Source organism: Oncorhynchus gorbuscha, unplaced genomic scaffold, assembly GCF_021184085.1.
Source record: "Oncorhynchus gorbuscha isolate QuinsamMale2020 ecotype Even-year unplaced genomic scaffold, OgorEven_v1.0 Un_scaffold_2080, whole genome shotgun sequence".
Lineage (NCBI taxonomy): Eukaryota > Metazoa > Chordata > Actinopteri > Salmoniformes > Salmonidae > Oncorhynchus > Oncorhynchus gorbuscha.
The window spans coordinates 1-57,500 of NW_025746676.1; the positions used below are offsets into that span (position 1 = coordinate 1).

General features: G+C 49.9%; 1 long non-coding RNA gene across 1 annotated transcript; it reads left to right on the plus strand.

Moving 5' to 3' along the window:
- Nucleotides 1-10,535: 10,535 nt before the first annotated feature.
- On the plus strand, nt 10,536-41,800 carry LOC124024926. Its single transcript, XR_006837105.1, has 3 exons — nt 10,536-10,698; nt 14,655-14,832; nt 41,670-41,800. It is a non-coding gene; the product is annotated as an uncharacterized LOC124024926 (long non-coding RNA).
- Nucleotides 41,801-57,500: the final 15,700 nt, after the last annotated feature.

Here is a 57,500-nt window from a genome sequence, read left to right on the forward strand (position 1 = left end):
CCCGTAACAAAGGGAGACAACGTGGAGATAAGGAGTAACAAAGATATATTTATTAACTAAAGCAACTAAGGAAAATATCCAATGGTGTGTGTAATCAGTAGTCCGTAGTGTAAGTGAGTGTTTTGCATGCATGAATGTGATAATGCAGGGTGTTGAAAGGTGCCAAAGCAAACAAACAAAAGGCCACCAAGAACCACACCACAATCTACAACAGGTGTCTGCATGGAGAGAGTCTCCTCCATGAATGTTGAAGAGGTCTATTTATCCTGGGAGACACCTGGCCCAGGTGTTTCCCATGTAGCTGACGACCCTCTCAACTCCGCCCACCGGCATCCTAATAAGAAAACAAGAACAAAGACAGAATACGGCAGACAGAGTGGGAGGGTCGTCACATTCCCCCCATAAAACCGGGGGACCAACAAGGACCCGGAACAACATACCAGCCTCCCGCGTCCCAAATTGACACAGGCCTCTGCGTCCCAAATTGACACAGGCCTCTGCGTCCCAAATTGACACAGGCCTCTGCGTCCCAAATTGACACAGGCCTCTGCGTCCCAAATTGACACAGGCCTCTGCGTCCCAAATTGACACAGGCCTCTGCGCCCAAATTGACACAGGCCTCTGCGCCCCAAATTGACACAGGCCTCTGCGCCCCAAATTGACACAGGCCTCTGCGCCCCAAATTGACACAGGCCTCTGCGCCCCAAATTGACACAGGCCTCTGTGCCCCAAATTGATGAGGGTTTACGTGTTCACACTTACAATTTGCCCCAGCCAACCTCCTCCCCAGACCTCAGCAACCTTCGCACAGGAAGCAACATTTAAGAGGAAAGAAAACAAGACCAGGAGGGAGCAGACAGGACAGAGAGAACATGACAATACGAAACAATGGTTAGTCACGTAAACATTAGGAACAGGGCGCACGAGAGAGCGCATCAGTAATCACGTTTTCAGTCCCCCGGATGTGCCTCACATCGAGATGGAATGATTGTAAAAATAAACACCATCGCATTATCCTCTGGTTTGGACACATCATGGACCTCAAAAAAGTGAGGGGGTTATGGTCGGTGTAGACCACAATAGGTACTACCCCGACCCGACATACACTTCGAAGTGTTGTAGCGCCCAAATGAGTGCTAGCGCTTCCTTTTCAATAACCGAATAGTTCAACTGATAATCGTTAAACTTTTTAGAAAAGAAACTAACAGGCTTCTCAATCCCAGACACATCTGCTTGCAGCAAAACTGCACCTGCCCCCACATGACTAGCATCCACCTGCAAGGTAAATGACAAATCCATGCGAGGAGCAGCCAGCACTGGAGTTGAGGTAAGCAACCTCTTTGAATCTTCAAAAGCGTGTTGACAACGAGTAGACCAAACGTAAACAGCCTTAGCTTTCAGCATATCTGTCAAGGAGCGACCACAGTAGAGAAGTTATTACAAAAACTACGGTAATAACCAATCATGCCCAAGAAACGCATCAGTTCCTTTTTAGTAGTTGGTGGTGGAAAAGCATCAATAGCCACCACTTTAGCCCGAACAGGACGCACTTCACCCTGCCCAACCACTTTTCCAAGGTATGTAACGGTCGCCTGAGCAAACTCACATTTTGCCAGATTGATTGTGAGGCGACCTGCAGCCAGACGTTCAAACAAGGCTTGAATACGGGACAGATGTTCTTCCCAAGTATCTGCATAGATCACTACATCGTCCAAATAAACAGCGCACCCGGTCAGACCGGCGACAACCCTGTTCATAAGTCGCTGAAAAGTGGCAGGTGCATTGCGCAGACCGAAACTCATAACTGAATACGAGTACAGACCAAAGGGTGTAATAAAGGCAGAGATTTCACGTGCCCTACTCGTCAGTGGCACCTGCCAATAGCCTTTTAACAGGTCAAATTTGCTCACAAACTTAGCTGCACCGACTTGATCAACACAGTCCTCCATCCGAGGAAGAGGAAATGAATCTGGCTTTGTGACACTGTTTACCTTACGGTAGTCCGTACAAAAACGGTTTGTTCCATCCGGTTTACTGACCAAGATACAGGGAGAAGCCCAACTGGAGAAAGAAGGCTCTGCTATCTTACTCTCCAGCATGTACTTGACCTCAGCATCCAGACAACGTAGTTTCTCTGAAGAAACTCTATAGAACCGCTGACGAATGGGGTCAGCACCTCCAATGTCAATATCATGTTCTATTAAGTTTGTACGTGTAGGTGTATCAGAAAATAAACCTGGAAATCTCTGAATCAGACCAACCATCTCTTTCCGCTCATCAACAGGTAGGTGAGTGAGAAGACTGTCTAAAATATCCAGTGTTTCTGAATTTTTCAATCTACCCTGCAATATACAATCGTCAGGACCAGGAACATCTTCCTCCTCATGCACAGATCTAGCACGACAAGAACCCAAGGAAACAACGGTATCAGCCAAAAGAACAGGTTTACCGTCCTCTGTAGAATCCCACTGTTCAGTCTCAGAGGAACGTGCATAATAGGGTTTTAACAGATTTACATGGCACAGCTGGTGTGCTTTCCTCCGTTCTGGAGTGGCAACTAGATAATTTTGCTCAGTGTACTGGCGCACCACTGTATATGGACCTTGAAACTTGGCTTGAAAAGGAGAACCAACAATTGGCAGCAGAGCAAGAACCTGGTCACCTGGACTAAAGTGACGAGGCTCAGTTCGGCGATCAAATATGCCCTTCATCCTATCCTGTGAAGATGATAACTTCTCTTTAGCCATTTCACCAGCGGCATACAGCCGTCGCCGGAAATCACACACATACGAACACAGGGACTGAGGAGGCTCGGGAGACTTCCAGTCATCCTGGAGAACAGATAAAAGTCCACGCACCCTATGTCCAAACACAAGGTCATTTGGACTGAAACCTGTGCTCTCCTGTGAAACTTCCCTAGCGGCTAACAGTAACCAAGGCAACCCCTCCTCCCAATCCTTATCCATCTCAGTACAATAAGCTCTCAACAAAGACTTAAGTGTTTGATGGAAACGTTCCAGTGCTCCTTGACTTTGCGCGTGATAGGCGCTAGACACATTGTGTTTAATATGAAGCTGTTGAAGAACCTGACCAAACAGATTAGAGGTAAAATTAGATCCTTGATCACTCTGAATGACCTTAGGGATTCCAAACAATGAGAGAAACTGAGTCAAAGCTTTTAACACCGATTTAGTCGTGATAGATCGGAGAGGATAGGCAGCAGGAAACCTAGTGGTCTGACACATCACAGTGAACAGGTAACTGCTACCCTTTTTAGAATGAGGCAGAGGACCCACACAGTCAATAATTAGATACTCAAAAGGTTGGCTGAGTACAGGAATAGGAAACAATGGTACTGGTTTAATAGCTTGATTAGGCTTACCAGTTAATTGACAGGTGTGACAAGTTTTGATAAAATCAGAAACATCCCTCTTTAATCTAGGCCAAAAGAAATGTCTTAATATGCGATTGTAGGTTTTCCTCACCCCATATGTCCAGCAACGTCACTGTGAGAAGTTTCCAACACCAACTCACGAAGCTTAACTGGTACAACAACCTGACTAATTGCCTCCCCCAGAAAAACACTATCATGAGACACCCACTTTCTCATCAGGACATCCTCTTGGAGAAAATAGCCATGGGCGACATCTCCCAACTGTTCTATAGGCACAATTTGATCACGCAACTCTTCCAACGTGGGGTCATCCCGTTGAGCATTGATTAGATCTGAGCGGGTTACAGATAACGGGATAACAGGGAAAACAGTGACATACTTTGTATTATTATCATTAGTCGGCGCAGTGACTAGTTCGCCACGGCTCATAGAACGTGTCACTGCACACGCAGAGAACACCTCTGGGAAACTCTGTACACTCTCATCAGGAATCCCAACAAATGACGGCTTAGTGGAAACCACTAGAGATGGAAACACAACTGGCCATACCCGCTCACCTGCTAAGTTATTCCCAAGGATAACGTCGATACCCTCAATAGGCAATGAAGGACGCACCCCCACAACAACTTCACCCTTCACCAGCCCACAATCCAACATCAGTTTATGCAATGGAACTGACAGAGTGTTCAAACCTATTCCCCTAATTAGAACACTATTCCCGAATCAGTCTCAGCAGAAAAGGGTAACACAGACTCCAACACAAATGATTCAGAGGCACCTGTGTCTCTCAGGATCTTCACTGGCACTAGGTCTTTACTTCCTAACATAGACACAAAACCTTCTGTAATGAAAGGTAAATAGTCTGGATCAATATGGACTTTCACATTCTCCTGGGCCTGAGGAAATGAGTCAAGAATGAACTGATGTGGAACAGGTGCAGCTAACGCAGCAGGCTTAGATTTAGCGTAAGCACCCTTTGACCTGAGAAGTGGACATTCGTTTTCCAATGACCTGAACCTTGACAGTAGTGACACTCCTGCCCAAAGTCAGCCTTACCATGGGAGTCAGGTTCAACCCTAGTTGAATAGAACTCTGCCCGAGAATCAAAGTATCTCGGTGAGCGAAGCCCAAATCTATCCGAACACCCCCACTCTTTCCGAATACGGGGTTTTGCAAAGACACTTTTGTGAGTCAACACATACTCGTCCGCCAAAACCGCAGCTTCAGCAACATTCTTTACTTTCTGTTCATTAATATAAGTGGCAATACGATCAGGAATTGTGTCCTTAAATTGCTCTAACATAATCAGATCACACAGCCCTTGGAAAGTCACAACTGCAGAGGCAGAACACCAGCGATTAAACTGTAAAGATAACTGTCGCGCAAACTCAACATGAGTCTGGTTATCGTCCCTTTTTAAAGTTCTAAATCGTTGGCGGTAAGCCTCAGGGACCAATTCATAAATCTGTAACACAGCTGTTTTAACTTTATCATAACTGGCACTGTCGTGTACACTAAGAGCTGAATATGCTTCCTGCGCTTTACCAGTCAGCACACACTGCAACATTAAAGTGCGGTCAGAATCAGGCCAACTCCTAGCGTCAGCAACCCGCTCAAACAACGAAAAGAATGTCTCGGGGTCCCTTTCATTAAACCGAGGCAATAACCGCAAGTTCCCAACAATATCAAATGTCTCTGGGGCACGACCAAAAGCGGAACTACCCTAGGTAAATCTGGGTCACCTTCCCAAAACAAACTCTCCCCTGAGATCTTTCCTTCCCTAACCAACTCTATACGTTCTTGTTGCAACTTGATTTTAGCACGCTCCATATCTTGTTTAAATGCCAATTCCTTTTCATATTTCACACGATCATGCTCTAGCTTCTCACGATCATGCTCTAGCTTCTCACGATCATGCTCTAGCTGTAACAAAAGCAGTTCTTTCTGCTGTTCAAAAAGAAGGCTACTAGGACTAACCGATGGAATGGCCATTGTAACGTTATGGGAGACAACAAATCCTCAGCAGAGGCTGGCCCGGTGGTAACTTCAAGAATACCACTCTCCATCAGATTGGCTTTCAATATCAACCTAATAGAATTCTTTAGACGTTTATCACTAATCTCAACCTTGTAGTGTTCCGCGACCTTCAACAGCTGTTCTTTAGTACCTAAATCTAACAATTCCTCTGATGGAGAGCGAATGAACTTATCTACATAAGACGCCATAATCACACAAAAAACAATTCTCGCTCTTCCCTTCTGCTGAGCACACCAGAACACAACCCGAGAATTGACAATCACCCTGAGCACCACAGAAGAGAGATGAGATATGGAGCTTCCCCAAAACCTACAATAACTCAACCCTAGTCTTCGTGCAGATTTGCGGTGGGAATTTACGCACTGTAGCCCGCTGGCAAGGAAATAGAACTCCCCAGCATGCTGGCAAATTCCACCAAGCCACGGATGTGCCCCGAGACAACTGCTCAGTCCACAGACACCACACAAAAATAACAAACATTAACCATGCCCAACATATTCCAAAAAATGAAACACGTCGCTAAACCTATCAGGGGAAAAAGGCTATAGCTCCGGGTAGCAAGTTCCACTACCCTACCCAAATCTCCCACCGAGGTACACAGCAGATTACTCACTTCAGACTGACGTCCCAACAGAAAGTAGAACAAGAGTTCAGGCTAGGCAGGGCCTGGAAACTAACCATTATACTCTCTCCAACGCAGCACACAAACCAAACAACAAAGGCAACCAATACTGGGCCGATCACACTCAAACACTATTCAAACCAAACACGTACCTCCACGGTCTCCCAAACCAATAGTTCAAAGATCCCGGATGAGCCCCCACTTGTCACGAACCGGCTCAAAGCCCGTAACAAAGGGAGACAACGTGGAGATAAGGAGTAACAAAAGATATATTTATTAACTAAAGCAACTAAGGAAAATATCCAATGGTGTGTGTAATCAGTAGTCCGTAGTGTAAGTGAGTGTTTTGCATGCATGAATGTGATAATGCAGGGTGTTGAAAGGTGCCAAAGCAAACAAACAAAAGGCCACCAAGAACCACACCACAATCTACAACAGGTGTCTGCATGGAGAGAGTCTCCTCCATGAATGTTGAAGAGGTCTATTTATCCTGGGAGACACCTGGCCCAGGTGTTTCCCATGTAGCTGACGACCCTCTCAACTCCGCCCACCGGCATCCTAATAAGAAAACAAGAACAAAGACAAAATACGGCAGACAGAGTGGGAGGGTCGTCACATTTGGTACCAAGTAGCTTTAAGAAAGCTGACCCCCAGTTGGAGTTTGGTACCAAGTAGCTTTAAGAAAGCTAAACCCCAGTTGGAGTTTGGTACCAAGTAGCTTTAAGCTAAACCCCAGTTGAAGTTTGGTACCAAGTAGCTTTAAGAAAGCTAAACCCCAGTAGGAGTTTGGTACCAAGTAGCTTTAAGAAAGCTAAACCCCAGTTGGAGTTTGGTACCAAGTAGCTTTAAGCTAAACCCCAGTTGAAGTTTGGTACCAAGTAGCTTTAAGAAAGCTAAACCCCAGTAGGAGTTTGGTACCAAGTAGCTTTAAGAAAGCTAAACCCCAGTAGGAGTTTGGTACCAAGTAGCTTTAAGAAAGCTGACCCCCAGTTGGAGTTTGGTACCAAGTAGCTTTAAGAAAGCTAAACCCCAGTTGGAGTTTGGTACCAAGTAGCTTTAAGCTAAACCCCAGTTGAAGTTTGGTACCAAGTAGCTTTAAGAAAGCTAAACCCCAGTAGGAGTTTGGTACCAAGTAGCTTTAAGAAAGCTTAACCCCAGTAGGAGTTTGGTACCAAGTAGCTTTAAGAAAGCTAAACCCCAGTAGGAGTTTGGTACCAAGTAGCTTTAAGAAAGCTTAACCCCAGTAGGAGTTTGGTACCAAGTAGCTTTAAGAAAGCTAAACCCCAGTAGGAGTTTGGTACCAAGTAGCTTTAAGAAAGCTTAACCCCAGTAGGAGTTTGGTACCAAGTAGCTTTAAGAAAGCTAAACCCCAGTTGGAGATTGGTACCAAGTAGCTTTAAGAAAGCTTAACCCCAGTAGGACTTTGGTACCAAGTAGCTTTAAGAAAGCTTAACCCCAGTAGGACTTTGGTACCAAGTAGCTTTAAGAAAGCTTAACCCCAGTAGGAGTTTGGTACCAAGTAGCTTTAAGAAAGCTTAACCCCAGTAGGACTTTGGTACCAAGTTGAACAACAAACAATTTGACATAATCAGTTGCATTCATGAGTTTTATTGACAAATTGCCAAAGAAAAGTAAGGTTATCCAAACAAAAGCCTGATAGAAAATGAATTCATAAGAATGCTGTAAATACAGAAATGTTTTGCTCAGTGAAACATGAATATCCAACTAGTCAGTGAGAGCTGTGTGGAGTTTAGAGTTTGTGACTGCAACTATGTGAGTTCATTACGGTATTATAGACACTATGACCTGGGATTTACTATGGTCTATGTAGAAGAACCCCTTACAGTATTATAGACACTATGACCTGGGATTTACTATGGTCTATGTAGAAGAACCCCTTACAGTATTATAGACACTATGTCCTGGGATTTACTATGGTCTACTATGTAGAAGAACCCCTTACAGTATTATAGACACTATGACCTGGGATTTACTATGGTCTATGTAGAAGAACCCCTTACAGTATTATAGACACTATGACCTGGTATTTACTATGGTCTACTATGTAGAAGAACCCCTTACAGTATTATAGACACTATGACCTGGGATTTACTATGGTCTACTATGTAGAAGAACCCCTTACAGTATTATAGACACTATGACCTGGGATTTACTATGGTCTACTATGTAGAAGAACCCCTTACAGTATTATAGACACTATGACCTGGGATTTACTATGGTCTATGTAGAAGAACCCCTTACAGTATTATAGACACTATGTCCTGGGATTTACTATGGTCTATGTAGAAGAACCCCTTACAGTATTATAGACACTATGACCTGGGATTTACTATGGTCTATGTAGAAGAACCCCTTACAGTATTATAGACACTATGACCTGGGATTTACTATGGTCTATGTAGAAGAACCCCTTACAGTATTATAGACACTATGACCTGGGATTTACTATGATCTATGTAGATTAACCCCTTACAGTATTATAGACACTATGACCTGGGATTTACTATGGTCTACTATGTAGAAGAACCCCTTACAGTATTATAGACACTATGACCTGGGATTTACTATGATCTATGTAGATTAACCCCTTACAGTATTATAGACACTATGACCTGGGATTTACTATGGTCTATGTAGAAGAACCCCTTACAGTATTATAGACACTATGACCTGGGATCTACTATGGTCTACTATGTAGAAGAACCCCTTACGGTATTATAGACACTATGACCTGGGATTTACTATGGTCTACTATGTAGAAGAACCCCTTACAGTTATATAGACACTATGACCTGGGATTTACTATGGTCTACTATGTAGAAGAACCCCTTACAGTATTATAGACACTATGACCTGGGATTTACTATGGTCTACTATGTAGAAGAACCCCTTACAGTATTATAGACACTATGACCTGGGATTTACTATGGTCTATGTAGAAGAACCCCTTACAGTATTATAGACACTAAGACCTGGGATTTACTATGGTCTACTATGTAGAAGAACCCCTTACAGTATTATAGACACTATGACCTGGGATTTACTATGGTCTACTATGTAGATTAACCCCTTACAGTATTATAGACACTATGACCTGGGATTTACTATGGTCTACTATGTAGAAGAACCCCTTACAGTATTATAGACACTATGACCTGGGATTTACTATGGTCTATGTAGAAGAACCCCTTACAGTATTATAGACACTATGACCTGGGATTTACTATGGTCTATGTAGAAGAACCCCTTACAGTATTATAGACACTATGACCTGGGATTTACTATGGTCTATGTAGAAGAACCCCTTACAGTATTATAGACACTATGACCTGGGATTTACTATGGTCTATGTAGAAGAACCCCTTACAGTATTATAGACACTATGACCTGGGATTTACTATGGTCTATGTAGAAGAACCCTTACAGTATTATAGACACTATGACCTGGGATTTACTATGGTCTATGTAGAAGAACCCCTTACAGTATTATAGACACTATGACCTGGGATTTACTATGGTCTATGTAGAAGAACCCCTTACAGTATTATAGACACTATGACCTGGGATTTACTATGGTCTATGTAGAAGAACCCCTTACGGTATTATAGACACTATGACCTGGGATTTACTATGATCTATGTAGATTAACCCTTACACGGTATTATAGACACTATGACCTGGGATTTACTATGATCTATGTAGATTAACCCCTTACAGTATTATAGACACTATGACCTGGGATCTACTATGGTCTACTATGTAGAAGAACCCCTTACAGTATTATAGACACTATGACCTGGGATTTACTATGATCTATGTAGATTAACCCCTTACAGTATTATAGACACTATGACCTGGGATTTACTATGATCTATGTAGATTAACCCCTTACAGTATTATAGACACTATGACCTGGGATCTACTATGGTCTACTATGTAGAAGAACCCCTTACAGTATTATAGACACTATGACCTGGGATTTACTATGATCTATGTAGATTAACCCCTTACAGTATTATAGACACTATGACCTGGGATTTACTATGGTCTACTATGTAGAAGAACGTCTTACAGTATTGTAGACACTATGACCTGGGATTTACTATGATCTTCTATGTAGAAGAACCTCTTACCTTCTAACAACTGTTGTGTGGCGTGTGAGTAAAACACATGCGTGTTCGTGAGAGTCTCAGCTTTCCATCGATGGGTCATACTAGTTGGTAGCTCAAACGGATGGGACTCTACAGACGTTTTGGTGAGAAGAACCAGATTCTGGGGATCAGCCCTTGTCTCACGTCTTTACCTCAGCCTTCCCATTAATCACACAGACTAATGGTCGGTGTCTGGCAACGTTAATCTGCTGTCCTTTCCCCCCCTCGAACCATTTAAATAAAACCCCATTAACATACCCTTTGTGTTCCCTGTTGACCAATAGCCTATGAGCTCCAGCGCTGCCCAGACCCGAGGCCGTTCCGTAACGGCGTGGTGATAGGCCGAGACTTCGGGGTGGGCCTGACCATCTCGTTTGAATGCCTGCCAGGTTACACCCTGATAGGAGAGGTCTCACTCACCTGCCTGCATGGGGTCAGCAGAAACTGGAACTACCCTGTACCATGCTGTGAGGGTGAGTGGATTATCTTCATGCATAATGTATTTAATATCTCTGAAAATGGACTTCTCTTTGGAATTATCTTATAGAGTGACATTAAATGTGTTGTGGTAGTGTATCTAGGCTGACCTTTACCCTGCTATTTATCCAGGCTGACCTGTACCCTGCTATTTATCCAGGCTGACCTGTACCCTGCTATTTATCCAGGCTGACCTGTACCCTGCTATTTATCCAGGCTGACCTGTACCCTGCTATTTATCCAGGCTGACCTGTACCCTGCTATTTATCCAGGATGACCTGTACCCTGCTATTTATCAAGGCTGACCTGTACCCTGCTATTTATCCAGGCTGACCTGTACCCTGCTATTTATCCAGGCTGACCTGTACCCTGCTGCTATTTATCTAGGCTCACCTATACCCTGCTATTTATCTAGGCTGACCTGTACCCTGCTATTTATCCAGGCTGACCTGTACCCTGCTGCTATTTATCCAGGCTGACCTGTACCCTGCTATTTATCCAGGCGGACCTGTACCCTGCTATTTATCCAGGCTGACCTGTACCCTGCTGCTATTTATCTAGGCTGACCTGTACCCTGCTATTTATCCAGGCTGACCTGTACCCTGCTATTTATCTAGGCTGACCTGTACCCTGCTATTTATCCAGGCTGACCTGTACCCTGCTATTTATCCAGGCTGACCTGTACCCTGCTATTTATCCAGGCTGACCTGTACCCTGCTATTTATCCAGGCTGACCTGTACCCTGCTATTTATCCAGGCTGACCTGTACCATGCTATTTATCCAGGCTGACCTGTACCCTGCTATTTATCCAGGCTGACCTGTACCCTGCTATTTATCCAGGCTGACCTGTACCCTGCTATTTATCCAGGCTGACCTGTACCCTGCTATTTATCCAGGCTGACCTGTACCATGCTATTTATCCAGGCTGACCTGTACCCTGCTATTTATCTAAGCTGACCTGTACCCTGCTATTTATCCAGACTGACCTGTACCCTGCTATTTATCCAGGCTGACCTGTACCCTGCTATTTATCCAGGCTGACCTGTACCCTGCTATTTATCCAGGCTGACCTTTACCCTGCTATGTATCCAGGCTGGCCTGTACCCTGCTGCTATTTATCCAGGCTGACCTGTACCCTGCTATTTATCCAGGCTGACCTGTACCCTGCTATTTATCCAGGCTGACCTGTACCCTGCTATTTATCCAGGCTGACCTGTACCCTGCAATGTATCCAGGCTGACCTGTACCCTGCTATTTATCCAGGCTGACCTGTACCCTGCTATTTATCCAGGCTGACCTGTACCCTGCTATTTATCCAGGCTGACCTGTACCCTGCTATTTATCCAGGCTGACCTGTACCCTGCTATTTATCCAGGATGACCTGTACCCTGCTATTTATCCAGGCTGACCTGTACCCTGCTATTTATCCAGGCTGACCTGTACCCTGCTATTTATCCAGGCTGACCTGTACCCTGCTGCTATTTATCTAGGCTCACCTATACCCTGCTATTTATCTAGGCTGACCTGTACCCTGCTATTTATCCAGGCTGACCTGTACCCTGCTGCTATTTATCCAGGCTGACCTGTACCCTGCTATTTATCCAGGCGGACCTGTACCCTGCTATTTATCCAGGCTGACCTGTACCCTGCTGCTATTTATCTAGGCTGACCTGTACCCTGCTATTTATCCAGGCTGACCTGTACCCTGCTATTTATCTAGGCTGACCTGTACCCTGCTATTTATCCAGGCTGACCTGTACCCTGCTATTTATCCAGGCTGACCTGTACCCTGCTATTTATCCAGGCTGACCTGTACCCTGCTATTTATCCAGGCTGACCTGTACCCTGCTATTTATCCAGGCTGACCTGTACCATGCTATTTATCCAGGCTGACCTGTACCCTGCTATTTATCCAGGCTGACCTGTACCCTGCTATTTATCCAGGCTGACCTGTACCCTGCTATTTATCCAGGCTGACCTGTACCCTGCTATTTATCCAGGCTGACCTGTACCATGCTATTTATCCAGGCTGACCTGTACCCTGCTATTTATCTAAGCTGACCTGTACCCTGCTATTTATCCAGACTGACCTGTACCCTGCTATTTATCCAGGCTGACCTGTACCCTGCTATTTATCCAGGCTGACCTGTACCCTGCTATTTATCCAGGCTGACCTTTACCCTGCTATGTATCCAGGCTGGCCTGTACCCTGCTGCTATTTATCCAGGCTGACCTGTACCCTGCTATTTATCCAGGCTGACCTGTACCCTGCTATTTATCCAGGCTGACCTGTACCCTGCTATTTATCCAGGCTGACCTGTACCCTGCAATGTATCCAGGCTGACCTGTACCCTGCTATTTATCCAGGCTGACCTGTACCCTGATATTTATCCAGGCTGACCTGTACCCTGCTGCTATTTAATATTTCATTTTTACATTTAAGTCTTTACATTTGATCATCTTTGAAATTATATTCTATAATAATACTAATTGTGTTCACACATAGTACAATGTGCATTGAATTGGAAATGTTTTAGTTTTTTTGCATATCCCAACTGTCCCCTCGGGGAGTGGGGTCACAGCCAGGGGTCATGGGGTCACGGTCAGATGTCAGAGTGTCTTTGAATGTGTGTGATGTGGTGTTGTCGCTCGATGGGCCTTTATTCAATTTGTCTGTTTTACTTTTATGTTTCACATCTCTGGAAATGTAAATATCATTAGATAATGTTGACTCTTTTACACTATTTGAGATTATATTGTGTGGCTGTTGTTTATTATGTACCATACTGGCTGTTGTTTCTCATGTACCATACTGGCTGTTGTTTCTCATGTACCATACTGGCTGTTGTTTATCATGTACCATACTGGCTGTTGTTTCTCATGTACCATACTGTCTGTTGTTTACCATGTACCATACTGGCTGTTGTTTCTCATGTACCATACTGGCTGTTGTTTCTCATGGCTGTTGTTTCTATCATGTACCATACTGGCTGTTGTTTCTCATGTACCATACTGGCTGTTGTATATCATGTACCATACTGGCTGTTGTTTCTCATGTACCATACTGGCTGTTGTTTCTCATGTACCATACTGTCTGTTGTATATCATGTACCATACTGGCTGTTGTTTCTCATGTACCATACTGGCTGTTGTTAATCATGTACCATACTGTCTGTTGTTTATCATGTACCATACTGTCTGTTGTTTCTCATGTACCATACTGGCTGTTGTTTATCATGTACCATACTGGCTGTTGTTTCTCATGTACCATACTGGCTGTTGTTTATCATGTACCATACTGGCTGTTGTTTCTCATGTACCATACTGGCTGTTGTATATCATGTACCATACTGGCTGTTGTTTCTCATGTACCATACTGGCAGTTGTTTCTCATGTACCATACTGTCTGTTGTTTCTCATGTACCATACTGACTGTTGTTTATCATGTAACAGACCAGGTAACTGACGTCAATAATAAAGACAGTGAATCACATATCCTGGGGTTTACCCCTGCAGAATACACACATCTATGAACAATAACAAAATCATGTTTGGTTAGGGTTGGTTTACTTACAGTTAGCCACTAGGGTAGTGTATCAGGGGACGGCTGACCATTCTTCATTCTCTCTCTCTCTCTCTCTCTCTCTCTCTCTCTCTCTCTCTCTCTCTCTCTCTCTCTCTCTCTCTCTCTCTCTCTCTCGATCTCAAACCCCCTCCCTCCCTCCCTACCTCTCTCTCAATCTCAAACCCCCTCCCTTCCTCCCTGCCTCCCTCCCACCCTCTCTCTTGATCTCAAAACCCTCCCTCCCTCCCTCCCTCCCTCCCTCCCTCCCTCCCTCCCTCCCTCCCTCCCTCTCTCTCTCTCTCCTCTCCCTCCCTCCTTCTCTCCTTCTCTCCCTCCCTTTCTCTCTCTCTCTCTCCCTCTCTCCCTCTCTCCCTCTCTCCCTCTAGCCCAGTGTGGTGGTAATATAACGTCTCTGAACGGGACCATCTATTCTCCCGACCACCCAGCAGAGTACCCTAACTTCCAGGACTGTCTGTGGAGTGTACGGGTTCCCCCAGGGAATGGCATCTGCATCAACTTCACCGTTCTCAACACTGAACCCATCTACGACTACATCACCGTCTGGTAAGTAGTGCACTTCGTTACAGTAGTATGGTATGCGTCACAAATGGCACCCTATTCCCTATATAGTGCACTACTTTAGACCAGGGCCCTATGGCACCCTATTCCCTATATAGTGCACTACTTTAGACCAGAGCCCTATTCTCTATGTAGTGCACTACTTTAGACCAGAGCCCTATTCCCTATATAGTGCACTACTTTAGACCAGGGCCCTATGGCACCCTATTCCCTATATAGTACACTACTATAGACCAGAGCCCTATTCCCTATATAGTGCACTACTTTAGACCAGGGCCCTATGGCACTCTATTCCCTATATAGTACACTACTATAGACCAGAGCCCTATTCCCTATATAGTGCACTACTTTAGACCAGGGCCCTATGGCACCCTATTCCCTATATAGTACACTACTTTAGACCAGGGCCCTATGGCACCCTATTCCCTATATAGTACACTACTTTAGACCAGAGCCCTATTCTCTATATAGTACACTACTTTAGACCAGGGCCCTATGGCACCCTATTCCCTATATAGTACACTACTTTAGACCAGGGCCCTATGGCACCCTATTCCCTATATAGTACACTACTTTAGACCAGGGCCCTATGGCACCCTATTCCCTATATAGTACACTACTTTAGACCAGGGCCCTATGGCACCCTATTCCCTATATAGTGCACTACTTTAGACCAGGGCCCTATGGCACCCTATTCCCTATATAGTGCACTACTTTAGACCAGAGCCCTATTCTCTATGTAGTGCACTACTTTAGACCAGAGCCCTATTCCCTATATAGTGCACTACTTTAGACCAGGGCCCTATGGCACCCTATTCCCTATATAGTACACTACTATAGACCAGAGCCCTATTCCCTATATAGTGCACTACTTTAGACCAGGGCCCTATGGCACTCTATTCCCTATATAGTACACTACTATAGACCAGAGCCCTATTCCCTATATAGTGCACTACTTTAGACCAGGGCCCTATGGCACCCTATTCCCTATATAGTACACTACTTTAGACCAGGGCCCTATGGCACCCTATTCCCTATATAGTACACTACTTTAGACCAGAGCCCTATTCTCTATATAGTACACTACTTTAGACCAGGGCCCTATGGCACCCTATTCCCTATATAGTACACTACTTTAGACCAGGGCCCTATGGCACCCTATTCCCTATATAGTACACTACTTTAGACCAGGGCCCTATGGCACCCTATTCCCTATATAGTACACTACTTTAGACCAGGGCCCTATGGCACCCTATTCCCTATATAGTACACTACTTTAGACCAGGGCCCTATGGCACCCTATTCCCTATATAGTGCACTACTTTAGACCAGAGCCCTATTCCCTATATAGTACACTACTATAGACCAGAGCCCTATTCCCTATATAGTACACTACTATAGACCAGAGCCCTATTCCCTATATAGTACACTACTTTAGACCAGGGCCCTATGGCACCCTATTCCCTATATAGTACACTACTTTAGACCAGGGCCCTATGGCACCCTATTCCCTATATAGTACACTACTATAGACCAGAGCCCTATTCCCTATATAGTACACTACTATAGACCAGAGCCCTATTCCCTATATAGTACACTACTATAGACCAGGACCCTATTCCCTATATAGTACACTACTATAGACCAGAGCCCTATTCCCTATATAGTACACTACTTTAGACCAGAGCCCTATGGCACCCTATTGCCTATATAGTGCACTACTTTTGACCAGAGCCCTATGGGTGTAGGGTGTCGATAGAGTGTAATTTGGGACGTGTTCCTGAATAGCCTATGTGTTGCTAAATAGTGTAATTTCCCCCTTAAAATCCTCAGTAGTGATGCGCGGGGTTGACTCATAACCCGCAGTCCCCAGCGGTTAAAGCCGAGTGAGTTTAGGGTCAAGAAATGTTGTGTGGAAGAGCGGGTGACGTCGTTACATAAAGACAAAAACAATACCTTAAAAAAATTTTTTTATCTAGAATTCTGATGCTATTTATATTAATGATTAATATAATTTATATCTATAGGCTACTTTGAGGTTTTTCTTAGTGCACAAAACTAACCTTTAGGGCTTATTAATTTGACAGGCACCAAATGCTTTAGGGAACGGACAGAATAAAGTTATCAGACCATGGAAGCACAAAGGACAATGTCAGGAGTTTAATTCACGAATAGAAAAGCTGTGAAATGGAGAGTTGAAAATAAAGAGAAAAGGGAGGACCAGAACAGTAATGTTTGGGAAAGATTAGGTGACGAGGTAGAAGAGGATGATAGCAGCTGTGTCATGATGTGATGATTGTGAGGCGCTGTAGCCTTACAAATTCAACAGTCACAAGACCGGGGGACTTCAAACAGGCCTATGGAACGTCACAGGAACCTGTAGCCTACTGTTCAGATGGGATAAATGGAAACTGGCATCTGGACACTGACTGTAGAATGTAGAATGTAGAATGTGGAATTCTCCTCCGTTGGATTCCAGAATAGAACAGTAGAGTAGTAGAACAACCTCTCACAGAGCCTTCATATTAACACCTGCAGAAGTCATTAGAATGTCTTGCAGTAAAGTGATACAGGCTACATTTAGACTCAGAAACAGGAATGGAGAAATATAATTTCTTTCAGCATCCTGACAAAACGTGAATTCACAGTTAGATACCGTCTGCAGAGGTGTGTTATCTTCAACAGCATCGTTAAAAACCTGCTCCTATTTCAACCACATAAGAGAAACAGACCGTAAAGCATTTTATACAGACAGAAGGAAACAGACCTTATACAGACAGAAGGAAACAGACCTTTAACACATGTTATACAGACAGAAGGAAACAGACCTTATACAGACAGAAGGAAACAGACCTTATACAGACAGAAGGAAACAGACCTTTAACACATGTTATACAGACAGAAGGAAACAGACCTTTAACACATGTTATACAGACAGAGGGAAACAGACCTTTAACACATGTTATACAGACAGAGGGAAACAGACCTTATACAGACAGAAGGAAACAGACCTTTAACACATGTTATACAGACAGAGGGAAGCAGACCTTTAACACATGTTATACAGACAGAAGGAAACAGACCTTATACAGACAGAAGGAAACAGACCTTAAAGCATTTTATACAGACAGAAGGAAACAGACCTTTAACACATGTTATACAGACAGAGGGAAACAGACCTTTAACACATGTTATACAGACAGAAGGAAACAGACCTTATACAGACAGAAGGAAACAGACCTTAAAGCATTTTATACAGACAGAAGGAAACAGACCTTATACAGACAGAAGGAAACAGACCTTTAACACATGTTATACAGACAGAAGGAAACAGACCTTTAACACATGTTATACAGACAGAAGGAAACAGACCTTAAAGCATTTCATACAGACAGAAGGAAACAGACCTTATACAGACAGAAGGAAACAGACCTTATACAGACAGAAGGAAACAGACCTTTAACACATGTTATACAGACAGAAGGAAACAGACCTTATACAGACAGAAGGAAACAGACCTTTAACACATGTTATACAGACAGAAGGAAACAGACCTTTAACACATGTTATACAGACAGAAGGAAACAGACCTTATACAGACAGAAGGAAACATACCTTTAACACATGTTATACAGACAGAAGGAAACAGACCTTTAACACATGTTATACAGACAGAAGGAAACAGACCTTTAACACATGTTATACAGACCGAAGGAAACAGACCTTTAAAACATTTCACACAGAGACAGAAGGAAATATACATTGTGTTCTTTGCTATCCTAGCCCTACTCCCACACACTGAATACACAATGTATTTCCTGAGTAAAGGGCACTAGGTACTTTATGACAGTTATTTCCAGCTGGGAAAATATACAGATATAGCTACTCTAACAACATTTAACAAAGCAGTTAACCATCAATTCCATCAGTTTTCCTACGGTATTATTGGGCTATACTTGCTTGTTTTTAAAAAGCAAAGCATTACAATATATTTTTTAGAATCATCGGCATAATGGAGGCCAGATGGAATGTAGAATGTAGAATGTAGAATGTTGAATGTGGAATTCTCCTCCGTTGGATTCCAGAACAGAACAGTAGAGTAGTAGAACAACTCAGCTACACCGTAGGCAGTCACACCCCCACCACACAGCCCCGCCGTGGGAACCCATCCCCGGGCCTTTCTCTCTCTCTCTCCACTCCCATAGGGACACTTTGAGCTCTGCCTCGGGCTTACAGTCAGAACAAGGCATCTGCAAGAGGCATCCACTTTAGAAAAACACTTCTGTTGGACTCAGTAGACACACCAAAAACACTTCTGTTGGACTCAGTAGACACACCAAAAACACTTCTGTTGGACTCAGTAGACACACCAAAAACACTTTTGTTGGACTCAGTAGACACGCCAAAAACACTTCTGTTGGACTCAGTAGACACACCAAAAACACTTCTGTTGGACTCAGTAGACACACCAAAAACACTTCTGTTAGACTCAGTAGACACGCCAAAAACACTTCTGTTGGACTCAGTAGACACGCCAAAAACACTTCTGTTGGACTCAGTAGACACGCCAAAAACACTTCTGTTAGACTCAGTAGACACGCCAAAAACACTTCTGTTAGACTCAGTAGACACGCCAAAAACACTTCTGTTGGACTCAGTAGACACCCCAAAAACACTTCTGTTGGACTCAGTAGACACGCCAAAAACACTTCTGTTGGACTCAGTAGACACGCCAAAAACACTTCTGTTGGACTCAGTAGACACGCCAAAAACACTTCTGTTGGACTCAGTAGACACGCCAAAAACACTTCTGTTGGACTCAGTAGACACGCCAAAAACACTTCTGTTGGACTCAGTAGACACGCCAAAAACACTTCTGTTGAACTCAGTAGACACGCCAAAAACACTTCTGTTGGACTCAGTAGACACGCCAAAAACATTTCTGTTGGACTCAGTAGACACGCCAAAAACACTTCTGTTGAACTCAGTAGACACGCCAAAAACACTTCTGTTGGACTCAGTAGACACGCCAAAAACATTTCTGTTGGACTCAGTAGACACGCCAAAAACACTTCTGTTGAACTCAGTAGACACGCCAAAAACACTTCTGTTGAACTCAGTAGACACGCCAAAAACACTTCTGTTGGACTCAGTAGACACGCCAAAAACATTTCTGTTGGACTCAGTAGACACGCCAAAAACATTTCTGTTGGACTCAGTAGACACGCCAAAAACACTTCTGTTGAACTCAGTAGACACGCCAAAAACATTTCTGTTGGACTCAGTAGACACGCCAAAAACATTTCTGTTGGACTCAGTAGACACACCAAAAACACTTCTGTTAGACTCAGTAGACACACCAAAAACACTTCTGTTGGACTCAGTAGACACGCCAAAAACACTTCTGTTGGACTCAGTAGACACGCCAAAAACACTTCTGTTAGACTCAGTAGACACGCCAAAAACATTTCTGTTGGACTCAGTAGACACGCCAAAAACACTTCTGTTAGACTCAGTAGACACGCCAAAAACACTTCTGTTGGACTCAGTAGACACGCCAAAAACACTTCTGTTGGACTCAGTAGACACGCCAAAAACATTTCTGTTGGACTCAGTAGACACACCAAAAACACTTCTGTTGGACTCAGTAGACACGCCAAAAACACTTCTGTTAGACTCAGTAGACACACCAAAAACACTTCTGTTAGACTCAGTAGACACACCAAAAACACTTCTGTTAGACTCAGTAGACACGCCAAAAACACTTCTGTTAGACTCAGTAGACACACCAAAAACACTTCTGTTAGACTCAGTAGACACGCCAAAAACACTTCTGTTAGACTCAGTAGACACGCCAAAAACACTTCTGTTAGACTCAGTAGACACGCCAAAAACACTTCTGTTGGACTCAGTAGACACGCCAAAAACACTTCTGTTGGACTCAGGAGACACGCCAAAAACATTTCTGTTGGACTCAGTAGACACGCCAAAAACACTTCTGTTGGACTCAGTAGACACGCCAAAAACACTTCTGTTAGACTCAGTAGACACGCCAAAAACACTTCTGTTGGACTCAGTAGACACGCCAAAAACACTTCTGTTGGACTCAGTAGACACGCCAAAAACACTTACATTACATTACATTTAAGTCATTTAGCAGACGCTCTTATCCAGAGCGACTTACAAACACTTCTGTTGGACTCAGTAGACACGCCAAAAACATTTCTGTTGGACTCAGTAGACACACCAAAAACACTTCTGTTGGACTCAGTAGACACGCCAAAAACACTTCTGTTAGACTCAGTAGACACACCAAAAACACTTCTGTTAGACTCAGTAGACACACCAAAAACACTTCTGTTAGACTCAGTAGACACGCCAAAAACACTTCTGTTAGACTCAGTAGACACACCAAAAACACTTCTGTTAGACTCAGTAGACACGCCAAAAACACTTCTGTTAGACTCAGTAGACACGCCAAAAACACTTCTGTTAGACTCAGTAGACACGCCAAAAACACTTCTGTTGGACTCAGTAGACACGCCAAAAACACTTCTGTTGGACTCAGGAGACACGCCAAAAACATTTCTGTTGGACTCAGTAGACACGCCAAAAACACTTCTGTTGGACTCAGTAGACACGCCAAAAACACTTCTGTTGGACTCAGTAGACACGCCAAAAACACTTCTGTTGGACTCAGTAGACACGCCAAAAACACTTCTGTTAGACTCAGTAGACACGCCAAAAACACTTCCGTTGGACTCAGTAGACACGGCAAAAATATTTCTGTTGGACTCAGTAGACACGCCAAAAACACTTCCGTTGGACTCAGTAGACACGCCAAAAACACTTCTGTTGGACTCAGTAGACACGCCAAAAACACTTCTGTTAGACTCAGTAGACACGCCAAAAACACTTCTGTTAGACTCAGTAGACACGCCAAAAACACTTCTGTTAGACTCAGTAGACACGCCAAAAACACTTCTGTTGGACTCAGTAGACACGCCAAAAACACTTCCGTTGGACTCAGTAGACACGCCAAAAAACACTTCCGTTGGACTCAGTAGACACGCCAAAAACACTTCCATTAGACTCAGTAGACACGCCAAAAAACACTTCCGTTGGACTCAGTAGACACGCCAAAAAACACTTCCGTTGGACTCAGTAGACACGCCAAAAAACACTTCCGTTGGACTCAGTAGACACGCCAAAAAACACTTCCGTTGGACTCAGTAGACTTCCTTAGACTCAGTAGACACGCCAAAAACACTTCCGTTAGACTCAGTAGACACGCCAAAAACACTTCTGTTGGACTCAGTAGACACGCCAAAAACACTTCTGTTAGACTCAGTAGACACGCCAAAAACACTTCTGTTAGACTCAGTAGACACGCCAAAAACACTTCTGTTAGACTCAGTAGACACGCCAAAAACACTTCTGTTGGACTCAGTAGACACGCCAAAAACACTTCCGTTGGAGTCAGTAGACACGCCAAAAAACACTTCCGTTGGACTCAGTAGACACGCCAAAAACACTTCCGTTAGACTCAGTAGACACGCCAAAAAACACTTCCGTTGGACTCAGTAGACACGCCAAAAAACACTTCCGTTGGACTCAGTAGACACGCCAAAAACACTTCCGTTAGACTCAGTAGACACGCCAAAAACACTTCCGTTAGACTCAGTAGACACGCCAAAAACACTTCCGTTAGACTCAGTAGACACGCCAAAAACACTTCCGTTGGACTCAATAGAGATGAATTGGTTTCCCTGTTCGGAAGCAGTCAGTCAGGAAAACAGATGTATCTCCTCTCTCACGACGTCGGCATTAGGGCGAATGCGTTTTCTCCGTACAGCAGAGCAGACGACAGCGGCCGAAAGGCTTCAGCGATAGGTTCACCCATAATGACAACCCTATTAAGGAGGGAAATGGCTTATCATTGAAAATCATTAGTACTGGCTGTGGCTGTTGTTGACCTCATTTAGCTGAGCTTTACGTAACATAAACTTAGCTAGTTAGGACCCAGGAAGACCCAGACCACTCATAGTACAGCACTTAGCTAGCTAGGACCCTAGAAGACCCAGACCACTCATAGTACAGCACTTAGCTAGCTAGGACCCTAGAAGACCCAGACCACTCATAGTACAGCACTTAGCTAGCTAGGACCCTAGAAGACCCAGACCACTCATAGTACAGCACTTAGCTAGCTAGGACCCTAGAAGACCCAGACCACTCATAGTACAGCACTTAGCTAGCTAGGACCCTAGAAGACCCAGACCACTCATAGTACAGCACTTAGCTAGCTAGGACCCTGGAGGACCCAGACCACTCATAGTACAGCACTTAGCTAGCTAGGACCCTGGAGGACCCAGACCACTCATAGTACAGCACTTAGCTAGCTAGGACCCTGGAGGACCCAGACCACTCATAGTACAGCACTTAGCTAGCTAGGACCCTAGAAGACCCAGACCACTCATAGTACAGCACTTAGCTAGCTAGGACCCTAGAAGACCCAGACCACTCATAGTACAGCACTTAGCTAGCTAGGACCCTAGAAGACCCTAGAAGACCCAGACCACTCATAGTACAGCACTTAGCTAGCTAGGACCCTAGAAGACCCAGACCACTCATAGTACAGCACTTAGCTAGCTAGGACCCTAGAAGACCCAGACCACTCATAGTACAGCACTTAGCTAGCTAGGACCCTAGAAGACCCAGACCACTCATAGTACAGCACTTAGCTAGCTAGGACCCTAGGACCCAGACCACTCATAGTACAGCACTTAGCTAGCTAGGACCCTAGAAGACCCAGACCACTCATTCTACAGCACTTAGCTAGCTAGGACCCTGGAGGACCCAGACCACTCATAGTACAGCACTTAGCTAGCTAGGACCCTGGAGGACCCAGACCACTTAGTACAGCACTTAGCTAGCTAGGACCCTGGAGGACCCAGACCACTCATAGTACAGCACTTAGCTAGCTAGGACCCTGGAGGACCCAGACCACTCATAGTACAGCACTTAGCTAGCTAGGACCCTGGAGGACCCAGACCACTCATAGTACAGCACTTAGCTAGCTAGGACCCTGGAGGACCCAGACAACTCATAGTACAGCACTTAGCTAGCTACATGAACAGCAACGTGCTTCTTCTTCTTCATTCTTCTTCATTCTTCTTCCTGTATCCAGTGTATTTTCTTTCTTAAATGTGTCTGTACGTGTTTGGGGGTGATTGTTCCCTAGAAAGCTTTGTAGCGTTCGTAGCACTTAACTAGTCACGAAAACCCTCGATGACATAAACCCAGAACACACTGGGTCACAACGGTAAACTGCTTCATTTTTGGTGGATTTGTTGTTGTTGTTGTTGTTGTTGTTGTTGTTGTTGTTGTTGTTGTTGTTGTTCACTTCAGGCACTTCAGAAGATCGATGGTCAAACGGTCAAAGATTTAACAGTTGTTATTCTCTCCTTGCTGATTGGCTGGTTATTATCAAGAGAAATAGAGTGTTACGTTAGCTACCAAGTTTTAGGGAAACGTACCAATGATACCCTGCTCCCTATAAAGTGTACTACGTTTGACCATGGCCCATAATGGACTATGTAGAGGATAGGGTGGCATTTAGGATGCAGTGGTAACTCACACTCTCCACTGGTTGTTTGGGATACAGGCCTAACTCACACTCTCCCCTGGTTGTTTGGGATACAGGCCTAACTCACACTCTCCCCTGGTTGTTTGGGAGGCAGGCCTAACTCACACTCTCCCCTGGTTGTTTGGGATACAGGCCTAACTCACACTCTCCCCTGGTTATTTGGGATACACACCTAACTCACACTCTCCCCTGGTTATTTGGGATACACGCCTAACTCACACTCTCCCCTGGTTGTTTGGGAGGCAGGCCTAACTCAACACTCTCCCCTGGTTGTTTGGGATACAGGCCTAACTCACACTCTCCCCTGGTTGTTTGGGATACAGGCCTAACTCACACTCTCCCCTGGTTGTTTGGGATACAGGCATAACTCACACTCTCCCCTGGTTGTTTGGGATACAGGCATAACTCACCCTCTCCCCTGGTTGTTTGGGATACAGGCCTAACTCACACTCTCCCCTGGTTGTTTGGGATACAGGCATAACTCACCCTCTCCCCTGGTTGTTTGGGATACAGGCATAACTCACACTCTCCCCTGGTTGTTGCTCATCGCTACAGGGCCACAGACCTAGACCACTCTCCCCTGGCCCCTGGTTGTTGCTCATCGCTACAGGGCCACAGACCTAGACCACTCTCCCCTGGTTGTTGCTCATCGCTACAGGGCCACAGACCTAGACCACTCTCCCCTGGCCCCTGGTTGTTGCTCATCGCTACAGGGCCACAGACCTAGACCACTCTCCCCTGGCCCCTGGTTGTTGCTCATCGCTACAGGGCCACAGACCTAGACCACTCTCCCCTGGCCCCTGGTTGTTGCTCATCGCTACAGGGCCACAGACCTAGACCACTCTCCCCTGGTTGTTGCTCATCGCTACAGGGCCACAGACCTAGACCACTCTCCCCTGGTTGTTGCTCATCGCCAGGGCCACAGACCACACTCTCCCTGGTTGTTGCTCATCGCTACAGGGCCACAGACCTAGACCACTCTCCCCTGGTTGTTGCTCATCGCTACAGGGCCACAGACCTAGACCACTCTCCCCTGGCCCCTGGTTGTTGCTCATCGCTACAGGGCCACAGACCTAGACCACTCTCCCCTGGTTGTTGCTCATCGCTACAGGGCCACAGACCTAGACCACTCTCCCCTGGTTGTTGCTCATCGCTACAGGGCCACAGACCTAGACCACTCTCCCCTGGTTGTTTGGGATACAGGCATAACTCACACTCTCCCCTGGTTGTTGCTCATCGCTACAGGGCCACAGACCTAGACCACTCTCCCCTGGCCCCTGGTTGTTGCTCATCGCTACAGGGCCACAGACCAGACCACCCTGGCCCCTGGTTGTTGCTCATCGCTACAGGGCCACAGACCTAGACCACTCTCCCCTGGCCCCTGGTTGTTGCTCTTCGCTACAGGGCCACAGACCTAGACCACTCTCCCCTGGCCCCTGGTTGTTGCTCATCGCTACAGGGCCACAGACCTAGACCACTCTCCCCTGGCCCCTGGTTGTTGCTCATCGCTACAGGGCCACAGACCTAGACCACTCTCCCCTGGCCCCTGGTTGTTGCTCATCGCTACAGGGCCACAGACCTAGACCACTCTCCCCTGGTTGTTGCTCATCGCTACAGGGACACAGACCACTCTCCCCTGGTTGTTGCTCATCGCTACAGGGACACAGACCTAGACCACTCTCCCCTGGTTGTTGCTCATCGCTACAGGGCCACAGACCTAGACCACTCTCCCCTGGTTGTTGCTCATCGCTACAGGGCCACAGACCTAGACCACTCTCCCCTGGTTGTTGCTCATCGCTACAGGGCCACAGACCTAGACCACTCTCCCCTGGCCCCTGGTTGTTGCTCATCGCTACAGGGCCACAGACCTAGACCACTCTCCCCTGGCCCATGGTTGTTGCTCATCGCTACAGGGCCACAGACCTAGACCACTCTCCCTGGTTGTTGCTCATCGCTACAGGGCCACTAGACCACTCTCCCTGGTTGTTGCTCATCGCTACAGGGCCACTAGACCACTCTCCCCTGGTTGTTGCTCATCGCTACAGGGCCACTAGACCACTCTCCCCTGGTTGTTGCTCATCGCTACAGGGCCACTAGACCACTCTCCCCTGGCCCCTGGTTGTTGCTCATCGCTACAGGGACACAGACCTAGACCACTCTCCCCTGGCCCCTGGTTGTTGCTCATCGCTACAGGGCCACTAGACCACTCTCCCCTGGCCCCTGGTTGTTGCTCATCGCTACAGGGCCACAGACCTAGACCACTCTCCCCTGGCCCCTGGTTGTTGCTCATCGCTACAGGGCCACAGACCTAGACCACTCTCCCCTGGCCCCTGGTTGTTGCTCATCGCTACAGGGCCACAGACCTAGACCACTCTCCCCTGGTTGTTGCTCATCGCTACAGGGCCACTAGACCACTCTCCCCTGGTTGTTGCTCATCGCTACAGGGCCACTAGACCACTCTCCCCTGGCCCCTGGTTGTTGCTCATCGCTACAGGGCCACTAGACCACTCTCCCCTGGCCCCTGGTTGTTGCTCATCGCTACAGGGCCACTAGACCACTCTCCCCTGGTTGTTGCTCATCGCTACAGGGCCACTAGACCACTCTCCCCTGGTTGTTGCTCATCGCTACAGGGCCACTAGACCACTCTCCCCTGGTTGTTGCTCATCGCTACAGGGCCACAGACCTAGACCACTCTCCCCAGGTTGTTGCTCATCGCTACAGGGCCACTAGACCACTCTCCCCTGGTTGTTGCTCATCGCTACAGGGCCACTAGACCACTCTCCCCTGGTTGTTGCTCATCGCTACAGGGCCACTAGACCACTCTCCCCTGGTTGTTGCTCATCGCTACAGGGCCACTAGACCACTCTCCCCTGGTTGTTGCTCATCGCTACAGGGACACAGACCTAGACCACTCTCCCCTGGCCCCTGGTTGTTGCACATCGCTACAGGGCCACAGACCTAGACCACTCTCCCCTGGCCCCTGGTTGTTGCTCATCACTACAGGGCCACAGACCACTCTCCCCTGGCCCCTGGTTGTTGCTCATCACTACAGGGCCACAGACCACTCTCCCTGGCCCCTGGTTGTTGCTCATCGCTACAGGGCCACAGACCTAGACCACTCTCCCTGGTTGTTGCTCATCGCTACAGGGCCACAGACCTAGACCACTCTCCCCTGGTTGTTGCTCATCGCTACAGGGCCACAGACCTAGACCACTCTCCCCTGGCCCCTGGTTGTTGCTCATCACTACAGGGCCACAGACCACTCTCCCCTGGCCCCTGGTTGTTGCTCATCACTACAGGGCCACAGACCACTCTCCCCTGGCCCCTGGTTGTTGCTCATCGCTACAGGGCCACAGACCTAGACCACTCTCCCTGGTTGTTGCTCATCGCTACAGGGCCACAGACCTAGACCACTCTCCCTGGTTGTTGCTCATCGCTACAGGGCCACAGACCTAGACCACTCTCCCCTGGCCCCTGGTTGTTGCTCATCACTACAGGGCCACAGACCACTCTCCCCTGGCCCCTGGTTGTTGCTCATCACTACAGGGCCACAGACCACTCTCCCTGGCCCCTGGTTGTTGCTCATCGCTACAGGGCCACAGACCTAGACCACTCTCCCCTGGTTGTTGCTCATCGCTACAGGGCCACAGACCTAGACCACTCCCCTGGCCCCTGGTTGTTGCTCATCACTACAGGGCCACAGACCACTCTCTCCCTGGCCCCTGGTTGTTGCTCATCACTACAGGGCCACAGACCACTCCCCTGGCCCCTGGTTGTTGCTCATCGCTACAGGGCCACAGACCTAGACCACTCTCCCCTGGTTGTTGCTCATCGCTACAGGGCCACAGACCTAGACCACTCTCCCCTGGTTGTTGCTCATCGCTACAGGGCCACAGACCTAGACCACTCTCCCCTGGCCCCTGGTTGTTGCTCATCACTACAGGGCCACAGACCACTCTCCCCTGGCCCCTGGTTGTTGCTCATCACTACAGGGCCACAGACCACTCTCCCCTGGCCCCTGGTTGTTGCTCATCGCTACAGGGCCACAGACCTAGACCACTCTCCCCTGGTTGTTGCTCATCGCTACAGGGCCACAGACCTAGACCACTCTCCCCTGGTTGTTGCTCATCGCTACAGGGCCACAGACCTAGACCACTCTCCCCTGGTTGTTGCTCATCGCTACAGGGCCACAGACCTAGACCACTCTCCCCTGGTTGTTCTCATCGCTACAGGGCCACAGACCTAGACCACTCTCCCCTGGTTGTTGCTCATCGCTACAGGGCCACAGACCTAGACCACTCTCCCCTGGTTGTTGCTCATCGCTACAGGGCCACAGACCTAGACCACTCTCCCCTGGTTGTTGCTCATCGCTACAGGGCCACAGACCTAGACCACTCTCCCCTGGTTGTTGCTCATCGCTACAGGGCCACAGACCTAGACCACTCTCCCCTGGCCCCTGGTTGTTGCTCATCGCTACAGGGCCACAGACCTAGACCACTCTCCCCTGGCCCATGGTTGTTGCTCATCGCTACAGGGCCACAGACCTAGACCACTCTCCCCTGGTTGTTGCTCATCGCTACAGGGCCACTAGACCACTCTCCCCTGGTTGTTGCTCATCGCTACAGGGCCACTAGACCACTCTCCCCTGGTTGTTGCTCATCGCTACAGGGCCACTAGACCACTCTCCCCTGGTTGTTGCTCATCGCTACAGGGCCACTAGACCACTCTCCCCTGGTTGTTGCTCATCGCTACAGGGACACAGACCTAGACCACTCTCCCCTGGCCCCTGGTTGTTGCTCATCGCTACAGGGACACAGACCTAGACCACTCTCCCCTGGCCCCTGGTTGTTGCTCATCGCTACAGGGCCACTAGACCACTCTCCCCTGGCCCCTGGTTGTTGCTCATCGCTACAGGGCCACAGACCTAGACCACTCTCCCCTGGCCCCTGGTTGTTGCTCATCGCTACAGGGCCACAGACCTAGACCACTCTCCCCTGGCCCCTGGTTGTTGCTCATCGCTACAGGGCCACAGACCTAGACCACTCTCCCCTGGTTGTTGCTCATCGCTACAGGGCCACTAGACCACTCTCCCCTGGTTGTTGCTCATCGCTACAGGGCCACTAGACCACTCTCCCCTGGCCCCTGGTTGTTGCTCATCGCTACAGGGCCACTAGACCACTCTCCCCTGGCCCCTGGTTGTTGCTCATCGCTACAGGGCCACTAGACCACTCTCCCCTGGTTGTTGCTCATCGCTACAGGGCCACTAGACCACTCTCCCCTGGTTGTTGTTCATCGCTACAGGGCCACTAGACCACTCTCCCCTGGTTGTTGCTCATCGCTACAGGGCCACAGACCTAGACCACTCTCCCCAGGTTGTTGCTCATCGCTACAGGGCCACTAGACCACTCTCCCCTGGTTGTTGCTCATCGCTACAGGGCCACTAGACCACTCTCCCCTGGTTGTTGCTCATCGCTACAGGGCCACTAGACCACTCTCCCCTGGTTGTTGCTCATCCAGGGTCACTAGACCACTCTCCCCTGGTTGTTGCTCATCGCTACAGGGACACAGACCTAGACCACTCTCCCCTGGCCCCTGGTTGTTGCTCATCGCTACAGGGCCACAGACCTAGACCACTCTCCCCTGGCCCCTGGTTGTTGCTCATCACTACAGGGCCACAGACCACTCTCCCTGGCCCCTGGTTGTTGCTCATCACTACAGGGCCACAGACCACTCTCCCCTGGCCCCTGGTTGTTGCTCATCGCTACAGGGCCACAGACCTAGACCACTCTCCCCTGGTTGTTGCTCATCGCTACAGGGCCACAGACCTAGACCACTCTCCCCTGGTTGTTGCTCATCGCTACAGGGCCACAGACCTAGACCACTCTCCCCTGGTTGTTGCTCATCGCTACAGGGCCACAGACCTAGACCACTCTCCCTGGCCCCTGGTTGTTGCTCATCGCTACAGGGCCACAGACCTAGACCACTCTCCCCTGGCCCATGGTTGTTGCTCATCGCTACAGGGCCACAGACCTAGACCACTCTCCCCTGGTTGTTGCTCATCGCTACAGGGCCACTAGACCACTCTCCCCTGGTTGTTGCTCATCGCTACAGGGCCACTAGACCACTCTCCCCTGGTTGTTGCTCATCGCTACAGGGCCACTAGACCACTCTCCCCTGGTTGTTGCTCATCGCTACAGGGCCACTAGACCACTCTCCCCTGGTTGTTGCTCATCGCTACAGGGACACAGACCTAGACCACTCTCCCCTGGCCCCTGGTTGTTGCTCATCGCTACAGGGACACAGACCTAGACCACTCTCCCCTGGCCCCTGGTTGTTGCTCATCGCTACAGGGCCACTAGACCACTCTCCCCTGGCCCCTGGTTGTTGCTCATCGCTACAGGGCCACAGACCTAGACCACTCTCCCCTGGCCCCTGGTTGTTGCTCATCGCTACAGGGCCACAGACCTAGACCACTCTCCCCTGGCCCCTGGTTGTTGCTCATCGCTACAGGGCCACAGACCTAGACCACTCTCCCCTGGTTGTTGCTCATCGCTACAGGGCCACTAGACCACTCTCCCTGGTTGTTGCTCATCGCTACAGGGCCACTAGACCACTCTCCCCTGGCCCCTGGTTGTTGCTCATCGCTACAGGGCCACTAGACCACTCTCCCCTGGCCCCTGGTTGTTGCTCATCGCTACAGGGCCACTAGACCACTCTCCCCTGGTTGTTGCTCATCGCTACAGGGCCACTAGACCACTCTCCCCTGGTTGTTGCTCATCGCTACAGGGCCACTAGACCACTCTCCCCTGGTTGTTGCTCATCGCTACAGGGCCACAGACCTAGACCACTCTCCCCAGGTTGTTGCTCATCGCTACAGGGCCACTAGACCACTCTCCCCTGGTTGTTGCTCATCGCTACAGGGCCACAGACCTAGACCACTCTCCCCTGGTTGTTGCTCATCGCTACAGGGCCACAGACCTAGACCACTCTCCCCTGGTTGTTGCTCATCGCTACAGGGCCACAGACCACTCTCCCCTGGCCCCTGGTTGTTGCTCATCACTACAGGGCCACAGACCACTCTCCCTGGTTGTTGCTCATCGCTACAGGGCACAGACCTAGACCACTCTCCCCTGGCCCCTGGTTGTTGCTCATCGCTACAGGGCCACAGACCTAGACCACTCTCCCCTGGCCCCTGGTTGTTGCTCATCACTACAGGGCCACAGACCACTCTCCCTGGCCCCTGGTTGTTGCTCATCACTACAGGGCCACAGACCACTCTCCCCTGGCCCCTGGTTGTTGCTCATCGCTACAGGGCCACAGACCTAGACCACTCTCCCCTGGTTGTTGCTCATCGCTACAGGGCCACAGACCTAGACCACTCTCCCCTGGTTGTTGCTCATCGCTACAGGGCCACAGACCTAGACCACTCTCCCCTGGCCCCTGGTTGTTGCTCATCACTACAGGGCCACAGACCACTCTCCCCTGGCCCCTGGTTGTTGCTCATCACTACAGGGCCACAGACCACTCTCCCCTGGCCCCTGGTTGTTGCTCATCGCTACAGGGCCACAGACCTAGACCACTCTCCCCTGGTTGTTGCTCATCGCTACAGGGCCACAGACCTAGACCACTCTCCCCTGGTTGTTGCTCATCGCTACAGGGCCACAGACCTAGACCACTCTGGCCCCTGGTTGTTGCTCATCGCTACAGGGCCACAGACCTAGACCACTCTCCCCTGGTTGTTCTCATCGCTACAGGGCCACAGACCACTCTCCCCTGGTTGTTGCTCATCGCTACAGGGCCACAGACCTAGACCACTCTCCCCTGGTTGTTGCTCATCGCTACAGGGCCACAGACCTAGACCACTCTCCCCTGGTTGTTGCTCATCGCTACAGGGCCACAGACCTAGACCACTCTCCCTGGTTGTTGCTCATCGCTACAGGGCCACAGACCTAGACCACTCTCCCCTGGCCCCTGGTTGTTGCTCATCGCTACAGGGCCACAGACCTAGACCACTCTCCCTGGCCCATGGTTGTTGCTCATCGCTACAGGGCCACAGACCTAGACCACTCTCCCCTGGTTGTTGCTCATCGCTACAGGGCCACTAGACCACTCTCCCCTGGTTGTTGCTCATCGCTCAGGGCCACTAGACCACTCTCCCCTGGTTGTTGCTCATCGCTACAGGGCCACTAGACCACTCTCCCTGGTTGTTGCTCATCGCTACAGGGCCACTAGACCACTCTCCCCTGGTTGTTGCTCATCGCTACAGGGACACAGACCTAGACCACTCTCCCTGGCCCCTGGTTGTTGCTCATCGCTACAGGGACACAGACCTAGACCACTCTCCCCTGGCCCCTGGTTGTTGCTCATCGCTACAGGGCCACTAGACCACTCTCCCTGGCCCCTGGTTGTTGCTCATCGCTACAGGGCCACAGACCTAGACCACTCTCCCTGGCCCCTGGTTGTTGCTCATCGCTACAGGGCCACAGACCTAGACCACTCTCCCTGGCCCCTGGTTGTTGCTCATCGCTACAGGGCCACAGACCTAGACCACTCTCCCCTGGTTGTTGCTCATCGCTACAGGGCCACTAGACCACTCTCCCTGGTTGTTGCTCATCGCTACAGGGCCACTAGACCACTCTCCCCTGGCCCCTGGTTGTTGCTCATCGCTACAGGGCCACTAGACCACTCTCCCCTGGCCCCTGGTTGTTGCTCATCGCTACAGGGCCACTAGACCACTCTCCCCTGGTTGTTGCTCATCGCTACAGGGCCACTAGACCACTCTCCCCTGGTTGTTGTTCATCGCTACAGGGCCACTAGACCACTCTCCCCTGGTTGTTGCTCATCGCTACAGGGCCACAGACCTAGACCACTCTCCCCAGGTTGTTGCTCATCGCTACAGGGCCACTAGACCACTCTCCCCTGGTTGTTGCTCATCGCTACAGGGCCACTAGACCACTCTCCCCTGGTTGTTGCTCATCGCTACAGGGCCACTAGACCACTCTCCCCTGGTTGTTGCTCATCGCTACAGGGTCACTAGACCACTCTCCCCTGGTTGTTGCTCATCGCTACAGGGACACAGACCTAGACCACTCTCCCCTGGCCCCTGGTTGTTGCTCATCGCTACAGGGCCACAGACCTAGACCACTCTCCCCTGGCCCCTGGTTGTTGCTCATCACTACAGGGCCACAGACCACTCTCCCCTGGCCCCTGGTTGTTGCTCATCACTACAGGGCCACAGACCACTCTCCCCTGGCCCCTGGTTGTTGCTCATCGCTACAGGGCCACAGACCTAGACCACTCTCCCCTGGTTGTTGCTCATCGCTACAGGGCCACAGACCTAGACCACTCTCCCCTGGTTGTTGCTCATCGCTACAGGGCCACAGACCTAGACCACTCTCCCCTGGTTGTTGCTCATCGCTACAGGGCCACAGACCTAGACCACTCTCCCCTGGCCCCTGGTTGTTGCTCATCGCTACAGGGCCACAGACCTAGACCACTCTCCCCTGGCCCATGGTTGTTGCTCATCGCTACAGGGCCACAGACCTAGACCACTCTCCCCTGGTTGTTGCTCATCGCTACAGGGCCACTAGACCACTCTCCCCTGGTTGTTGCTCATCGCTACAGGGCCACTAGACCACTCTCCCTGGTTGTTGCTCATCGCTACAGGGCCACTAGACCACTCTCCCCTGGTTGTTGCTCATCGCTACAGGGCCACTAGACCACTCTCCCTGGTTGTTGCTCATCGCTACAGGGACACAGACCTAGACCACTCTCCCCTGGCCCCTGGTTGTTGCTCATCGCTACAGGGACACAGACCTAGACCACTCTCCCCTGGCCCCTGGTTGTTGCTCATCGCTACAGGGCCACTAGACCACTCTCCCTGGCCCCTGGTTGTTGCTCATCGCTACAGGGCCACAGACCTAGACCACTCTCCCTGGCCCCTGGTTGTTGCTCATCGCTACAGGGCCACAGACCTAGACCACTCTCCCCTGGCCCCTGGTTGTTGCTCATCGCTACAGGGCCACAGACCTAGACCACTCTCCCCTGGTTGTTGCTCATCGCTACAGGGCCACTAGACCACTCTCCCTGGTTGTTGCTCATCGCTACAGGGCCACTAGACCACTCTCCCCTGGCCCCTGGTTGTTGCTCATCGCTACAGGGCCACTAGACCACTCTCCCTGGCCCCTGGTTGTTGCTCATCGCTACAGGGCCACTAGACCACTCTCCCCTGGTTGTTGCTCATCGCTACAGGGCCACTAGACCACTCTCCCCTGGTTGTTGCTCATCGCTACAGGGCCACTAGACCACTCTCCCCTGGTTGTTGCTCATCGCTACAGGGCCACAGACCTAGACCACTCTCCCCAGGTTGTTGCTCATCGCTACAGGGCCACTAGACCACTCTCCCCTGGTTGTTGCTCATCGCTACAGGGCCACTAGACTACTCCCTGGTTGTTGCTCATCGCTACAGGGCCACTAGACCACTCTCCCTGGTTGTTGCTCATCGCTACAGGGTCACTAGACCACTCTCCCCTGGTTGTTGCTCATCGCTACAGGGACACAGACCTAGACCACTCTCCCCTGGCCCCTGGTTGTTGCTCATCGCTACAGGGCCACAGACCTAGACCACTCTCCCCTGGCCCCTGGTTGTTGCTCATCACTACAGGGCCACAGACCACTCTCCCCTGGCCCCTGGTTGTTGCTCATCACTACAGGGCCACAGACCACTCTCCCTGGCCCCTGGTTGTTGCTCATCGCTACAGGGCCACAGACCTAGACCACTCTCCCCTGGTTGTTGCTCATCGCTACAGGGCCACAGACCTAGACCACTCTCCCCTGGTTGTTGCTCATCGCTACAGGGCCACAGACCTAGACCACTCTCCCCTGGTTGTTCTCATCGCTACAGGGCCACAGACCTAGACCACTCTCCCCTGGTTGTTGCTCATCGCTACAGGGCCACAGACCTAGACCACTCTCCCCTGGTTGTTGCTCATCGCTACAGGGCCACAGACCTAGACCACTCTCCCCTGGCCCCTGGTTGTTGCTCATCACTACAGGGCCACAGACCACTCTCCCCTGGCCCCTGGTTGTTGCTCATCACTACAGGGCCACAGACCACTCTCCCCTGGCCCCTGGTTGTTGCTCATCGCTACAGGGCCACAGACCTAGACCACTCTCCCCTGGTTGTTGCTCATCGCTACAGGGCCACAGACCTAGACCACTCTCCCCTGGTTGTTGCTCATCGCTACAGGGCCACAGACCTAGACCACTCTCCCCTGGTTGTTGCTCATCGCTACAGGGCCACAGACCTAGACCACTCTCCCCTGGTTGTTCTCATCGCTGTACAGGGCCACAGACCTAGACCACTCTCCCTGGTTGTTGCTCATCGCTACAGGGCCACAGACCTAGACCACTCTCCCTGGTTGTTGCTCATCGCCAGGGTCCAGACCTAGACCACTCTCCCCAGGTTGTTGCTCATCGCTACAGGGCCACAGACCTAGACCACTCTCCCCAGGTTGTTGCTCAGGCTACAGGGCCACAGACCTAGACCACTCTCCCTGGTTGTTGCTCATCGCTACAGGGCCACAGACCTAGACCACTCTCCCCAGGTTGTTGCTCATCGCTAAGGGACAGACCTAGACCACTCTCCCTGGTTGTTGCTCATCGCTGGGACAGGGCCCAGACCTAGACCACTCTCCCCTGGTTGTTGCTCATGCTGGGACAGGGCCACAGACCTAGACCACTCTCCCCTGGGTTGCTCAGGCTACAGGGCCCAGACCTAATGACTCTCCCCTGGTTGTTGCTCATCGCTACAGGGCCACAGACCTAGACCACTCTCCCCTGGTTGTTGCTCATCGCTACAGGGCCACAGACCACTCTCCCTCTGTTGCTCTGCTGGGACCAGGGCCCAGACCTAGACCACTCTCCCTGGTTCTGCTCATGGGACCAGGGCCAGACTAGACCACTCTCCCTCCCTGCTGTGGGACATCAGGCTTCATGTGGAAAATTGTGTATACTTCACCCTCAGAAGATTTACAGTCAAACAATTTTTATAATGACTCTCTCTCTCTCTCTCTGCTGTGGGACCAGGCTGTCCAGACTAATGACTCTCTCTCTCTCTCTCTCTGCTGTGGGACCAGGCTGTCCAGACTAATGACTCTCTCTCTCTCTCTGCTGTGGGACCAGGCTGTCCAGACTAATGCCTCTCTCTCTGCTGTGGGACCAGGCTGTCCAGACTAATGCCTCTCTCTCTCTCTCTGCTGTGGGACCAGGCTGTCCAGACTAATGACTCTCTCTCTCTGCTGTGGGACCAGGCTGTCCAGACTAATGACTCTCTCTCTCTCTGCTGTGGGACCAGGCTGTCCAGACTAATGACTCTCTCTCTCTGCTGTGGGACCAGGCTGTCCAGACTAATGACTCTCTCTTTCTCTCTGCTGTGGGACCAGGCTGTCCAGACTAATGACTCTCTCTCTGCTGTGGGACCAGGCTGTCCAGACTAATGACTCTCTCTCTCTCTGCTGTGGGACCAGGCTGTCCAGACTAATGACTCTCTCTCTCTCTCTGCTGTGGGACCAGGCTGTCCAGACTAATGACTCTCTCTCTCTCTCTGCTGTGGGACCAGGCTGTCCAGACTAATGACTCTCTCTCTCTCTCTGCTGTGGGACCAGGCTGTCCAGACTAATGACTCTCTCTCTCTGCTGTGGGACCAGGCTGTCCAGACTAATGACTCTCTCTCTCTCTGCTGTGGGACCAGGCTGTCCAGACTAATGACTCTCTCTCTCTCTGCTGTGGGACCAGGCTGTCCAGACTAATGACTCTCTCTCTCTCTCTGCTGTGGGACCAGGCTGTCCAGACTAATGACTCTCTCTCTCTCTCTGCTGTGGGACCAGGCTGTCCAGACTAATGACTCTTTCTCTCTGCTGTGGGACCAGGCTGTCCAGACTAATGACTCTCTCTCTCTCTCTGCTGTGGGACCAGGCTGTCCAGACTGATGACTCTCTCTCTCTCTGCTGTGGGACCAGGCTGTCCAGACTAATGACTCTCTCTCTCTGCTGTGGGACCAGGCTGTCCAGACTAATGACTCTCTCTCTCTCTGCTGTGGGACCAGGCTGTCCAGACTAATGACTCTCTCTCTCTCTGCTGTGGGACCAGGCTGTCCAGACTAATGACTCTCTCTCTCTCTGCTGTGGGACCAGGCTGTCCAGACTAATGACTCTCTCTCTCTCTGCTGTGGGACCAGGCTGTCCAGACTAATGACTCTCTCTCTCTCTGCTGTGGGACCAGGCTGTCCAGACTAATGACTCTCTCTCTCTCTCTGCTGTGGGACCAGGCTGTCCAGACTAATGACTCTCTCTCTCTCTGCTGTGGGACCAGGCTGTCCAGACTAATGACTCTCTCTCTCTCTCTGCTGTGGGACCAGGCTGTCCAGACTAATGACTCTCTCTCTCTCTGCTGTGGGACCAGGCTGTCCAGACTAATGACTCTCTCTCTCTCTGCTGTGGGACCAGGCTGTCCAGACTAATGACTCTCTCTCTCTCTCTGCTGTGGGACCAGGCTGTCCAGACTAATGACTCTCTCTCTCTGCTGTGGGACCAGGCTGTCCAGACTAATGACTCTCTCTCTCTCTCTGCTGTGGGACCAGGCTGTCCAGACTAATGACTCTCTCTCTCTCTCTCTGCTGTGGGACCAGGCTGTCCAGACTAATGACTCTCTCTCTCTCTCTGCTGTGGGACCAGGCTGTCCAGACTAATGACTCTCTCTCTCTGCTGTGGGACCAGGCTGTCCAGACTAATGACTCTCTCTCTCTCTCTGCTGTGGGACCAGGCTGTCCAGACTAATGACTCTCTCTCTCTGCTGTGGGACCAGGCTGTCCAGACTAATGACTCTCTCTCTCTCTCTCTGCTGTGGGACCAGGCTGTCCAGACTAATGACTCTCTCTCTCTGCTGTGGGACCAGGCTGTCCAGACTAATGACTCTCTCTCTCTCTCTGCTGTGGGACCAGGCTGTCCAGACTAATGACTCTCTCTCTGCTGTGGGACCAGGCTGTCCAGACTAATGACTCTCTCTCTCTCTCTGCTGTGGGACCAGGCTGTCCAGACTAATGACTCTCTCTTTCTCTCTGCTGTGGGACCAGGCTGTCCAGACTAATGACTCTCTCTCTCTCTGCTGTGGGACCAGGCTGTCCAGACTAATGACTCTCTCTCTCTCTGCTGTGGGACCAGGCTGTCCAGACTAATGACTCTCTCTCTCTCTCTGCTGTGGGACCAGGCTGTCCAGACTAATGACTCTCTCTCTCTCTCTCTGCTGTGGGACCAGGCTGTCCAGACTAATGACTCTCTCTCTCTCTGCTGTGGGACCAGGCTGTCCAGACTAATGACTCTCTCTCTCTCTGCTGTGGGACCAGGCTGTCCAGACTAATGACTCTCTCTCTCTCTGCTGTGGGACCAGGCTGTCCAGACTAATGACTCTCTCTCTCTCTCTGCTGTGGGACCAGGCTGTCCAGACTAATGACTCTCTCTCTCTCTCTGCTGTGGGACCAGGCTGTCCAGACTAATGACTCTCTCTCTCTGCTGTGGGACCAGGCTGTCCAGACTAATGACTCTCTCTCTCTCTCTGCTGTGGGACCAGGCTGTCCAGACTGAATGACTCTCTCTCTCTCTCTGCTGTGGGACCAGGCTGTCCAGACTAATGACTCTCTCTCTCTGCTGTGGGACCAGGCTGTCCAGACTAATGACTCTCTCTCTCTGCTGTGGGACCAGGCTGTCCAGACTAATGACTCTCTCTCTCTCTCTGCTGTGGGACCAGGCTGTCCAGACTAATGACTCTCTCTCTCTCTCTGCTGTGGGACCAGGCTGTCCAGACTAATGACTCTCTCTCTCTCTCTGCTGTGGGACCAGGCTGTCCAGACTAATGACTCTCTCTCTCTCTGCTGTGGGACCAGGCTGTCCAGACTAATGACTCTCTCTCTCTGCTGTGGGACCAGGCTGTCCAGACTAATGACTCTCTCTCTCTCTGCTGTGGGACCAGGCTGTCCAGACTAATGACTCTCTCTCTCTCTCTCTCTGCTGTGGGACCAGGCTGTCCAGACTAATGACTCTCTCTCTCTCTCTGCTGTGGGACCAGGCTGTCCAGACTAATGACTCTCTCTCTGCTGTGGGACCAGGCTGTCCAGACTAATGACTCTCTCTCTCTCTCTGCTGTGGGACCAGGCTGTCCAGACTAATGACTCTCTCTCTCTCTGCTGTGGGACCAGGCTGTCCAGACTAATGACTCTCTCTCTCTCTCTGCTGTGGGACCAGGCTGTCCAGACTAATGACTCTCTCTCTCTGCTGTGGGACCAGGCTGTCCAGACTAATGCCTCTCTCTCTCTCTCTGCTGTGGGACCAGGCTGTCCAGACTAATGACTCTCTCTCTCTGCTGTGGGACCAGGCTGTCCAGACTAATGACTCTTTCTCTCTGCTGTGAGACCAGGCTGTCCAGACTAATGACTCTCTCTCTCTCTCTCTCTGCTGTGGGACCAGGCTGTCCAGACTAATGACTCTCTCTCTCTCTCTGCTGTGGGACCAGGCTGTCCAGACTAATGACTCTCTCGCTCTCTCTGCTGTGGGACCAGGCTGTCCAGACTAATGACTCTCTCTCTCTCTCTGCTGTGGGACCAGGCTGTCCAGACTAATGACTCTCTCTCTCTCTCTGCTGTGGGACCAGGCTGTCCAGACTAATGACTCTCTCTCTCTCTGCTGTGGGACCAGGCTGTCCAGACTAATGACTCTCTCTCTCTCTGCTGTGGGACCAGGCTGTCCAGACTAATGACTCTCTCTCTCTCTGCTGTGGGACCAGGCTGTCCAGACTAATGACTCTCTCTCTCTCTCTGCTGTGGGACCAGGCTGTCCAGACTAATGACTCTCTCTCTCTCTCTGCTGTGGGACCAGGCTGTCCAGACTAATGACTCTCTCTCTGCTGTGGGACCAGGCTGTCCAGACTAATGACTCTTTCTCTCTGCTGTGGGACCAGGCTGTCCAGACTAATGACTCTCTCTCTCTCTCTGCTGTGGGACCAGGCTGTCCAGACTAATGACTCTCTCTCTCTCTCTGCTGTGGGACCAGGCTGTCCAGACTAATGACTCTCTCTCTCTCTGCTGTGGGACCAGGCTGTCCAGACTAATGACTCTCTCTCTCTCTCTGCTGTGGGACCAGGCTGTCCAGACTAATGACTCTCTCTCTCTCTGCTGTGGGACCAGGCTGTCCAGACTAATGACTCTCTCTCTCTCTCTGCTGTGGGACCAGGCTGTCCAGACTAATGACTCTTTCTCTCTGCTGTGGGACCAGGCTGTCCAGACTAATGACTCTCTCTCTCTCTCTGCTGTGGGACCAGGCTGTCCAGACTAATGACTCTCTCTCTCTCTGCTGTGGGACCAGGCTGTCCAGACTAATGACTCTCTCTCTCTCTGCTGTGGGACCAGGCTGTCCAGACTAATGACTCTCTCTTTCTCTCTGCTGTGGGACCAGGCTGTCCAGACTAATGACTCTCTCTCTCTCTCTGCTGTGGGACCAGGCTGTCCAGACTAATGACTCTCTCTCTCTCTCTGCTGTGGGACCAGGCTGTCCAGACTAATGACTCTCTCTCTCTCTCTCTCTGCTGTGGGACCAGGCTGTCCAGACTAATGACTCTCTCTTCTCTCTCTGCTGTGGGACCAGGCTGTCCAGACTAATGACTCTCTCTCTCTCTCTGCTGTGGGACCAGGCTGTCCAGACTAATGACTCTCTCTCTCTCTCTGCTGTGGGACCAGGCTGTCCAGACTAATGCCTCTCTCTCTCTCTCTGCTGTGGGACCAGGCTGTCCAGACTAATGACTCTCTCTCTCTCTGCTGTCGGACCAGGCTGTCCAGACTAATGCCTCTCTCTCTCTCTCTGCTGTGGGACCAGGCTGTCCAGACTAATGACTCTCTCTCTCTCTCTGCTGTGGGACCAGGCTGTCCAGACTAATGACTCTCTCTTTCTCTCTGCTGTGGGACCAGGCTGTCCAGACTAATGACTCTCTCTCTCTCTGCTGTGGGACCAGGCTGTCCAGACTAATGACTCTCTCTTTCTCTCTGCTGTGGGACCAGGCTGTCCAGACCAATTAACTACAAAGGTTTGGGGAAACTGTCTCACCGCTGATTGGTTATCGTCTCTCCTTACAGGGACGGCCCTGACCAAGGATCTCCTCAGATTGGTCAGTTCAGTGGGAACACGCCCCAGAAAGAGGTCTATACCACAGCCAATCATGTCCTCATCAAGTTCCACAGTGATTTCAGCACCAGTGGGTTCTTTGTACTTAGTTACCATGGTGAGTAGTGCATTTTTACAGTTTCTACTTAGTTACCATGGTGAGTGTTCCCTGTTAAAGAGACTGCTTCAGCTGTAATGATTCTGATTCAAATGAACCAGTATATTAAATAGAACCCTAGACTGGACATTGGTAAAATGATGAACTTACAGCATTCATGAACTTACTGCCTTCATGAACTTACTGCCTTCATGAACTTACTGCCTTCTTGAACTTACTGCCTACATGAACTTACTGCCTTCATGAACTTACTGCCTTCATGAACTTACTGCCTACATGAACTTACTGCCTTCATGAACTTACTGCCTTCATGAATTTACTGCCTACATGAACTTACTGCCTACATGAATTTATAGTCATTATGAACATAGTGTTTATGAAACTTACAGAATTTACTTTATGAACTCAGTGCCTTTATGAACTTAGTCTTTATGAACTTAGTCTTTATGAACTTAGTCTTTATGAACTTACAGTGTTTATGAACTCAGTCTTTATGAACTTAGTCTTTATGAATTCAGTCTTTATGAACTCAGTCTTTATGACTTAGTCTTTATGAACTCAGTCTTTATGAACTTAGTCTTTATGAACTTAGTCTTTATGACTCAGTCTTTATGAACTTAGTCTATATGAACTTACAGTGTTTATGAACTCAGTCTTTATGAACTTAGTCTTTATGAACTCAGTCTTTATGAACTTAGTCTTTATGAACTTAGTCTTTATGACTCAGTCTTTATGAACTTAGTCTTCAGGAACTTAGTCTTTATGAACTTAGTCTGTCATGTTTTGTCATTTATTATCATGTCTTGTCCCTGTGCTTCCCATTCTATTCGTTTCCCTCTGCTGGTCTTATTAGGTTCTTTCCCTCTTTCTATCCCTCTCTCTCCCCCTCCCTCTCTCACTCTCTCGCTCTCTCTTCTCTCTATCGTTCCGTTCCTGCTCCCAGCTGTTCCTATTCCCCTAATCATCATTTAGTCCTCCCACACCTGTTCCCGATCCTTTTCCCTGATTAGAGTCCCTATTTCACTCCTTGTTTCCCGTACCTGCCCTGTCGGATCCTCATTTATAATTCACCGTGCTGTGTCTATGTTTTGCCCTGTCGTGTCGTGTTTCCCTCAGATGCTGCGTGGTGAGCAGGTGTCTGAGTCTGCTAGGTTCAAGTGCCTTCCCGAGGCAACCTGCAGTTCTCGATCAAGTCTCCAGTCTGTTCTTGTCTTTACGTGTAGTATTATGCTTTTTGTTTTGTAAAGTTTATTCTGGATTAAATACTCTGTTTTCGCCAAGTCGCTTTTGGGTCCTCATTCACCAGCATGACAGAAGGATCCGACCGAGGAATGGACCCAGCGACTACAGACGCTCGTAACACTGCCGTCGAGATCCAAGGAGCCATGCTCGGCAGACACGAGCAGGAATTGTCTGCTGCTCGCCATGCCGTGGAGAACCTGGCCGCTCAGGTTTCCGACCTCTCTGGACAGTTCCAGAGTCTTCGTCTCGTGCCACCTGTTACTTCCTGGCCTGCCGAGCCTCCAGAACCTAGGGTTAATAACCCACCTTGCTACTCCGGGCAGCCCACTGAGTGCCGCTCCTCCTGATTTCAGCACGTTCTCACCCAGTGTGAGATTGTGTTCTCTCTCCAACCCAACACATACTCTAGAGAGAGAGCTCGGGTTGCTTACGTCATTTCACTCCTTACTGGCCGGGCCCGAGAGTGGGGCACAGCTATCTGGGAGGCAAGGGCTGATTGTTCTAACAATTACCAGAACTTTAAAGAGGAGATGATTCGGGTTTTTGACCGTTCAGTTTTTGGTGGGGAGGCTTCTAGGGTCCTGGCTTCCTTATGCCAAGGTGATCGATCCATAACGGATTACTCTATAGAGTTTCGTACTCTTGCTGCCTCTAGTGACTGGAACGAGCCGGCGCTGCTCGCTCGTTTTCTGGAGGGACTCCACACAGTGGTCAAAGATGAGATTCTCTCCCGGGAGGTTCCTTCAGATGTGGACTCTTTGATTGCTCTCGCCATCCGCATAGAACGACGGGTAGATCTTCGTCACCAGGCTCGTGGAAGAGAGCTCGCATCAACGGTGTTTCCCTGCTCCGCATCGCAACCATCTCCCTCCTCTGGCTCTGAGACTGAGCCCATGCAGCTGGGAGGGATTCGCATCTCGACTAAGGAGAGGGAACGGAGGATCACCAACCGCCTGTGCCTCTATTGCGGATTTGATGGACATTTTGTTAATTCATGTCCAGTAAGAGGCCAGAGCCCATCAGTAAGCGGAGGGCTACTGGTGAGCGCTACTACTCAGGTCTCTTCATCTAGATCTTGTACTACTATGTCGGTCCATCTACGCTGGACCGGTTCGGTGCTACATGCAGTGCCTTGATTGACTCTGGGGCTGAGGGTTGTTTCATGGACGAAGCATGGGTTCGAGGAAACATAACATTCCTTTCAGACAGTTAGACAAGCCTACGCCCATGTTTGCCTTAGATGGTAGTCATCTTCCCAGTATCAAATTTGAGACACTACCTTTAACTCTCACAGTATCTTGTAACCACAGTGAGACTATTTCTCCTTTTTTGATTTTTCATTCACCTTTCACACCTGTTGTTTGGGTCATCCGCTGGCTAGTACGGTCATCGAGAATCCTTCTATTAATGGTTTGGAGGGAGTTCCTGGAACGTTCTGTCATTGAAGTGCGTCCGTCAGTCTCTCTTCCGGGTTTCATCCCCAGTCTAGGGTCAACCAGAGAGGGCCAATCAGACGATTGGTCGCATACTACGCAGCCTATCTTTCAGAAACCCTGCGTCTTGGGCAGAACAGCTCCCCTGGGCAGAATACGCTAGACAACTCGCTTCCTTCGTCTGCTACCGGGTTATCTTTTCAGAGTAGTCTGGGTTACCAGCCTCCTCTATTCTCTTCCCAGCTTGCCGAGTCCAGCGTTCCCTCCGCTCAAGCGTTTGTCCAACGTTGTGAGCGCACCTGGAGGAGGGTGAGGTCTGCACTTTGCCGCTACAGGGCACAGACTGTGAGAGCCGCCAATAAACGCAGGATTAAGAGTCAGGTATTGTTGCGGCCAGAGAGTGTGGCTTTCCACTCGCAACCTTCCTCTTACGACAGCTTCTCGTAAGTTGACTCCGCGGTTCATTGGTCCGTTCCGTGTCTCCCAGGTCGTCAATCCTGTCGCTGTGCGACTCGCATGTTCTTCCGCGACATCTTTTCTCGGTCCATCCTGTCTTCCATGTCTCCTGTGTTAAGCCCTTTCTTCGCACCCCGTTGGTCTTTCCCTCCCCCTCCCGTCCTTGTCGAGAGCGCACCTATTTACAAGGTACATAAGATCATGGACATGCGTTCTCGGGGGACGGGGTCACCAATACTTAGTGGATTGGGAGGGTTACGGTCCTGAGGAGAGGAGTTGGGTTCCGTCTCGGGACGTGCTGGACCGTTCACTCATTGATGATTTCCTCCGTTGCCGCCATGGATTCCTCCTCGAGTGCGCCAGGAGGCGCTCGGTGAGTGGGGGGTACTGTCATGTTTTGTCATTTATTATCTTGTCTTGTCCCTGTGCTTCCCATTCTATTCGTTTCCCTCTGCTGGTCTTATTAGGTTCTTTCCCTCTTTCTATCCCTCTCTCTCCCCCTCCCTCTCTCACTCTCTCGCTCTCTCTTCTCTCTATCGTTCCGTTCCTGCTCCCAGCTGTTCCTATTCCCCTAATCATCATTTAGTCTTCCCACACCTGTTCCCGATCCTTTTCCCTGATTAGAGTCCCTATTTCACTCCTTGTTTCCCGTACCTGCCCTGTCGGATCCTCATTTATAATTCACCGTGCTGTGTCTATGTTTTGCCCTGTCGTGTCGTGTTTCCCTCAGATGCTGCGTGGTGAGCAGGTGTCTGAGTCTGCTAGGTTCAAGTGCCTTCCCGAGGCAACCTGCAGTTCTCGATCAAGTCTCCAGTCTGTTCTTGTCTTTACGTGTAGTATTATGCTTTTTGTTTTGTAAAGTTTATTCTGGATTAAATACTCTGTTTTCGCCAAGTCGCTTTTGGGTCCTCATTCACCAGCATGACATAGTCTTTATGAACTTAGTCTTTATGAACTTAGTCTTTATGAACTTAGTCTTTATGAACTTAGTCTATATGAACTTACAGTGTTTATGAACTCAGTCTTTATGAACTTAGTCTTTATGAACTCAGTCTTTATGATCTCAGTCTTTATGAACTTAGTCTTTATGAACTTAGTCTATATGAACTTACAGTGTTTATGAATTCCTCTCCTCACCTCCTTCTCAAACATAATGGAAGGTCCCTCCCCTCAGATCTTCTTCTCTGCGTTTTGAGAAGGAGGTAAGGAGGAGAGTGGTTGAAAGGAATAGAGGGGAAGCTGAATTAAGTCAAAGAACACCTCGGGCTCCCCGAGTGACGCAGTGATCTGAGGCAGCAGTCTAAGGCAGTGCTAGAGGCGTCACTACAGACTGTGGTTCGATTCCAGGCTGTATCACAGCGGTCTAAGGCACTGCATCTCAGTGCTAGAGGCGTCACTACAGACCGTGGTTCGATTCCAGGCTGTATCACAGCGGTCTAAGGCACTGCATCTCAGTGCTAGAGGTGTTACTACAGACCGTGGTTCGATTCCAGGCTGTATCACAGCGGACTAAGGCACTGCATCTCAGTGCTAGAGGTGTTACTACAGACCGTGGTTCGATTCCAGGCTGTATCACAGCGGACTAAGGCACTGCATCTCAGTGCTAGAGGCGTCACTACAGTCCATGGTTTGATTCCAGGCTGTATCACAGCGGTCTAAGGCACTGCATCTCAGTGATGGAGGCGTCACTACAGACTGTGGTTTGATTCCAGGCTGTATCACAGCGGTCTAAGGCACTGCATCTCAGTGCTAAAGGCGTTACTACAGACCGTGGTTCGATTCCAGGCTGTATCACAGCGGTCTAAGGCACTGCATCACAGTGCGAGAGGCAACACTACAGACCGTGGTTCGATTCCAGTCTGCATCACAGCGGTCTAAGGCACTGCATCTCAGTGGTAGAGGCGTCACTACAGACCGTGGTTCGATTCCAGTCTGCATCACAGCGGTCTAAGGCACTGCATCTCAGTGGTAGAGGCTTCACTACAGACCGTGGTTCGATTCCAGTCTGCATCACAGCGGTCTAAGGCACTGCATCACAGTGCGAGAGGCAATACTACAGACCATGGTTTGATTCCAGTCTGCATCACAGCGGTCTAAGGCACTGCGTCTCAGTGGTAGAGGCGTCACTACAGACCGTGGTTCGATTCCAGGCTGCATCACAGCGGTCTAAGGCACTGCGTCTCAGTGGTAGAGGCGTCACTACAGACCGTGGTTCGATTCCAGTCTGCATCACAGCGGTCTAAGGCACTGCGTCTCAGTGGTAGAGGCGTCACTACAGACCGTGGTTCGATTCCAGGCTGTATCACAGCGGTCTAAGGCACTGCATCTCAGTGCTAGAGGCGTCACTACAGTCCATGGTTTGATTCCAGTCTGCATCACAGCGGTCTAAGGCACTGCGTCTCAGTGGTAGAGGCGTCACTACAGACCGTGGTTTAGAGGTCTAAGGCACTGCGTCTCAGTGGTAGAGGCGTCACTACAGACCGTGGTTCAGCGGTCTAAGGCACTGCGTCTCAGTGGTAGAGGCGTCACTACAGACCGTGGTTCAGCGGTCTAAGGCACTGCGTCTCAGTGGTAGAGGCGTCACTACAGACCGTGGTTCAGCGGTCTAAGGCACTGCGTCTCAGTGGTAGAGGCGTCACTACAGACCGTGGTTCAGCGGTCTAAGGCACTGCGTCTCAGTGGTAGAGGCGTCACTACAGACCGTGGTTCAGCGGTCTAAGGCACTGCGTCTCAGTGGTAGAGGCGTCACTACAGACCGTGGTTCAGCGGTCTAAGGCACTGCGTCTCAGTGGTAGAGGCGTCACTACAGACCGTGGTTCAGCGGTCTAAGGCACTGCGTCTCAGTGGTAGAGGCGTCACTACAGACCGTGGTTCAGCGGTCTAAGGCACTGCGTCTCAGTGGTAGAGGCGTCACTACAGACCGTGGTTCAGCGGTCTAAGGCACTGCGTCTCAGTGGTAGAGGCGTCACTACAGACCGTGGTTTAGAGGTCTAAGGCACTGCGTCTCAGTGGTAGAGGCGTCACTACAGACCGTGGTTTAGAGGTCTAAGGCACTGCGTCTCAGTGGTAGAGGCGTCACTACAGACCGTGGTTCAGCGGTCTAAGGCATCTCAGTGGTAGAGGCAACACTACAGACCGTGGTTCAGCGGTCTAAGGCATCTCAGTGGTAGAGGCGTCACTACAGACCGTGGTTCAGCGGTCTAAGGCACTGGGTCTCAGTGGTAGAGGCGTCACTACAGACCGTGGTTCAGTGGTCTAAGGCATCTCAGTGGTAGAGGCGTCACTACAGATCCTGGTTCAGTGGTCTAAGACATCTCAGTGGTAGAGGCGTCACTACAGACCCTGGTTCAGTGGTCTAAGGCATCTCAGTGTTAGAGGCGTCACTACAGACCCTGGTTCAGTGGTCTAAGACATCTCAGTGGTAGAGGCGTCACTACAGACCGTGGTTCAGTGGTCTAAGGCATCTCAGTGTTAGAGGCGTCACTACAGACCCTGGTTCAGTGGTCTAAGACATCTCAGTGGTAGAGGCGTCACTACAGACCCTGGTTCAGTGGTCTAAGGCATCTCAGTGGTAGAGGCGTCACTACAGACCCTGGTTCAGTGGTCTAAGACATCTCAGTGGTAGAGGCGTCACTACAGACCGTGGTTCAGTGGTCTAAGGCACTGCGTCTCAGTGGTAGAGGCGTCACTACAGACCGTGGTTCAGCGGTCTAAGGCACTGCGTCTCAGTGGTAGAGGCGTCACTACAGACCGTGGTTCAGCGGTCTAAGGCACTGCGTCTCAGTGGTAGAGGCGTCACTACAGACCGTGGTTCAGCGGTCTAAGGCACTGCGTCTCAGTGGTAGAGGCGTCACTACAGACCGTGGTTCAGCGGTCTAAGGCACTGCGTCTCAGTGGTAGAGGCGTCACTACAGACCGTGGTTTAGAGGTCTAAGGCACTGCGTCTCAGTGGTAGAGGCGTCACTACAGACCGTGGTTTAGAGGTCTAAGGCACTGCGTCTCAGTGGTAGAGGCGTCACTACAGACCGTGGTTTAGAGGTCTAAGGCACTGCGTCTCAGTGGTAGAGGCGTCACTACAGACCGTGGTTCAGCGGTCTAAGGCACTGCGTCTCAGTGGTAGAGGCGTCACTACAGACCGTGGTTCAGTGGTCTAAGGCACTGCATCTCAGTGGTAGAGGCGTCACTACAGACCGTGGTTCAGCGGTCTAAGGCATCTCAGTGGTAGAGGCGTCATTACAGACCGTGGTTCAGCGGTCTAAGGCATCTCAGTGGTAGAGGCAACACTACAGACCGTGGTTCAGCGGTCTAAGGCATCTCAGTGGTAGAGGCGTCACTACAGACCGTGGTTCAGCGGTCTAAGGCACTGGGTCTCAGTGGTAGAGGCGTCACTACAGACCGTGGTTCAGTGGTCTAAGGCATCTCAGTGGTAGAGGCGTCACTACAGATCCTGGTTCAGTGGTCTAAGACATCTCAGTGGTAGAGGCGTCACTACAGACCCTGGTTCAGTGGTCTAAGGCATCTCAGTGTTAGAGGCGTCACTACAGACCCTGGTTCAGTGGTCTAAGACATCTCAGTGGTAGAGGCGTCACTACAGACCGTGGTTCAGTGGTCTAAGGCATCTCAGTGTTAGAGGCGTCACTACAGACCCTGGTTCAGTGGTCTAAGACATCTCAGTGGTAGAGGCGTCACTACAGACCCTGGTTCAGTGGTCTAAGGCATCTCAGTGGTAGAGGCGTCACTACAGACCCTGGTTCAGTGGTCTAAGACATCTCAGTGGTAGAGGCGTCACTACAGATCCTGGTTCAGTGGTCTAAGACATCTCAGTGGTAGAGGCGTCACTACAGACCCTGGTTCAGTGGTCTAAGACATCTCAGTGGTAGAGGCGTCACTACAGATCCTGGTTCAGTGGTCTAAGACATCTCAGTGGTAGAGGCGTCACTACAGACCGTGGTTCAGTGGTCTAAGGCATCTCAGTGTTAGAGGCGTCACTACAGACCCTGGTTCAGTGGTCTAAGACATCTCAGTGGTAGAGGCGTCACTACAGATCCTGGTTCAGAGGTCTAAGACATCTCAGTGGTAGAGGCGTCACTACAGACCGTGGTTCAGTGGTCTAAGGCATCTCAGTGGTAGAGGCGTCACTACAGACCGTGGTTCAGAGGTCTAAGGCACTGCGTCTCAGTGGTAGAGGCGTCACTACAGACCGTGGTTTAGAGGTCTAAGGCACTGCGTCTCAGTGGTAGAGGCGTCACTACAGACCGTGGTTTAGAGGTCTAAGGCACTGCGTCTCAGTGGTAGAGGCGTCACTACAGACCGTGGTTCAGCGGTCTAAGGCACTGCGTCTCAGTGGTAGAGGCGTCACTACAGACCGTGGTTCAGTGGTCTAAGGAACTGCATCTCAGTGGTAGAGGCGTCACTACAGACCGTGGTTCAGCGGTCTAAGGCATCTCAGTGGTAGAGGCGTCACTACAGACCGTGGTTCAGCGGTCTAAGGCATCTCAGTGGTAGAGGCAACACTACAGACCGTGGTTCAGCGGTCTAAGGCATCTCAGTGGTAGAGGCGTCACTACAGACCGTGGTTCAGCGGTCTAAGGCACTGGGTCTCAGTGGTAGAGGCGTCACTACAGACCGTGGTTCAGTGGTCTAAGGCATCTCAGTGGTAGAGGCGTCACTACAGATCCTGGTTCAGTGGTCTAAGACATCTCAGTGGTAGAGGCGTCACTACAGACCCTGGTTCAGTGGTCTAAGGCATCTCAGTGTTAGAGGCGTCACTACAGACCCTGGTTCAGTGGTCTAAGACATCTCAGTGGTAGAGGCGTCACTACAGACCGTGGTTCAGTGGTCTAAGGCATCTCAGTGTTAGAGGCGTCACTACAGACCCTGGTTCAGTGGTCTAAGACATCTCAGTGGTAGAGGCGTCACTACAGACCCTGGTTCAGTGGTCTAAGGCATCTCAGTGGTAGAGGCGTCACTACAGACCCTGGTTCAGTGGTCTAAGACATCTCAGTGGTAGAGGCGTCACTACAGACCGTGGTTCAGTGGTCTAAGGCACTGCGTCTCAGTGGTAGAGGCGTCACTACAGACCGTGGTTCAGCGGTCTAAGGCACTGCGTCTCAGTGGTAGAGGCGTCACTACAGACCGTGGTTCAGCGGTCTAAGGCACTGCGTCTCAGTGGTAGAGGCGTCACTACAGACCGTGGTTCAGCGGTCTAAGGCACTGCGTCTCAGTGGTAGAGGCGTCACTACAGACCGTGGTTCAGCGGTCTAAGGCACTGCGTCTCAGTGGTAGAGGCGTCACTACAGACCGTGGTTTAGAGGTCTAAGGCACTGCGTCTCAGTGGTAGAGGCGTCACTACAGACCGTGGTTTAGAGGTCTAAGGCACTGCGTCTCAGTGGTAGAGGCGTCACTACAGACCGTGGTTTAGAGGTCTAAGGCACTGCGTCTCAGTGGTAGAGGCGTCACTACAGACCGTGGTTCAGCGGTCTAAGGCACTGCGTCTCAGTGGTAGAGGCGTCACTACAGACCGTGGTTCAGTGGTCTAAGGCACTGCATCTCAGTGGTAGAGGCGTCACTACAGACCGTGGTTCAGCGGTCTAAGGCATCTCAGTGGTAGAGGCGTCACTACAGACCGTGGTTCAGCGGTCTAAGGCATCTCAGTGGTAGAGGCAACACTACAGACCGTGGTTCAGCGGTCTAAGGCATCTCAGTGGTAGAGGCGTCACTACAGACCGTGGTTCAGCGGTCTAAGGCACTGGGTCTCAGTGGTAGAGGCGTCACTACAGACCGTGGTTCAGTGGTCTAAGGCATCTCAGTGGTAGAGGCGTCACTACAGATCCTGGTTCAGTGGTCTAAGACATCTCAGTGGTAGAGGCGTCACTACAGACCGTGGTTCAGTGGTCTAAGGCATCTCAGTGTAGAGGCGTCACTACAGACCTGGTTCAGTGGTCTAAGACATCTCAGTGGTAGAGGCGTCACTACAGACCCTGGTTCAGTGGTCTAAGACATCTCAGTGGTAGAGGCGTCACTACAGACCCTGGTTCAGTGGTCTAAGACATCTCAGTGGTAGAGGCGTCACTACAGACCTGGTTCAGTGGTCTAAGGCATCTCAGTGTTAGAGGCGTCACTACAGACCCTGGTTCAGTGGTCTAAGACATCTCAGTGGTAGAGGCGTCACTACAGATCCTGGTTCAGAGGTCTAAGACATCTCAGTGGTAGAGGCGTCACTACAGACCGTGGTTCAGTGGTCTAAGGCATCTCAGTGGTAGAGGCGTCACTACAGACCGTGGTTCAGTGGTCTAAGGCACTGCGTCTCAGTGGTAGAGGCGTCACTACAGACCGTGGTTCAGTGGTCTAAGGCACTGCGTCTCAGTGGTAGAGGCGTCACTACAGACCGTGGTTCAGCGGTCTAAGGCACTGCGTCTCAGTGGTAGAGGCGTCACTACAGACCGTGGTTCAGCGGTCTAAGGCACTGCGTCTCAGTGGTAGAGGCGTCACTACAGACCGTGGTTCAGCGGTCTAAGGCACTGCGTCTCAGTGGTAGAGGCGTCACTACAGACCGTGGTTCAGCGGTCTAAGGCACTGCGTCTCAGTGGTAGAGGCGTCACTACAGACCGTGGTTCAGCGGTCTAAGGCACTGCGTCTCAGTGGTAGAGGCGTCACTACAGACCGTGGTTCAGCGGTCTAAGGCACTGCGTCTCAGTGGTAGAGGCGTCACTACAGACCGTGGTTCAGCGGTCTAAGGCACTGCGTCTCAGTGGTAGAGGCGTCACTACAGACCGTGGTTCAGCGGTCTAAGGCACTGCGTCTCAGTGGTAGAGGCGTCACTACAGACCGTGGTTCAGCGGTCTAAGGCACTGCGTCTCAGTGGTAGAGGCGTCACTACAGACCGTGGTTCAGCAGGTCTAAGGCACTTCTCAGTGGTAGCCATTTTTTTAGACCGTGGTTCAGCGGTCTAAGGCACTGCGTCTCAGTGGTAAGAGGCGTCACTACAGACCTGGTTCAGTGGTCTAAGGCATCTCAGTGTTAGAGGCGTCACTACAGACCCTGGTTCAGTGGTCTGAAGACATCTCAGTGGTAGAGGCGTGACTGACAGACCCTGGTTCAGTGGTTGCATCTCAGTGTAGAGGCGTCACTACAGACCCTGGTTCAGTGGTCTAAGACATCTCAGTGGTAGAGGCGTCATGACAGATCCTGGTTCAGTGGTCTAAGACATCTCAGTGGTAGAGGCGTGACTGACAGACCCTGGTTCAGTGGTCTAAGACATCTCAGTGGTAGAGCGTCACTACAGATCCTGGTTCAGTGGTCTAAGACATCTCAGTGGTAGAGGCGTCACTACAGACCGTGGTTCAGTGGTCTAAGGCATCTCAGTGTTAGAGGCGTCACTACAGACCCTGGTTCAGTGGTCTAAGACATCTCAGTGGTAGGCGTCACTACAGATCCTGGTTCAGAGGTCTAAGACAGGAGTGGTAGAGGCGTCACTACAGACCGTGGTTCAGTGGTCTAAGGCATCTCAGTGGTAGAGGCGTCACTACAGACCGTGGTTCAGTGGTCTAAGGCACTGCGTCTCAGTGGAGAGGCGTCACTACAGACCGTGGTTCAGTGGTCTAGGAGGCACTGCGTCTCAGTGGTACAGGTCACTACAGACCGTGGTTCAGCGGTCTAAGGCACTGAGTCTCAGTGGTAGAGGCGTGATGACAGACCGTGGTTCAGCGGTCTAAGGCACTGCGTCTCAGTGGTAGAGGCGTCACACAGACCGTGGTTCAGCGGTCTAAGGCACTGAGTCTCAGTGGTAGAGGCGTCACTACAGACCGTGGTTCAGCGGGAAGGCACTGCGTCTCAGTGGTAGAGCGTCACAGGAGACCGTGGTTCAGCGGTTAAGGCACTGAGTCTCAGTGGTAGGAGGCGTCACTGACAGACCGTGGTTCAGCGGTCTAAGGCACTGCGTCTCAGTGGTAGATGGCGTGATGACTGACACAGACCGTGGTTCATGCGGTCTGATGCACTGCGTCTCAGTGGTAGGAGGCGTCACTGACAGACCGTGGTTCAGGGTCTAAGGCACTGCGTCTCAGTTTGATGAGCTGACACAGACCGTGGTTCAGCAGTTTGAGGCACTGCGTCTCAGTGGAAGAGGCGTCATGACAGTTTGATGAGTTACCACAGGGAATTATCATGCCATTTTTTTATGATCAGTTTTTGGCAAGTCGCTCTGGATAAGAGCGTCTGCTAAATGACAGTTAAATGTAAATGTAAATGATAGGAGGAAGGCTATAGATTGATGCTTAGAAGTGTGATGAGTTGACAGGAAGAAGGAGGGGTGATGACAGTGTGATGAGTTGACAGGGTGTAGGAGGTGTGATGACAGTTTGATGAGCTGACAGGAGGAAGGAGGTGTGATGACAGTTTGATGAGCTGACAGGATAAAGGAGGGGTGATGACAGTGTGATGAGTTGACAGGGTGTAGGAGGTGTGATGACAGTTTGATGAGCTGACAGGAGGAAGGAGGTGTGATGACAGTTTGATGAGCTGACAGGATAAAGGAGGGGTGATGACAGTTGATGAGTTGACAGGGTGAAGGAGGTGTGATGACAGTTTGATGAGCTGACAGGAGGAAGGAGGGTGATGACAGTTTGATGAGCTGACAGGATGAAGGAGGGGTGATGACAGTTTGATGAGCTGACAGGAGGAAGGAGGTGTGATGACAGTTTGATGAGCTGACAGGAGGAAGGAGGTGTGATGACAGTTTGATGAGCTGACAGGAGGAAGGAGGTGTGATGACAGTTTGATGAGCTGACAGGAGGAAGGAGGTGTGATGACAGTTTGATGAGCTGACAGGAGGAAGGAGGTGTGATGACAGTTTGATGAGCTGACAGGATGAAGGAGGGGTGATGACAGTTTGATGAGCTGACAGGATGAAGGAGGTGTGATGACAGTTTGATGAGTTGACAGGAGGAAGGAGGTGTGATGACAGTTTGATGAGCTGACAGGAGGAAGGAGGTGTGATGACAGTTTGATGAGCTGACAGGAGGAAGGAGGTGTGATGACAGTTTGATGAGCTGACAGGAGGAAGGAGGTGTGATGACAGTTTGATGAGCTGACAGGAGGAAGGAGGTGTGATGACAGTTTGATGAGCTGACAGGAGGAAGGAGGTGTGATGACAGTTTGATGAGCTGACAGGAGGAAGGAGGTGTGATGACAGTTTGATGAGCTGACAGGATGAAGGAGGTGTGATGACAGTTTGATGAGCTGACAGGAGGAAGGAGGTGTGATGACAGTTTGATGAGCTGACAGGAGGAAGGAGGTGTGATGACAGTTTGATGAGCTGACAGGAGGAAGGAGGTGTGATGACAGTTTGATGAGCTGACAGGAGGAAGGAGGTGTGATGACAGTTTGATGAGCTGACAGGAGGAAGGAGGTGTGATGACAGTTTGATGAGCTGACAGGAGGAAGGAGGTGTGATGACAGTTTGATGAGCTGACAGGAGGAAGGAGGTGTGATGACAGTTTGATGAGCTGACAGGATGAAGGAGGTGTGATGAAGGAGCTGACAGGTGTGATGACAGTTTGATGAGCTGACAGGAGGAAGGAGGTGTGATGACAGTTTGATGAGCTGACAGGAGGAAGGAGGTGTGATGACAGTTTGATGAGCTGACAGGAGGAAGGAGGTGTGATGACAGTTTGATGAGCTGACAGGAGGAAGGAGGTGTGATGACAGTTTGATGAGCTGACAGGAGGAAGGAGGTGTGATGACAGTTTGATGAGCTGACAGGAGGAAGGAGGTGTGATGACAGTTTGATGAGCTGACAGGAGGAAGGAGGTGTGATGACAGTTTGATGAGCTGACAGGAGGAAGGAGGTGTGATGACAGTTTGATGAGCTGACAGGAGGAAGGAGGTGTGATGACAGTTTGATGAGCTGACAGGAGGAAGGAGGTGTGATGACAGTTTGATGAGCTGACAGGATGAAGGAGTGTTTGTTTGACAGTTTGATGAGCTGACAGGAGTTGAAGGAGGTGTGATGACAGTTTGATGAGCTGACAGGTTGAAGGAGGTGTGATGACAGTTTGATGAGCTGACAGGAGTGAAGGAGGTGTGATGACAGTTTGATGAGCTGACAGGAGGAAGGAGGTGTGATGACAGTTTGATGAGTTGTGAGATGCATATCAACAGGTGAACTCTTGTGTTGATAGTTGTTAATGTTTACCTTCTATTGTTGTTGTTCTTTATTGTTTGTTGATTATTGTTGTTGTTTATTTGTTTGGTTGGTGAGTACCAGCTGTTGAGTGAGTTGTTTGGTTGGTGAGTTGTTTGGTTGGTGAGTTGTTTGGTTGGTGAGTTGTTTGGTTTGTGAGTTGTTTGGTTGGTGAGTTGTTTATACATGAGTTTGTTTGGTTGGTGAGTTGTTTGGTTTGGTTGGTGAGTTGTTTGTTTGGTTGGTGAGTTGTTTGGTTGGTTTGGTGAGTTGTTTGTTTGGTTGGTGAGTTGTTTGGTTGGTGAGTTGGTGAGTTGTTTGGTTGGTGAGTTGTTTGGTTGGTGAGTTGTTTGGTTGGTGAGTTGTTTGGTTGGTGAGTTGTTTGGTTGGTGAGTTGTTTGGTTAGCTGGTTGGTGAGTTGTTTGGTGAGTTGTTTGTTTGGTTTGTGAGTTGTTTGGTTGGTGAGTTGTTTGGTTTGTGAGTTGTTTGGTTGGTGAGTTGTTTGGTTTGTGAGTTGTTTGGTTGGTGAGTTGTTTGGTTTGTGAGTTGTTTGGTTGGTGAGTTGTTTGTTTGGTTTGTGAGTTGTTTGGTTGGTGAGTTAGCTGTTTATTTCTCTGTGTTCATTCATTCATTTATATCAAAGTGGCGCAGTGCAAGCTGTGTTGCTACAGATGCTGGTTTAATATCCGTGCCGCCCTCGACTGGGGAGACCCATGAGATGACTGTAGGTTTTTGGTTTCTCTCCCTCTAAAAACATAAATACATAATTCTAAATAACAAACTGGCTTTATTTACAAATTAGTAACAATGTCTCACCCCATGTTCAAGACTGGGTTTTTTCTCGCTCATTTTACGTTATTTGAAAACAAAATCATTGCACTAATAACGGCGCTGGTTAAGGAAACGTTCCCGCTGTTCTGTTCTAAAACAATGTAACTAATAATGGCATCTTCATGCTTTTCGTTAATAACATAATTTTTTTTAAACCTTTATTTAACCAGGCAAGTCAGTTAAGAACATATTCTTATTTTCAATGACGGCCTGGGAACAGTGGGTTAACTGCCTGTTCAGGGGCAGAACGACAGATTTGTACCTTGTCAGCTCGGGGGTTTGAACTCGCAACCTTCCGGTTACTAGTCCAACACTCTAACCACTAGGCTACGCTGCCGCCCCATAATGATAAAAATACTCTTTCAAAATGTTTATTTAGTTATGGATCCATAACGAATAACTATGGGAATAAATATCATAGATTTAACAGAAATTTTGGAACAAAATTGTCTCATGAAGGTAAACAACTTGTTGCTGACTGGAAAATCCTCTTTCAATCACACACGGTCACGTTGTACAGCGCCATCATGGCTTTTAGTAG